Genomic DNA, 56,186 nt, shown 5'->3' on the forward strand with positions numbered 1-56,186 from the left:
ATCATATAGACTAAAATACATATATATAAAGTGGGTGAGACTTGTTGCAAAGTATAAAAAATGGAGCAAAAAAAACAGGTATAAAAAAGAAGGAAAAAATATATATAAAATATTAAATCCAAGTGACCAACGTGATTAAAATGTCCCATACACAATCAGATCAAATCGTGCAATTCGGTAAACACACTGAATAAAACGTGCAACGTGCTGGGCAGTCAATCCATCCGTGATGGTCCGTGCAGAAAGTGCAAATGCTATGTAATTACCTCACTGCTGTGGGTAAACAGCAAAATAAGTAATGGACATCAGGATGATTGCAGAGACGGCTGTGTAACACAATCTTTAGGAGACTTCTCTAACTTCCTCATGAATGGCAGGTAAACTCAAGGAAATGGATTAAAGAGGACCGCCATAGTGTAGTATTTCAAACATGTATCAATTTTATTAAAAAGGTTTTAAAACTACTCACAAGCGAAGTATGGATAAGCACATAAGACAGACAGCATAAAGTTAAACCGGATATGGGCGTCACTTCCGGGTTCCTACGCGTTACGTCGTGGAGACTTCAACCGGGATGTTTACACAGGGTACAGGAAGTGACTTAAAGGTGTACTGGGCGGGACTCCGCCGCCCATTTAATTAGTATGCCGATGCTCCGCTGTGTAAGCATAGAAATGCTAATGGGGGGGGGCCAGTTAAAATTAGATACACTGGATGACCTCCCATCTAGACCTGTGTAGCATTATTAAACAGCAGCGCAACGAGGGAGATGAATACAGGGACGAAGGAGGTGTTAAAACGAGCATTGTTCTAAATTTGGCAAACTCGAAAAATAGTTATGACTTAGTCATAGATATAAACAGCGCCGTGCCATAATATAAACTTGTCATCTGTCACTCTAGCAATGTGAAGCGATAGAGCACGTCCGGCGGCCATTTTGTCGGAGTTTATTTTAAAATATGTAGGCGGCCATGTTTTTGGTGGTTTGGCAACGTATGGGGCAGTGGTTTTATATCGATAGTGACTAAAGCCAAAATTTGATAAAACAAGAGTATAGAACCGCACCAAACAAAGGACCAATGGATATTAATACATCCTATTAAATCAACAAGGATTGTGGATGACCGGTCAAAAAAAAAAAATATACCTTATATCAATAGATACAGGTACAGAAAACTATGCATAGACAGCTGTATTTGAGAGACAGAGTAATTAAAAATAATTTTTTAAAAGAATTTTAATTTTAAAATAGGATAATGTCCAAAAAAGAGATTGCTAAGCAGATTATAAATGCACATAATGTATAATTTTATGGGGACATGGAGATGACGTCCATATTAGGGATGACATACAAGCATAGCAGATTACTTAAAATCTAGAAAAATAAAATGCATAAAATCGCATAAAAATATTTGGCCTAAACCCATGGGAGCATTTCTTAGAAATCCCATGGGATTAGGATATCAATATATATCAGGGTATCGAAATATCACTTTAAGAGGTGTGTAAAAAATTAAAATATTACCACAACATAAAAGCATCATAACACGAAATCGCACATAGAAGAATATCCAGTTAGGGGGCTAAAAATCGCTAATGAAACAGTTCAAATCGAACTCTATATTTAATCCCCTGGGGGCAAAGGTATCAAGGGTATATATCCATTTGGACTCTATCTGACTCAAGGTCCTCACCTTGTGCCCTCCCCTCCAATGTTTGACGTAGGGGACAATGCCCCAGAATTTCAAATGCTTGGGGTCTCTATTATGGTGGATAGCGAAATGTTTAGAAACATTATGTTTATCGTACCCCTTCTGTATATTCTGTATGTGCTCTTTCAGTCGAGTTTTTAAAGGCCTTTTTGTGCGGCCTACATACTGCAGGCCGCAACTACACTCTAAAACGTAAACAGCGCCTACTGTGTTGCAGCAAATAAAATCTTTAACCTTGTGAGTATTACCGGTACTTGTGGCTAAAAATTCAAAGACTTTATTCGGTTTACTTGCTCTAGTGCACGCTAAGCACCTTTTACAGGGGAAGAAACCTTTCCCCGTGAAAAACGTAAAGTTATTCACGGGAGGGTCGGGTATGTTTTTGACTAGCATGTCTCTGAGGTTAGGGGCGCGTCTATAAATAAACTTCGGTTTAGGGGGTAGAACTACGTGCAAATCCTTATCATTCAAGAGAATGTGCCAGTGTTTTTTGATTATTCTTTCTATATTTTTATATTGGTTATTATAATCCAAAATTATTGCACCTTCTACGCCTTTTTTATCTTTATATTGTGTTTTCATATCTTTAAGGAGATGTTCCCGGTCCAACTTTTCCACTTCTGATATTTTTTCTTGGATTATACTCTTGTCATAACCTTTCTCCTGGAATCTCTGTCCCATGGACTCAGCTTGTTCAAGGAATACTTCTTTTTTGCTACAGTTTCTCCGTAGGCGCATAAATTGCCCTTTAGGGATATTAAAAAGCCAGTTTTGGTGATGGCAGCTTGTCAGCGGGAGATAGCTATTTTTATCTACACTTTTGAAATGTGTCTTAGTTTCTATTCTCCCGTCTCTTTGTAAAATTAGTAAATCCAAGAAGACTATTTCCTTCTCATCTGAATTCCAGGTCAGTTTTATGTTCAAGTTATTCTCATTTAATTTTTGTTGAAACAAATTAAGACTGACACTACTCCCTTTCCAAAGTATTAAGATATCGTCAATATAACGCCTATATAGCACTAGTTCTTTGGGTGGGTTTGGAAATACTGCGTTCTCTTCCCATCTAGCCATAAATAAACCGGCCACGCTAGGGGCAAATTTAGCCCCCATGGCAACGCCTGTGGTTTGGTGATAAAACGTCCTCTTAAACCAAAAATAATTATTTTTTAAACAAAAGTCGAGACATTTAACTAAACATTTACGTTGAGAGCAAATGAGGTCAGAGTGGTTTCTCAAACCCCACTTAACAGCCTCGCATGCTTCATGATGGGGAATTATGGTATAGAGCGAAGTTACGTCAGCCGTGACCAAAATAAAAGGTCCATCATGTGTAAGCTCTTCTAAAATCTGTAAAACGTGCTTAGTATCACGGAGATAAGCCTTCGTCTTCTGTACTGTTGGCTGTAAAAAGTTATCTATGTAGGATCCCATCCTTGAAGTAAGGGAATCTATCCCATTTACTATGGGTCTAGGTGGAGGGTTGGTCTTGTCTTTATGAATTTTAGGTAAATAATAAATAATAGGTGTTCTTGCTGCTTCTGGTATGAGATATTGAGCTTTTTTTTTTGCTCAAAATTGCTTTTTTCAAACCCAGATGTACTACAAGTTCAAGCTCCTTTCTTCCTCTAAAGATAGGGTTTTTTGGTAAAGTGGTATAAGTCTTAGTATCACTCAGCAATTTTGCCATATTGTCGTTATATTACGTTTTGGACAAGACTACAATGCCTCCACCTTTGTCGGCTGGACGGATCACCACATCTTTTCGCTCACTGAGGCGTTTCATTCCACATCTCATATAGTTTGGTTCTGTATGTTTCTTAGTGTCAAGGTTTTTTAAATCTTCTGCAACAATTTTCTTAAAAACGTCTACAAATTTGTTATTGCTAATTTGGGGGTTAAAAACAGATTTATTCTTAAAAGTGCTATGTTTGATGTCATCAGGTAGAGGAGCAGAAGTGGTTCTGGGGTTGTTCAAAAAATATTTTTTCATATTTAAGCCCCTTATGTACTTCTGGATGTTTACATAGGTTTCAAATTTATTCAGGTTCTTTTTAGGGGCAAACTTGAGGCCTTTATCTAGTACTGCTAATTCTTCTGTTGTTAGCGAGATGCCACTCAAGTTGAATACTCCTTCTCCTTTTACTCTCTTTTTCGCTTGAGTTCTCGCTCCTGCTCTTCTTCCTCTCTTCTTTTGGACTTCGTTCTCTGTCTCCCTGCACATCCCTCACCCTCGGAGTATGATGATCCGGGCCTCTTCCTAAAAAAGCCCTATTTACATTTGGATCGGGATAGTAAGTTTGATAATACTGGTCTTCCCTTTCATTCTCACGATAGTCCCTTAATGGTGCATAATGATTATAAGTGGGGACTGAATACTGATCGTAGGGTCGGTAATAGGGTTGTGCTGGTCCCCAATCCTCTCTCTCTCTTCGATTGTAATCGTAATATGGGGCAGGGTTCCTATTTTGAGGAGGATAGTGGGGAGCTCTAGGCTGTTCATAGGAGGGGTGATGCCACTGGTCATCCTGATTCCCCCTCTTGTTATGAGCTTTTTTCCAGTGAGGTTTTTTCCACCCCTTTTTTGGCGTATGAGAATTGTACGGGGGCCTTCTCTCTGGATATTGGGGTGTTGCTTGTTTGGGGTGATTCTGTCCCACATTGGGTTTATTCCTCATTGGAGACTCATTAGTTACATTCTTTGTTTGTCCACTTGTAGGTGGTACCTTATAAGGTACTCTAGTGGAGTTAATTGGAGGTAATAAGGTCTCTATGCACAGGGGCATTTATATGCACAGGGGCATTTTTTGACTTATTTATGCACAGTTGCACTTTATATAATTTTATAATCGCATATTTGTGGCTTACTGCGATTATTGTATGGTTTGAAATCAGCGCATCACATTCTTTATTCTAATTTTCAGCAGTGAGAGACAACTCATTTAGTGACTGCTGCTTTTTTCACTAGCTATTTTCACTTTTTCCATAGAGCGCAGAAGTCTCTAGATACACATACTACACGTTTTATATAAACTTTTTTTCCTTCCGCTGCAAATATGGAGGTCTTCTCTTTTTTAGAAAAAAGAGAGATCAATTTAGAAGAAGTATTTAATGCCACCAATATAGAGACCAAATCTAAGAATAATAGCATGGAGCAACTAACTAAAAAATTGAGATACAATATGGAAAAAAGAGTGAGCTTATGGTGGGACACTACTACCTTCGAACAGTATCTGAAGGATGGGCTAGTCCCTAGACGGTTAAGGTGGGATGTACCACCTAATGATGGACTGATGGACCAGGAGTCAATAGACGAATGGTTCAAATTCTTCAACGAAAAAGGACTGGAGCTATTACAATTCCTGATTAAAAGAAAACAGAGAAAGATTAGGATGGTTGAACACAATATTGAACAAATCAAAAATGATCTGGAGATACACAAAGATTCTGCGGAATTCCTCACATTGACAACACAGCTTAATAAAGACCTGACTAAAAAAGATAAGGAGGTCCAAACAAGGAAGAGCAAAAAATATGCTAGAGACATGGGGGATTTTAAAAATGACCAGGTTTTCAGGTGGCAGGGCCAGCTGGGACGGTTAGATCCCATCTCCGCTTACTCAACACCTGAAAGACCTGTAAGAATAGAGACCTTATTACCTCCAATTAACTCCACTAGAGTACCTTATAAGGTACCACCTACAAGTGGACAAACAAAGAATGTAACTAATGAGTCTCCAATGAGGAATAAACCCAATGTGGGACAGAATCACCCCAAACAAGCAACACCCCAATATCCAGAGAGAAGGCCCCCGTACAATTCTCATACGCCAAAAAAGGGGTGGAAAAAACCTCACTGGAAAAAAGCTCATAACAAGAGGGGGAATCAGGATGACCAGTGGCATCACCCCTCCTATGAACAGCCTAGAGCTCCCCACTATCCTCCTCAAAATAGGAACCCTGCCCCATATTACGATTACAATCGAAGAGAGAGAGAGGATTGGGGACCAGCACAACCCTATTACCGACCCTACGATCAGTATTCAGTCCCCACTTATAATCATTATGCACCATTAAGGGACTATCGTGAGAATGAAAGGGAAGACCAGTATTATCAAACTTACTATCCCGATCCAAATGTAAATAGGGCTTTTTTAGGAAGAGGCCCGGATCATCATACTCCGAGGGTGAGGGATGTGCAGGGAGACAGAGAACGAAGTCCAAAAAGAAGAGAGGAAGAAGAGCAGGAGCGAGAACTCAAGCGAAAAAGAGAGTAAAAGGAGAAGGAGTATTCAACTTGAGTGGCATCTCGCTAACAACAGAAGAATTAGCAGTACTAGATAAAGGCCTCAAGTTTGCCCCTAAAAAGAACCTGAATAAATTTGAAACCTATGTAAACATCCAGAAGTACATAAGGGGCTTAAATATGAAAAAATATTTTTTGAACAACCCCAGAACCACTTCTGCTCCTCTACCTGATGACATCAAACATAGCACTTTTAAGAATAAATCTGTTTTTAACCCCCAAATTAGCAATAACAAATTTGTAGACGTTTTTAAGAAAATTGTTGCAGAAGATTTAAAAAACCTTGACACTAAGAAACATACAGAACCAAACTATATGAGATGTGGAATGAAACGCCTCAGTGAGCGAAAAGATGTGGTGATCCGTCCAGCCGACAAAGGTGGAGGCATTGTAGTCTTGTCCAAAACGCAATATAACGACAATATGGCAAAATTGCTGAGTGATACTAAGACTTATACCACTTTACCAAAAAACCCTATCTTTAGAGGAAGAAAGGAGCTTGAACTTGTAGTACATCTGGGTTTGAAAAAAGCAATTTTGAGCAAAAAAGAAGCTCAATATCTCATACCAGAAGCAGCAAGAACACCTATTATTTATTATTTACCTAAAATTCATAAAGACAAGACCAACCCTCCACCTAGACCCATAGTAAATGGGATAGATTCCCTTACTTCAAGGATGGGATCCTACATAGATAACTTTTTACAGCCAACAGTACAGATGACGAAGGCTTATCTCCGTGATACTAAGCACGTTTTACAGATTTTAGAAGAGCTTACACATGATGGACCTTTTATTTTGGTCACGGCTGACGTAACTTCGCTCTATACCATAATTCCCCATCATGAAGCATGCGAGGCTGTTAAGTGGGGTTTGAGAAACCACTCTGACCTCATTTGCTCTCAACGTAAATATTTAGTTAAATGTCTCGACTTTTGTTTAAAAAATAATTATTTTTGGTTTAAGAGGACGTTTTATCACCAAACCACAGGCGTTGCCATGGGGGCTAAATTTGCCCCTAGCGTGGCCGGTTTATTTATGGCTAGATGGGAAGAGAACGCAGTATTTCCAAACCCACCCAAAGAACTAGTGCTATATAGGCGTTATATTGACGATATCTTAATACTTTGGAAAGGGAGTAGTGGCAGTCTTAATTTGTTTCAACAAAAATTTAATGAGAATAACTTGAACATAAAACTGACCTGGAATTCAGATGAGAAGGAAATAGTCTTCTTGGATTTACTAATTTTACAAAGAGACGGGAGAATAGAAACTAAGACACATTTCAAAAGTGTAGATAAAAATAGCTATCTCCCGCTGACAAGCTGCCATCACCAAAACTGGCTTTTTAATATCCCTAAAGGGCAATTTATGCGCCTACGGAGAAACTGTAGCAAAAAAGAAGTATTCCTTGAACAAGCTGAGTCCATGGGACAGAGATTCCAGGAGAAAGGTTATGACAAGAGTATAATCCAAGAAAAAATATCAGAAGTGGAAAAGTTGGACCGGGAACATCTCCTTAAAGATATGAAAACACAATATAAAGATAAAAAAGGCGTAGAAGGTGCAATAATTTTGGATTATAATAACCAATATAAAAATATAGAAAGAATAATCAAAAAACACTGGCACATTCTCTTGAATGATAAGGATTTGCACGTAGTTCTACCCCCTAAACCGAAGTTTATTTATAGACGCGCCCCTAACCTCAGAGACATGCTAGTCAAAAACATACCCGACCCTCCCGTGAATAACTTTACGTTTTTCACGGGGAAAGGTTTCTTCCCCTGTAAAAGGTGCTTAGCGTGCACTAGAGCGAGTAAACCGAATAAAGTCTTTGAATTTTTAGCCACAAGTACCGGTAATACTCACAAGGTTAAAGATTTTATTTGCTGCAACACAGTAGGCGCTGTTTACGTTTTAGAGTGTAGTTGCGGCCTGCAGTATGTAGGCCGCACAAAAAGGCCTTTAAAAACTCGACTGAAAGAGCACATACAGAATATACAGAAGGGGTACGATAAACATAATGTTTCTAAACATTTCGCTATCCACCATAATAGAGACCCCAAGCATTTGAAATTCTGGGGCATTGTCCCCTACGTCAAACATTGGAGGGGAGGGCACAAGGTGAGGACCTTGAGTCAGATAGAGTCCAAATGGATATATACCCTTGATACCTTTGCCCCCAGGGGATTAAATATAGAGTTCGATTTGAACTGTTTCATTAGCGATTTTTAGCCCCCTAACTGGATATTCTTCTATGTGCGATTTCGTGTTATGATGCTTTTATGTTCTGGTAATATTTTAATTTTTTACACACCTCTTAAAGTGATATTTCGATACCCTGATATATATTGATATCCTAATCCCATGGGATTTCTAAGATATGCTCCCATGGGTTTAGGCCAAATATTTTTATGCGATTTTATGCATTTTATTTTTCTAGATTTTAAGTAATCTGCTATGCTTGTATGTCATCCCTAATATGGACGTCATCTCCGTGTCCCCATAAAATTATACATTATGTGCATTTATAATCTGCTTAGCAATCTCTTTTTTGGACATTATCCTATTTTAAAATTAAAATTCTTTTAAAAAATTATTTTTAATTACTCTGTCTCTCAAATACAGCTGTCTATGCATAGTTTTCTGTACCTGTATCTATTGATATAAGGTATATTTTTTTTTTTTGACCGGTCATCCACAATCCTTGTTGATTTAATAGGATGTATTAATATCCATTGGTCCTTTGTTTGGTGCGGTTCTATACTCTTGTTTTATCAAATTTTGGCTTTAGTCACTATCGATATAAAACCACTGCCCCATACGTTGCCAAACCACCAAAAACATGGCCGCCTACATATTTTAAAATAAACTCCGACAAAATGGCCGCCGGACGTGCTCTATCGCTTCACATTGCTAGAGTGACAGATGACAAGTTTATATTATGGCACGGCGCTGTTTATATCTATGACTAAGTCATAACTATTTTTCGAGTTTGCCAAATTTAGAACAATGCTCGTTTTAACACCTCCTTCGTCCCTGTATTCATCTCCCTCGTTGCGCTGCTGTTTATTAATGCTACACAGGTCTAGATGGGAGGTCATCCAGTGTATCTAATTTTAACTGCCCCCCCCCCATTAGCATTTCTATGCTTACACAGCGGAGCATCGGCATACTAATTAAATGGGCGGCGGAGTCCCGCCCAGTACACCTTTAAGTCACTTCCTGTACCCTGTGTAAACATCCCAGTTGAAGTCTCCACGACGTAACGCGTAGGAACCCGGAAGTGACGCCCATATCCGGTTTAACTTTATGCTGTCTGTCTTATGTGCTTATCCATACTTCGCTTGTGAGTAGTTTTAAAACCTTTTTAATAAAATTGATACATGTTTGAAATACTACACTATGGCGGTCCTCTTTAATCCATTTCCTTGAGTTTACCTGCCATTCATGAGGAAGTTAGAGAAGTCTCCTAAAGATTGTGTTACACAGCCGTCTCTGCAATCATCCTGATGTCCATTACTTATTTTGCTGTTTACCCACAGCAGTGAGGTAATTACATAGCATTTGCACTTTCTGCACGGACCATCACGGATGGATTGACTGCCCAGCACGTTGCACGTTTTATTCAGTGTGTTTACCGAATTGCACGATTTGATCTGATTGTGTATGGGACATTTTAATCACGTTGGTCACTTGGATTTAATATTTTATATATATTTTTTCCTTCTTTTTTATACCTGTTTTTTTTTTGCTCCATTTTTTATACTTTGCAACAAGTCTCACCCACTTTATATATATGTATTTTAGTCTATATGATAAACTTGCGTCTGTTTGCACATAAAGTCACTTTATGGTTTATGCACTAGTTATCACTTTAACATATGCACAGATATCTGTCTTTGCTCCACTTTGTACATATTGTAATAAGTTTACACACTCTATATATGGATTTTAGTCTATATGACAAATTTGCGTCTTTTTGTACATAGAGTTATCTTATGGTCTATACACTAGCTATTACTCTAAATATATGCACAGGGGCATTTTTTGACTTATTTATGCACAGTTGCACTTTATATAATTTTATAACCGCATATTTGTGGCTTACTGCGATTATTGTATGGTTTGAAATCAGCGCATCACATTCTTTATTCTAGTCTTGGGTATACATCAAAGCTGACAGTGTATACAGAAGACTGGGTAGTGTAAACAGAGCGTCTAGTGGGTACAGAAGACAGGCTGGTGTATTCTAGCTAGTTTTTACAGTCTAGTGTATACAGAAGACAGGCTGTGGTATACAGAGGCTTTAGTGTATTCAGAGAGTCTAGTGTATACAGTCGGCGAGTGTATACATAAGACTGGCTAGTTTACACAGTGTTTACAGAGATGCAAGGGTGTACAGAGAAGCTAGTATATATAGAAGGCTACAGCATACAGAAGAAAGCCTAGTGAATACAGAATACAGACTCGTGTATGCAGATAGGCTTGAGTATACAGAGATGCTACAGTAAACAGTGAGGCTGGGGTACACAGAGAGGCTAGTTTAAAGAGAGGCTAGTATATACAAAGATGTTAGTGTATATAGAGAGGTTAGTGTATAGAGAGAGTCGAGTGTACACAGATAGGACAGTGCATATAGAGAGACTAGTGTATACAGAAGACAGGCTTGGGTAAACATCCAAGCTGACAGTGTATACAGAAGACTGGGTAGTGTATACAGAGAGTCTAGTGGGTACAGAAGAAAGGCTGGTGTATTCTAGCTAGTTTTTACAGTCTAGTGTATACAGAAGACAGGCTGTGGTATACAGAGGGTTTAGTGTATTCAGAGAGTCTAGTGTATACAGTTGGCGAGTGTATACATAAGACTGACTAGTTTACATAGTGTTTACAGAGATGCAAGGGTGTACAGAGAAGCTAATATATATAGAAAACTACAGCATACAGAAGAAAGGCTAGTGAATACAGAATACAGACTTGTGTATGTAGATAGGCTTGAGTATACAGAGATGCTAGAGTAAACAGTGAGGCTGGGGTACATAGAGAGTCTAGTTTAAAGAGAGGCTAGTATATACAAAGAGGTTAGTGTATAGAGAGGGTAGAGTGTATACAGAAAGGACAGTGCATATAGAGAAACTAGTGTATACAGAAGACAGGCTTGGGTATACATTAAAGCTGACAGTGTATACAGAAGACTGGGTAGTGCATACAGAGAGTCTAGTGGGTAAAGAAGACAGGCTGGTGTATTCTAGCTAGTTTTTACAGTCCAGTGTATACAGAAGACAGGCTGTGGTATACAGAGGGTTTAGTGTATTCAGAGAGTCTAGTGTATACAGTTGGCGAGTGTATACATAAGACTGGCTAGTTTACACAGTGTTGCAAGGGTGTACAGAGAAGCTAATATATATAGAAGACTACAGCATACAGAAGAAAGGCTAATGAATACAGAATAAAGGCTGGCTTTTGCGGAGAGGCTAGTTTTTTCAGAACACTATCTAGGGTATACAGAGAGGCTAGATTATACAGAGAGGCTAGTGCATAGAGTGAAGCTATTGTATATAGAAGCCTGGTTAGTGTATACAGAGAAGCTAGTGTGTACAGAAGAAAGGCTAGACAGGCTATAAAGAGAGATAAGTGTTTACAGAAGACAGTTTGGGGAATACAGAGATGCTAGTTTTTACAGAGAGACTAATGTATACAGAAGACAGGCTAGGGCATACAGAAGACAGAAGACGGGCTAGTGTATTCAGACCTAGGCAAGTGTCTATCGAAGACAGGCTATTGTATGCAGAAGACCGGCTAGTGTAATTGTACGGTAATGCAAAATGTTCACAAAACAATCCATTTGCTACCAGACATGCTGCACATACTAAGAGTAATGTAACTATCGCTCGCTAACGATGTAAACAGTTTTATTGCTTTTCTGACTTTAACCGAGTATCTCTGACATTTACTTGATCTTAATAATAATAATAATAATAATAGGTTAGTGTAATGCAAAGATCAACTAGTGTAATATAAGCTTTCTCATTGGTACCGGCATATCCTTTAAATTTAGACTAACGCAACTATTTCTCGGCCCTTTTCAAGCTAAGCTTTCAATCTCTTACCTTTGAACAGCGATACTTCCTCCCTGCAATATTAAGCCATTTAAATGTCTTATTGGTCGCCTATATTATACAACTCTCTGAAAAGCATATATGTAGAGAATAAAACTAGTCTTACATCTTAATAAAACAGTTTTATTGCTCAACCAATATCAGCTGTCATGACATAAGCAAATAAACGTTTCCACGGTTTGACTCTATTTTCTGTATTACTTCTTTTTCTCCACCTTAACTGTCACAGTTAAAACACAGTAACAAAACATTTCTTTTTACCGCAGCAAAATGTGAGAAAAGCAGTGTAAGCCGTCTTTCTGCCATATGCTTCAGAAAATGAATGTACCGCTTTTAAATCCATATCAATTCCACAGAACCCTGAACCGTCTTACAATTTTATCATTTACTGATAGCAATTACTGATATTTCATTACTATACCAGTGGGAAATTAATCATAATCTCAGAGTTAACTTAGCTTATAAATTTACGATTTACTCACGATTTACTCAACGATTTAAACTTAGATTTTTTAAAGCTAAGTCTATTTAATCTTAAGTAATTTATACTATATTCTACTGTACTCTTAAATTATGTACTGTTGTTCTGTATTTTAGCCATGCTCTTATTTCATTTTATGTTGCAACCATCGAATCTCATTGCTATTCCGACATTCTGCCTTAATGAGGATATTACTTTGCAACTATCCCTTGATCCCTTTTGTGTATTCACTTTATCTCGACCTATATATACTGCTTTAATATTTTCCTAATTTGTTTTGCTATAGTTATTATTATTATATTATAGAGATAACTATCTCTAAATCATTGTAAACCTAACCATAGTTATAATGTCTACAGCTAATTTTACGTTAAAGCAAAATTCACACAAAACCATCTTTTTAAAACCTTTACACATTAAGAGTAATGCCACCATCTCTCGCTACCTCTATGCAATAGGATTCTCTTTCCAGTGGAAACGGAAAACAGTCAGTGAAAGCCATCTTCGTGCGTAATAAAATTAATGGAACGATTTACACGTTGGAATTTTCAAGCTACGTCAATTTACTCTTAAATAATGTAAACCCTTTAGTTGCTTAGCTCACACTTTGCTGTATGTAGCCGCGTTAACTGTGTTAATGGTTACATGTAAATAACCAATGGGGATTGACATTTCATGTCTATCTCACATCTCTAATGCAATTTGTCTCTTTGCCATATCATACTTTGCCAGTTATTATACATTCTCATCCTTAAAGACACGTAAGGATAATGAAGAACGATAGAAACCTAGTCACGTCGTTGCTGATATTTCATGTTTACAGCAATCATCTCATCTAATTGCTATTCCGACATTCTGCCTTGGTATTACTTTGCAACGCTCTATTGAACAATATAAAGGTAAGCTAGATATTTTGTGTATTTCCACTTAAACTCGACTTGTATATACTGTCTCAATATTATCCGTTCTAATTTTGCTAAATTAGAAACAAAACCATCCTATTGCTTCTTTACACGATGCACATATTAAGAGTAATGCAATGCTACCGTGTACAGTTTAATTGTTCTTCTCACATTTAGCTGGTATCTCTTTGCTATCCTATAGCAAAGAGATACCAGCTAAATGTGAGAAGAACAATTAAAACTGTTGTATTATCCTAAACTGAATTTGTACTACAACGATCACTCATCTAATATCAGTCCACTCAGTGCTACCGGGATAACTTTTACATTTAGAGTAATGAAATGATTTCTCAGTCATTTTGAAGCTACTGCAACTAACGCTTCCGATCTCTTTTCAACTGCAATACTTAATCTCTGCTATTGCAGAATATTTAGCTGCTTAGCTCACACTTTGCTGTACGTAGCCGTGTTAACAGTATTAATACCTGCAAGTAACCAATGGGGATTGACATTTCATCTCTAATTCATTTTCACATTTCTAATGCAGTTTGTCTTTTTGCCATGTCATCCTCTGCCAGTTATTATCTTTTCTCATCCTTATGCGATATTTGGAGTATATTCACTACATGATACATGACACGTAATGAACCTGATTGACACACGTCGTTGCTGTTATTTCGTGTATTTCCACTTAAACCCGACCTGTATATACTGTCTCAATATTAATCTGAGTTATTTTGCTATATTTATTATTAGAATAAACAGATTACTATCTCTAAATCCTGGTAAACCAACTCACACAAAACCATCTTATTTCTACCTTACACGCAGCACATATTAAGATATTAACATTTAGCCGGTATCTCTCTGCAATAGTAAACGAAATGTGTAGATCACTTATCTAATATCGTCTTCTCAGTGCTACCGGAACAACTTTAAAATTTAGAGTAATGCAACGATTTCTTAGTTTTATGAAGCTACTATTACTAACGCTTTGGTTTTCTTTCCTGTTAAATTACGCTCTGCAATATTAAGCCATGTAAAATGTCCTATTGGTCTGCTAACAATGCTATGTATAATAATACAAAACTTTCAAAAGCAATATCGTCTCACAGCAATACTTACACTCTGCATAATAAAAATGAATAATGCGAATAATGCTAATAATAAAGTCGTCTAAAACTCGGCTATAAGTAGAGAATATATTTATCAAAATAAACCATGTACTGCCAAACCAATAACGGCCAATTATTTAACGTCTATTAGTCAATGACAACAAAATAAACTTAGCACTCTTTTGCTCTATTTTGTATATTTGGAGTTCTCCACATTAACTGTCACATTGATATCACCACTGACAACACACCACTTTTTAACAGCACCAAAATATGAAAAAAGCACTGTAACTCTTTACATGTTTCAGAAGTAAATACTTTATTAGCAAAAAATAAAGTCCTGTCTTCTTTACGCTAGCCTTTCTGTATACATTAATCTCTCTGTGTACACCAGCCACTCTATATAGACTAGCCTCTCTGTCTTCTGTATACACGTGCCCGTAATCTATATACACTAGCCTGTCTTCTTTTTACAATAGTCTCGGTGTCCCAGCCTCTTGGCATACACTAGCATCACTGAAGTCCCAAGACTGTCTTCTGTATACACAAGCCTATCTGTAAAAAATAGCCTGCCTTTTGTACTCATTAGCCTCTCTGTATAAACTAGCCGGTCTTCTGCATACTCTAGCCTCTCTGTGTAACACAGTATCTCTGGATTCCCTAGCCTCCATCTCTGCATAACTAGGACATTACTCTGCATAATGCAGCCTCTCTGTAGCCGGTCTTCTGTATGCACGAGCCTCACTGTCTACTCTTGGTTGTCTTTTGTATACACTAGCATCTCTTTATACATTATCTCTCTATATACCCAAGCCTCTCTGTATACACTAGTCCGCCTTTATACACTAGCAAGTCTGCATACACTAGCCTCTCTGTGTAACCCAGCCTCTCTCTCTGTATACCCTACCCTCCATCTCTGCATACCCAGGACGTTCTTCTCTATAATCTAGCCTATTTGTATACACTAGCCTGTCTTTTGTACACATTAGCCTCTCTGTATAAACTAGCGGGTCCTCTGTATACACTAGTCCGTCTGTATACACTAGCAAGTATGCGTACTCTAGCCTCTCTCTCTGTATACCTTAGCCTCCATCTCTGCATACCCAGGACGTTCTTCTGTATAATCTAGCCTATCTGTATACACTAGCCTATCTGTATACACTAGCCTGTCTTTTGTACACATTAGCCTCTGTGTATAAACTAGCCGGTCCTCTGTGTACACTAGTCCATCTGCATACACTAGCAAGTATGCGTACTCTAGTCTCTCTCTCTGTATACCTTAGCCTCCATCTCTGCATACCCAGGACGTTCTTCTGTATAATCTAGCCTATCTGTATACACTAGCCTATCTGTATACACTAGCCTGTCTTTTGTACACATTAGCCTCTCTGTATAAACTAACCGGTCTTCTGTATACACTAGTCCGCCTGTATACTCTAGCAAGTATGCATACTCTATCCTCCCTCTGTATACCCTAGCCTCCATCTCTGCATACCCAGGACGTTCTTCTGTATAATCTAGCCTATCTGTATACACTAGCCTGTCTTTTGTACACATTAGCCTCTCTGTACAAACTGGCCGGTCCTCTGTATACACTAGTCCGTCTGTATACACTAGCAAGTCTGTGTAACCAAGCCTCTCTCTCTGCATACCCTAGCCTCCATCTCTTGCATAACCAGGACCTTCTTCTGTATAATCTAGCCTATTTGTATACTCTAGCCTGTCTTTTGTACACATTAGCCTCTCTGTATAAACTAGCCGGTCTACTGTATACACTAGTCCATCTGTATACACTAGCAAGTCTGCATACTCCTGCCTCTCTGTGTAACCCAGCCTCTCTCTCTCTGTATACCCTAGCCTCCATCTCTGCATACCCAGGACATTCTTCTGTATAATCTAGCCTATCTGTATAAACTAGCCTGTCTTTTGTACACATTAGCCTCCCTGTATAAACCAGCTGATCTTCTGTATACACTAGTCCGTCTGTATACCCTAGCAAGTCTGCATACTCTAGCCTCTCTGTGTAACACAGTCTCTCTCTCTGTATACCCCAGCCTCCATCTCTGCATACCCAGGACGTTCTTCTGTATAATCTAGCCTATCTATATACACTAGCCTGTGTTTTGTACACTTTAGCCTCTCTGTATAAACTAGCCGGTCTTCTGCATACACGAGTCTCTCTGTATACCCTTGGATGTCTTTTGTATACACTAGCTGCTCTTTATACATTAGCTCTCTGTATACCCAAGCCTCTCTGTATACACTAGCAAGTCTGCATACACCAGCCTCTCTGTGTAACCCAGCCTCTCTCTCTGCATACCCAAGATGTTCTTCTCTATAATCTAGATTATTTGTATACACTAGCCTGTCTTTTGCACACCTTAGCCTCTCTATATAAACTAGTTGGTCTTCTGTATACACTAGTCCGTCTGTATACACTAGCAAGTATGCATACTCTAGCCTCTCTCTCTGTATACCCTAGCCTCCATCTCTGCATACCCAGGACATTCTTCTGTATAATCTAGCCTATCTGTATACACTAGTGTATACAGACGGACTAGTGTATACAGAGGACCGGCTAGTTGATACAGACAGGCTAATGTGTACAAAAGACAGGCTAATGTATATAGATAGGCTAGATTATACAAAAGAACGTCCTGGGTATGCAGAGCGCTCAGCTTCAAGGGATGGCCATCGTGAGTAATATGAGGGACACTCCTCAACCCCGCCCCCACCTACCAGATCTGACTTTCATCCCCTTGCCCTCTCTGCCCCGGTCATCTGGTGGCAGTTTTATGCACTCCCTGGCCCCCACCCATTCATAATCCTTACCGACCTTTCCTTCCGCTGCTCACAGGAACACACTGGATGACTTGTCTAATTAACCAACTTGTACAAGACACTGCTATCCTTCTGTAAGACACCGGTCTCCCTTGGAGGCTTTACCCCTCACTGTTTGGGTGGTCCCTGCCTCCCCCTGAATGCTCCACCTTTACCCCAACGACATTGTCGGAGGGGCACCACTTGACAGGACACGGGGCTGTCATGCCGGTGGCATCTCCCATTGAAGGAAGGGATGATGGCCCCAACCCCTTGGCAGCAGGTTCTTTCATGTACAGACCAGGGCGGCTCATCTTCCCTTCTGGAGTCTTGACCTTAGAGGGGGGAGTTGCACTTTGGGGGGTCTGAGTGATACCTAGTGCGCTGTACTGGAAGGGCTTGACATTCCCGCATATGTGTCCCCTCCCCCTGGTTGCGCCCCTCGTCCCCCCCTCTGGCCCCCACCTACTCTTTGCCGACATTGCCTTCTGCAGCTTTCGGGGACACCCTGGATGAATTATTTATTGAGCCTATTGGTACCAGACACTGCTTCCCTCCAGTGTGACTCTGGACCCCCATGGAGGATTTACCCCTTACTGTTTGGGCAGTCCAAGCCTCCCTCTGGATGCTCTACACAGCCCCCGATGGCGATGCAGGAGAGACACTAATTGGCGGGCCCCAGGACTGCTGCTTGGAAGAAGTCTCCCGTTGGATGGAGGGATGGTGGCCCCAGCCCCTTGCCTGCCGGATTCTCCATGCACCGACCAGGGCTGCTCCTCTTTCATCTTGATCTGGTGACCATGGAGAGGCGGAGTTGAAATTTATGGCGTCCTGGTTGCTGCTGGTGTGAGTGCGCTAAAGGACTTGACATTTCCGCATGTTTGTCTTCTCTCCCTTGCTGTGTCTTCTCTCCCTTGCCCTCCCTCCTTCCCCCTTCCCTCCCTCCTTCCCCCTTCCCTTCCCTCCCCCCCTTACCCCCTTCACTCCCCCCTTTCCCCCTTCCCTACCCCTTTCCCCCCTTCCCTCCCCCTTTTCCCCCCGGGGCGTGGATGGGGGAGAGGGGGTAAGGAGAGGACAATCTGCCAAAGGGCTGCATGTACTTTTGGGGTATGGGACGGGGGGTGGTGTATTCCATTTCGTGATGCCTTTTCTGTTGTGATGGGCTCCCTCGTGCATGCCTACGTTTAGGGTGAGCTGAGGAGACCCCTCAGTGCTGACAGTTATATGCTCTACCTCTGTTTTGATTATACTATTGTTTTTTGGTTCTATGATGTTACTGATTGTCTTTTATTTGCATACCGGTATCAGACGTGACATTTACCACTGCCAGGACTGGGGGGACTAGGATTCGGGGGCTCCCTCTCTGACCTGTCTACCCACCAACCCAAGTAGGACAGCGCTTTAAACCTAGTGTACATCTGGTAAGTGCTATAGCATAATTGTGCTGTTTTAGTATACCCTTCCTGTACTGTTGAGTGCGGACAACCCTTAATTTCCCTCTCCCCCTGGGGTTGAGGTGCACAGCCTCATTTTCCCCTTACCTTTCCTTCCATTTGCCCTTCCTTTCTCCCCCTTAGTTCCCGCCATCCATTACCTACCCAAAACCTACCTTGGTTCAACTTTCTTTGCTTTTCTCTGACGTCCCCCTCCCCCTCCCCGAGGAGCGATGGCAGACTCAGTCAAGGTCACCTCTCTAAACGTTAAGGGACTGAACTCCCCTGAAAAACGGTGGATCCTCCTGTGAGAACTGAAGACTTCTTGTACTAATGTGGCCTTTATACAAGAAACACAATTTAAAAATACTAGTCTCCCCTTTCTATGGTCAAGATCTTTCCCTAAGGTCTACCATTCTACTAACCCCTCCTCTAAGACCAAGGGAGTCTCCATTCTGATCTCTAGCAGGCTCCCCTGGGTTCTCCAGGATTCTCTGGTGGACCCTGGGGGCCGATATATTTTTCTTAGGGGCCACATTGGAGAGCGCCTTTTTACATTTGCCACTGTGTACGCTCCCAATGATCACCAAGACACGTTCCTCAGAACTACCCTGCACAGATTATGTGACTTTCGGGAGGGCCAGTTGATATTAGGTGGGGACTTTAATGTCCCCTTTCGCCATTGGTTGAAACTTCTGCCTCTTGCTCCTCGCTCCTCATCTCGTCTAGAAAGCGGATTACTAAGTGTTTACTGAATGACCAATTAGTTGATGTCTGGCGTCTGCAACACTCTGGGGAAAGGGACTACTCTTTTTGCTCTTCCCCTCACAAATCATACTTGAGGATAGACTTCTTCTTGATTCCACATGACCAACTGCACTTGGTGAGCTCTTCCTCCATCGGCCATATTACTTGGTCTGACCACGCTCCTGTAGCCCTTACCTACACCCTCTCTAGGAACCCCTCACCTAGGTCTCTATTCTGGCACCTTAATGAGAGCCTCCTCCAGATACCCGAAGTTTTAGCAGATGTGACCAGGGAATTGGACCTTTATTTCCAAGAAAACTAAACGCAGGACTGCGACCCGGGGATAATTTGGGAGGCTCACAAGTCAGTACTCCGCAGGGTACTTATCAGGCACGGGGTGCGCATCAAACGAACACGGAAGGAACAGCTTGCTAATCTGTTTCGTGAACTTGCCTCTGTGGAAGCCAAACATAAACATGCCCCCTCACGGACCTTAGAGATTGAATTGGGGACACTCTGCACCCAGATTGCTGACCTACTCCATTATAAAGCGAAAGTGGCACTCCAGTTTTGTCGTAAACTGACATAGGATTCAGGGGACAAATGCAGAAAAATCTTAGCCAGGTCGGTAAAGGAGTTGAAATCTGCCTCTTACATACCCCAGTTGATAGATGAGAATGGCCAGAGGGCCTCTACCCCAACCCAAATAGCCAAAGTCTTTGAAAAATGTTACTCTGATCTCTACAACCTGCCCGATTCAGGGTCCGGACAGGACAATATAGACAGATATGTAACCGGTTCTGGTCTACCAACCCTCTCATCGGACTCACGGGAGTACTTGGAGGACCCGATCCCACTGGAAGAAGTCCAGACGGCCGTGGGACCTCTGAAGGTGGGTAAGGCTCCGGGCCCTGACGGATATACTGCACAATACTATAAGACCTTCCTCCCTATTCTCGGCCCGCGCTTGGTGAATTTATTTAATACTCTGAGCTCCAATGGGGATTTTCCTAAGGATACCCTTAGAGTCCACATCTCATTGATACCTAAGGAGGGCAAAGACCCGGGCCTTTTGGGAGCTACAGACCCATTTCCCTCCTAAATTCGGTCCTAAAACTATTCTCTAAAATCCTCGCCACGTGATTGGCACATCACTTGCAGTCCCTTATACATATTGACCAGTTAGGTTTTATTCCCACCAGGGAAGATAGGGACAACACCATTAAGGTGCTTACCCTGGTCCATAAAGCAAAGTCATCTGGGACCCCTTGTCCTCTCGTGAGTACTGATACCGAGGAGGCTTTTGATCGGGTCAAATGGACATTCATGTTCTTGTTCCTTCACCATATAGGTCTGAGTGAACGGATGCTGGCATGGATAAGTAAGATATACTCACGCCCTTCAGCTCAAGTCAAAGCGAATGGGGTGCTCTCATCTCCCCTTGACATCGGGAATGGGACCAGACCGGGTTGCCCCCTGTTGCCCCTGTCATTGGAACCCTTTCTCTCCACAATTCAACAAAACTCAGAGATAACGGGACTCCAAATGGGTACTATTGAGTGCAAGATATCTGCCTACGTGGATGACATGCTGTTCTCGCTGACGAATCCCAGAGTTTCCTTGTGAAATCTCCTTTGGGAATTCCAGATATACAGGATACTTCTTGAAATCAGAGGCCATGGGGGTTGCAGTCCCCCCGCAAACGTTACTAGACTTGCAGTCCAATTTTTGATTTAAATGGATCCATACAGCCCTTAAAACTTCCCCCCACCCCTTGTCACTAAGATCAGCAGTTTGCTTCACGGGTGGCATTCTGGCCTCCATTCCTGGTTCAGAACATGCAATCTCATTAAAATGAACATACTCCCTAAATTTACCTATCTTTTCCAAGCTCTCCTGATCCAGATTCCAGTCCCGTTTTTTAAGCAAGCTCAATCCTTGCTCACTCAATATAACTGGGCCCACGATAATCCCAGACTTAAGCGGTCACAGCTGACATTGTCTAAACAACAGGGAGGGTTGGTTCTCCCTGACTTGTGTCGCTACTACCTGGCCTCCCATCTGGGGTGTGTATTGGACTGGAATCGAAACAAACTTTCTAAGCTCACTCCCGAATTCCGCTAAGAAGCGCCATGTGGTGCTATAAGGGTTTACCCACAGAATTGATGTCACATCCCACTATAGGGGCTTAGTTGAAAGTCAGTCACCTGATCGCTACCCAAAACACACTCACGTCTTTGACTTCCCCCCTATTCCCTATACGTGGCCATCCGAACTTTGAACCGGGTACCCACTTAGAAATTCCAACCTAGACAATGCGTCTAAATTCGTCATTAATGGAAAATGGCCTTCTTTCTCAACCCTAACAGATCCGACAGGGCTTTTCCAACTGCCTTTTTGGAGAGCGGCGCAACAACATCATTTTCTCCATTCCATCCCCAATCCTCAAACGTTCGCCCGCCCTTAGACGGAGTTTGAGACTCTATGCAGGAGCGAAGGCCCTTTGGCACGCATTCTCTCTCAAACAGATTACCCACACTTAACCTGTCTGTCCAACTGGGAAAAGGACCTTAATTGCTCGTTTTCCCCAGCACAGAGACAACGCATTATCACTTTGGCTCTCAAAACCTCGCTGTGCACGAAGATACAGGAGACTAATTTTCCAAATAACGTTTTATTAACTATCAGTGGTAGCATAGGTATACAGACAGTACAAAAGTACAATGAAAAACAAACATCTGTAGAGCTGTGCAAGAGTAAATATAGATATGCGATAAGCAGCAACAGATCACAGGCATGTGCAATAGAATCCAGTAGTTTGGGCGACAGAGTGCTAGGGGGCGGAGGACACCAAAAGTCGGCCGCCCACCCCACAATCCCCACGGCCCAGTGTGAGCTGCCATGCGGCCCATGCAAAACACAAAATGCATAGCAGATGAGATCCGCTATAAAAACAGGAGAGGTGAGAAGGGAAAAGAGAGAGAAGAGAAAGAAAAGAAAGTGCCAGAGATCCAGGTCGCCATACCTTAACCATTTCGCCCCTAGTCTTCCCGCAGCCGCCATCTCTCCCATACTCGGTCAAATTCCTCCAGCCTGTCCCTCACTCTGGCCGTCATTTTCTCCATTAGTTCCACGTCCTTAATCCTGGAGTAGAGGGCCTCCATAGATGGGGCCAGTCAACTCTTCCAGTTAAGGGCTATTAGACAACGGGCTGTGGTAAGAATATGCCGCAGGAGCTGCCGGGACGGCTTAGCCATCCGCGGTTGGGACAGGCCAAATAGAAAGAACTTGGGCACAAACGGGACAGGCACCTCAAATACCCGGACAAGGAGCTGTTGGATTGATGTCCAGAACGGGGCTATCAAAGGGCAAGTCCAGTATATAGGAGACTAATTTTAAACTTCTCACCAGGTGGTATTTGACACCATCAAAGCTGCATAAATGTTTCCCCTCTTCCTCGAACATATGCTGGAGGTGTGGAGAAGAAGAGGGCACGTTGCTCCACATTTTTTGGTCCTGCCCCAGCTTGGTGGACTTCTGGACAGAGATCCGATGCATAACACAAAAATTCACAGACTTCTCCATCCAGGAAGAGGCTGCATTCTTTCTCTTGCATCATTCACAGATTCCCATTAAGAAGTACAAAAAAATCTATTTTACGGCATGTGATAAATGCGGCGAAATCCTGCATCCCTCTCTATTGGAAAAAATGTCCCCCCCCTTTCATTACTCACTGGCTTAGGAAAATAGAGGACATTAAAAAAAATGGAGGACTTGATCCTCACATCACAAGGTAAACAAGAATTTTTTTAACAAACCTGGGACATCTGGAATACCTTTATATTCTCGCTGGAAGGATGTCGCCTGCTATCGCCTTAGTGCTCTGAGCTTTCCTTGACTGGCCCCTTGGACAGTGGCTGCCATCGTGTCTCGTCCCCTCGTCTCCATTCCTGATCTTTCACCCCTTCTCTTTTCTGCCTTCCTCCCCTATCTCTCACCCCTCCACCCCCTCTCTCTTTTGGAAAAAGTGGAAAATTGGGAATGACGGCCCCACACCCCCCTCTGGATGGATTATGCAGGAGGGACCTGGGGTTTGTGTGACCCTGGATCTTGGCACAGTACTTTATTCGTGCCTCGAATCATTGTGATTGATGGAAGGCAGACTCACAGTTGCGAATATACCTGTATCAAGTATTGTTCAGCTGCTTTTTGCTCTGTATTTCTCTGTTGCTTTATGTACTCGGGGGACCGTCTTCCCCTGTTTGGAGAAAAAATTATATTTGGAAAAAAAAAGAAGCCTACGACACCTGGTATTCCCAGGCGGTCTCCCATCCTGGCATAAACCAGGCCCGACCCTGCTTAGCCTCCAAGATCAGACGAGATGGAACAGATGCAGGGTGATGTGGCCACAGCCAATATCTTCAGGCACTCTCAACTCTCTTGACAAACGCCAAGATGGTCACCTTGGGAACAAGCAGAAAAAAATAGGTCAACGGCAAGAACATAAAAAGAAGCCTACGGCATCTGGAAATCCCAGGCGGTCTCCCATCCAGGTACTAAACTGGTCCCAACCCTGCTAAGCCTCTGAGATCAGATGAGATTGGGCTCTTTCAGGGTGATGTGGCCATAGCAGATTTCTTCAGGCACTCTCAACCCTCTTGACTAACGCCAAGATGGTCACCTTGGGAAACAAACAAAGAAAACAAGTCAACATCAACAACATAAGAAGAAGTCTACAGCACCTAGTATTCCCAGGTGGTCTCCAATCCAGGTATTAACAAGGCCCGACCCTGTTTAGTCTCTGAGATCCGACGAGATCTGGTGCTTTCAGGGTTATGTGGCCATATGCGAGCTCTTCAGGCACTCTCAACCCTCTTGACAAACACCAAGATGGTCACCTTTGGTAAACAAAAAAAAATAAACAAGTCAACACCAACAACATAAAAAGAAGCCTACAGCACCTAGTATTCCCAGGTGGTCTCCAATCCAGGTACTAGCAAGGCCCAACCCTGTTTAGCCTCTGAGATCAGAGGAGATCGGGCACTTTCAGGGTGATGTGCTCATAGGCAATCTCTTTGGGCACTCTCATCCCTCTTGAAAAATGCCAAGATAGTCACCCTGGGAAACAAGCGAAAAAAAACAGGTCAACGCCAACAACATAAAAAGAAGAATACGGCACCTGGTATTCCAAGGCCGTCTCCCATACAAGTACTAACTAGGCCCAACCTTTCTTAGCCTCAGAGATCAGAAGAGATAGGGTGCTTTCAGGGTGATGCGGCTGTAAGCGATCTCTTTAGGCACTCTCAACCCTCTTGACAAATGCCTAGATGATCACTTTGGGAAACAAGCGAAAAAAACATGTCAACACCAACAACATAAAAAGAAGCCTGCGGCATCTGGAAAACCCAGGTGGTCTCCCATCCAGGTACAAACCAGGCCCAACCCTGCTTAGCCTCTGAGACCAGACGAGATTGGGAACTTTCAGGGTGTTGTGCCCGTAGGCAATTTTTTTGTGCACTCTCAACCCTCTTGACACATGCCAAGATGGTCACCTTGGGAAACAAGGAAAAAAAAACAGGTCAACGCTAACAACATAATGAGAAGCCTACGGCACCTGGTATTCCCAGGCTGTCTCCCATCCAGGTACTAACTAGGCCCATCGCTGCTTAGCCTCCAAGATCAGATGAGATTGGGCTCTTTGAGGGTGATTTGGCCGTAGGCACTCTCTTTGGGCACTCTGAAGCCTCTTGACAAAGGCCAAGATGGTCACCTTGGGAAACAAGGGAAAAAAAACAGGTCAACGCCGACAACATAATGAGAAGCCTACGGCACCTGGTATGCCCAGGCTGTCTCCCATCCAGGTACTGACCAGGCCCATCACTGCTTAGCCTCCGAGATCAGATGAGATTGGGCTCTTTCAGGGGGATTTGGCCGTAGGCACTCTCTTTGGGCACTCTGAAGCCTCTTGACAAAGGCAAAGATGGTCACCTTGGGAAACAAGCTAAAAAAAACAGGTCAAAGCCAACAACATAAAAAGAAGCCTACGGCATCCGGTATTCCCAGGCGATCTCCCAATCATGACTCTAACCAGGCCAGATCCTTCTATGGCACCTGGTCTTCCCAGACAGTCTCCCATCCAGGTACAACCAGGCCTGACGCTGCTTAGCCTCTGAAATCAGACGAGATCGGGTGCTTTCATGGTGATGTGGCCGTAAGCGTTCTCTTCAAGACACGCCCAACCCTCTGGACAAACGCCAAGATGGTCGCCTTGAGAAACAAGCGAAAAAAACAGGTCAAAGCCAACAACATAAAAAGAAGCCTATGGCACCTGGTATTCCCAGGCGGTCTCCCATCCAGGTACTAACCAGGCCCGACACTGTTTAGCCTCTGAGATCAGACGAGATTGGGCGCTTTCAGGGTGATGGGGCCGTAGGTGATCTCTTTCAGCACTCTCAACCCTCTTGACAAACGCCAAGATGGTCACCTTGGGAAAAAAGTGAAAAAAAAACAGGTCAAGGCCAACAACATAAAAAGAAGCCTACAGCACCTAGTATTCCCAGGTGGTCTCCAATCCAGGTACTAGCAAGGCCCAACCCTGTTTAGCCTCTGAGATCAGAGGAGATCGGGCGCTTTCTGGGTTATGTGCCCATAGGCAATCTCTTTAGGCACTCTCAACCCTCTTGACAAATGCCAAGATAGTCACCTTGAGATACAAGCGAAAAAAAAAACACAGGTCAATGTCAACAACATAAAAAGAAGAATACGGCACCTGGTATTCCAACGCCATCTCCCATCCAGGTACTAACTAGGCCCAACCCTTCTTAGCCTCAGAGAAGAGAAGAGATAGGGCTCTTTCAGGGTGATGCGATCTCTTTGGGCACTCTCAAACCTCTTGACAAATGCCAAGATGGTCACCTTGGGAAACAAGCGAAAAAAAAAATGAATCAATGCCAACAACATAAAAAGAAGCCTACAATAACTGGTATTCCCAGGTGGTCTCCCATCCAGGTGCTAACCAGGCCCGACTCTTCTTAGCCTCCAAGATCAGACGAGATTGTGTGCTTTCAGAGTGATGTGGCCATAGGCAATCTCTTGAGGCACTCTCAACCCCCTTGACAAACACCAAGATGGTCACTTTGGGAAACAAGCGAGAAAAAAAACAGGTCAACGTCAACAATATAAAAAGAAGTCTACGACACCTGGTATTCCCAGGTGGACTCTTCTTAGCCTCCAACATCAAACGAGATCGGGTGCTTTCAGGGTGATGTGCCCGTAGGCAATCTCTTCAGGCACTTTCAACCCCCTTGACAAATGCCAAGATGGTCACCTTGGGAAACAAGCAAAAAAAAAAAGTCGGAAGCTAGAGACAATACGGCTCGAGTCCTCAATTTAATCCATGCAGCGCATGTACAGGGAAGGCTCTTGCTTATGTTGTCAACGGACGCGGAGAAGGCCTTTGACAGGGTGGCCTGGCACTTTATGCAGGCCACCCTGGAACATGTAGGTCTTGGCCCCAACATGATGAGCTTGGTAATGTCGCTTTACTCCACGCCGTCGGCAGCGGTACGGGTGAACGAGTGGTGCTCGGACTCTTTCCCCATCACTAATGGGACGAGGCAGGGGTGCCCTCTGTCTCCCCTAATTTTTATTCTGACACTGGAACCACTTATGTGTCACGTTCGGAATGACCTGAATATTACTGGCATATCCAAACCCTCGGCACATCACAAAATTGCGGCGTACGCTGACGATCTAATTTTTTTCGTCTCCAATCCACACATTTCCCTTCCCAATATACTCGCGGCTCTCCGGCGATACGGCAGCCTATCAAACTATAAAATCAATTGCGCCAAGTCGGCTGTATTGAATATATCGGTGCCGGATGGTGAGGCCAAGAGGCTACGCTCCGCTTTTCCATTCTACTGAGCTGAAAAATCTATACGTTACCTGGGCGTTGACATCGCAGCGGATTTGGCGCAATTGTACCCGCTTAATTTTGTCCCTCTCCTGAATAGACTGAAATCTGATTTGGGAAACTGGCATGCTTTAACACTGACCTGGTTTGGGCGCTGTAATGCATTCAAAATGACAGCCCTCCCGCGGATCTTATACTTGTTCCAGACATTACCGATCCGGTTACCCCCAATTTTTTTTCAGACAACTGCAGGTGCTGCTCCGGGACTTTATTTGGGCGCGCAAACCACCCAGAGCCCGTTTGCAATTGCTTGCCAGACCAAAGGACAAGGGGGGTCTGGGTCTCCCAGATCTGAGACAATACTACAGAGCGACTCTGCTAGCGAGAGTCGTTGATTGGCATTGTAATGGCCCACACAAGCAGTGGGTGGAGATGGAGATTGAGGATGGATCCATTCCCCTATTGACCTCCCCGTGGCTCCTGTCCTCCCTACCAAAAGACCTCAGAGATCACCCCGTAGTGGGAGCTACGTTGGCTGTTGTGCGGAGGTTGTTCCGCTGCACACACATTGCTCCCCTGCTGTCACCAATGACTCCGGTTATAGGTAACCCAGACTTCCCACCGGGATTTACCAATAAGAAACTGCGACAGTTGACAGTGGTGGGTAAACAGCGTCTGGGAGAGGTGTGGCCCTCGGGAGGGCTCCCGACCACGCAAACTGTCGCCGAGCTTTCTGACCCTTTCTGGCAAGAAGAAAGTGACGAAGTTGATAAGCACTAAACAAGTCAACGCCAACAACATAAAAAGAAGAATACGGCACCTGGTATTCCAAGGCCGTCTCCCATTCAAGTACTAACTAGGCCCAACCCTTCTTAGCCTCTGAGATCAGAAGAGATAGGGTGCTTTCAGGGTGATGCGGCTGTAAGCGATCTCTTTAGGCACGCTCAACTCTCTTGACAAATGCCAAGATGATCACTTTGGGAAACAAGCGAAAAAAACAGGTCAACACTAACAACATAAAAAGAAGCCTGCGGCATCTGGAAAACCCAGGCGGTCTCCCATCCAGGTACAAACCAGGCCCAACCCTGCTTAGCCTCTGAGACCAAACGAGATTGGGCGCTTTCAGGGTGTTGTGCCCGTAGGCAATTTCTTTGTGCACTCCCAACCCTCTTGACACATGCCAAGATGGTCACCTTGGGAAACAAGGAAAAAAAAACAGGTCAACGCTAACAACATAATGAGAAGCCTACGGCACCTGGTATTCCCAGGCTGTCTCCCATCCAGGTACTAACTAGGCCCATCGCTGCTTAGCCTCCAAGATCAGATGAGATTGGGCTCTTTGAGGGTGATTTGGCCGTAGGCACTCTCTTTGGGCACTCTGAAGCCTCTTGACAAAGGCCAAGATGGTCACCTTGGGAAATAAGCTAAAAAAAACAGGTCAAAGCCAACAACATAAAAAGAAGCCTACGGCATCAATCTTGAGGCCTTACGGACCTGAGTAATGGTAAACTGGTACCTGCCCCTGGCATATGCCTTAAACGCATCCCAGACCGAAGCCGGCGATGCAGAGTCAGCATTATGTACCCAATAATCCGCCAGTTCTGGCAGCACCAGCGGGGCCACCTGTTCATCCGTAATCCAGTACCGGGAAAGTCTCCAAAGCCCCATCCCCACCACCGAGTCAGTCTGGAGAGTCAGCATCACCGGGGCATGATCTGAGATACCACGAGACAGTATGGAGACCTCGGAGACCCTCTGCAACAGAGGAGTGCTCGCATATATCAGGTCAATCCGGGACAGAGTGACATGAGTAGCTGAGTGACACGTAAATTGTTTGGCTACAGGGTGTTTCCACCTCCACAGATCATGTAGTCCGAATGTTGCAGCCCAACTGGCTAAACCCGGATCCGCCACCCGCCCTGTCGCAAGCCTGTCGACACTCGGATCTGGAGGCATGTTAAAGTCCCCAGCAAGAATGACATTAGTCACCGGGTAGCTGGCCACTACAGCAAGAATTTTCCAAAGCGTCGAGAGGCCCGCCGGCGGCGGGACATAAGTCCCACCACCACCATTTCCACCCCATCACACATTGCATGCATAATAACATATTGCCCATCAGGATCTAAGTGTAAATTAAGCAGTTGAAAGGGAAGTGCCTTATGTACCAAAACACTGACCCCCCTAGAATGAGAGGAGAAAGTGGAGTGGTAGTAAGAGCCCACCCAGGGCTTTTTAAGTGCTAGAATACGAGAACCCGTAAGGTGAGTCTCCTGCAAGATACAGATGTGCGGGAGGAACTTCTTCAGATAAGAAAAAACCAGGGAACGCTTAATTTTGGAGTTCAATCCCCGCACGTTCCAGGACACCAACCTTAGGGGAGCCATGATAGTAAGAGAAAAAATACAGCAGTCCGGATCCCATCACCCCCTCCCACCCTCCATAACCCATATTTAAAAAAAAGGAGCAGAACCCTGAACCCAGAACAGGAGATCTCCTGCACGTTACAATGTACTGAGAAAAGTGCATACAAACTACCCAAAACACGGGCCCAGATAACAAACCCAAAACAACCCACCCAACCCCCCGCCCCCCACCCCACGCTACCCCCCCCAACTTGGGCGCGTTTGTATCCCAAAAAAAAAGTACATGTCTCTCAGACCCTTGGAAGCAGTGCCCCAAGAGGGTGCCTAGAAGGCACAGTAGAAGTCAACCATGATGATCCTGCCACCACATAGTCAGGCGGATAAAGAGTCCTGCAGTATCGATCTCCCTGCGGAAAGGGAGTCACCCGGACAGAGAGGTCCGGGGGCACAGTTCTTAAAATTGATGAATCGTGGGGTAAATAGAAACAGAACAGCATCTCCGGGCATAACGGCTGGAATAATCCCACAAAAAATAGAACAGTACAAACCCCTCACTCCATCACCGAGGATAGAAGGTAGGCACATAACCAGTCACAGTCAGCACTCCCAGTCCCACAAAGCGGAAGCTGAGCGTAAAGCACTACTCCTGGAAGACCGCTATGCCAGCTCCCCGAGCCCGGGTTCCCATGCGGATATGCTCACCGCATATAGGGAGCTGGCGCTTATCCGCACCGCTTCCTGCCGCCGCTTCCTTCTTTCCCAGACGCAGAGAATTTTTGAACAGGGTGAACGCCCGGGAAGGTTGCTGGCCTGGCTGGCGGCGGAGCGGACGGGGAGCTCCTGCATTGCGAACATTAGGGGGGCTGATGATACTCTTCTCTCTGATCCCATTCAAATCAACACTAGGTTTGAGCAATATTATACTCACCTGTACGAATCTAAGGCCACGTATTCCCAAGGGGAATTGACCTCCTTTCTGGACAGGGTGGCTTTCCCTGTCCTGACTCGGGAGGCTGCAGTTGCCCTGGAGAGCCCTATCACTGTGCTTGAGGTCCAGAGGGCGCTTAAGTCCCTTCAGGCGGGGAAGACTCCGGGTCCGGACGGACTCCCCTCTGAGTTCTATAGAACCAATGCAGAAGTGGTAGTCCCTTATTATCATGCTAGTCTAACCAAGGCCTTGGAATTGAATGCCCTTCCTGACTCCTTTTCTGAGGCCATCATTGTTCTGATCCCAAAGCGGGGAAGGACTCGGAACTCTGCTCCTCCTACAGGCCGATATCTTTGTTAAATGTTGACGCCAAGTTATTGGCGAAGATATTGGCAGGTAGGCTGAACACGGTCATACATGCGTTAGTTAATGGGGATCAAACAGGTTTCATGCCTGGAAAAGGCACGGATATTAATTTGCGGCGCCTCTTTACGAACATAGCGTGGCTGGGGAGGGGGGAGGATGTGGGTGCGGTGGCCTCCCTTGATGCGGAGAAGGCCTTCGACTCCGTCGAGTGGGGCTTTCTCTGGCAAGTCCTTGCCCGATTTGGCTTTGGTCCTAAATTCGTGACTTGGATACAACAATTGTACGCCTCCCCTGTGGCTCGTATACGCACGGGTGGAGTCCTTTCCTCCCCTATCCGCCTCTGCAGGGGCATGAGGCAGGGTTGCCCCCTGTCTCCGGGGCTCTTCGCTCTGGCCATTGAGCCCATGGCGATTCTTCTACGTTCCGCGGAGGGCGTGGCGGGGTTGAGGGTGGGTCCCTTGGTAGAACGGGTGTCGCTATATGCGGACGACGCGTTATTATACCTTGGGGATGCCTCGGAGTCCCTTGCGTCGGCCCTATCCATCATTGATGAGTATGGTCGATTCTCGGGGGTCCGGATCAATTGGAGTAAGTCGAGTTTGTTTTTGCTCTCTGATTCTACACCCCCCCCGCCCGCCTCGTCCCCACTGCAGAGGGTATCCCGTTTTAGATATTTAGGGGTTGAGATCTCTAGGGACTTCTCTCAATTTCTAGCTAACAACTTATATCCTGTCCTGAATGCTTTAATAGCGAAATGTCAGATCTGGAAAACGCTGCCCCTGACGCCGGTAGGACGGGTTAACTTACTTAAGATGACGTTTCTTCCGAAATTTTTATATGTGTTCCGTAACACACCCGTTCCGATCCCTGCCATTTTCTTCCGCAAGTTAGATGGGGTAGTTTCCTCCTTTGTGTGGGGTGGTAGGGTTCCGCGAATTTCTAGGGCCAAACTACAGATGCCATTGTCCGCGGGCGGACTGTCGCTGCCCTGTTTCCGGCGGTACTATTGGGCCGCAGTGTTGGTCACAGTCCGTTGGTGGTTCACCCAGCCTAAATCTAATCCGGCGGTTACGCTGGAGGCGGCGATCCTGGGTTCCTACACAGCCTTGGCGGGGATAGTCTATCGGGGAATCAAATCCAGCCCGCACGTAACGATCCCAATGCGGACTACTATCCAAGTTTGGGACAGAGTCGTGGCCACTGTTAAGGCTGCGGACTCCGTCTCCCCTCATAGCCCGCTATGGGGCAACCCCAGGCTTCGGCATTTTGGTTCTATCCCAGACCCGGGACTCTGGACTAGGTTTGGTATCACTACCCTTGCTCATATTATGCCCAGGGGGTCTCTCACCCCCTTTCCGGACCTCAAGGAGGCCCATGGCCTTCCCTCCTGGATGCTGTTTCGGTTCCTCCAGCTGAAACATGCCTCGCAGGCCCAATTCCCCGGGAGGGTACTAGTCGAGCCTCATGGGATAGAGAGGTTTCTCATGTCTCGTGGGGTAGATAGGATTCTCTCTTCCATATATCTACGCCTCACCTGTGAAAAACCGGAGGGGGACTCGCCCCTGTTCCTCGTGTGGAGGGGAGACATCCCTTCCCTCTCAGAGGAGGAGTGGGAATCGGCCCTTCAGAGTTACCTCCCTGGGGTGATCTCTGCGAGGGATAGGTTTATTCAATAACAATTTTTGCATAGGGCCTACTACACCCCTCAACGCCTGGCCAGGATCTATCCCGCCCAGTCTGAACTTTGCCCTAAGTGCCAACGGGCAGTGGGTACATTCTATCATGTTACTTGGGAATGCTCAATCATCCAGGATTATTGGCAAGAAATACTGGTGGACATTAACGCAGTCACTGGCCTCGCAGTGTCCATGGATCCGAAGGTGCTTCTCCTTGGAGTCACGGATACTGTGGTGCAGGCTACATATAAGAGGCTCCTACTCTTTTATTTATGTTTCTATGCTAGGAAAGTGCTTTTGCAGATGTGGCAGAATTCTTCTCCCCCTACGGTGTCCCAGTGGCACTCGATGGTGGACTCGGTGCTGCCACTTTATAAGCTCACATATATGGGGCGGAAATGTCCCAAGAAGTTTGGCGGCATCTGGGATCCATGGTTGAGTGCTCGCTCTCTTACGGTTTAATTTGTATTACTTTTCCTGCCCCCTGCTTGTGATCACTGGGATTGGAGGTCTGAATTCTGTAACCGACTGTGCTTGTATTGAGATCTGTGCATAAGTTGTATTGATAACTTGTTTTGATCAATAAAAACGTTTCTGTTAAAAAAAAAAAAAAAGAAGCCTACGGCATCCAGTATTCTCAGGTGATCTCCCAATCAAGACACTAACCAGACCAGATCCTTCTAGGGCACCTGGTCTTCCCAGGCAGTCTCCCATCCAGGTACTAACCAGGCCTGACGCTGCTTAGCCTCTGAAATCAGATGAGATCGGGTGCTTTCAGGTTGATGTGGCCGTAAGCGTTCTCTTCAAGACACGCCCAACCCTCTTGACAAACGCCAAGATGGTCGCCTTGAGAAACAAGCGAAAAAAACAGGTCAAAGCCAACAACATAAAAAGAAGCCTATGGGCTTACAGCGGACCTTAAAAGATGGGACCCACTAGCTCTGTCATGGTTCGGACGCTGTAATGTGTTGAAGATGAACGCGATGCCATGACTTCTGTATCTACTACAAGCCTTACCTATCAAAATACCCCAGACTTTCTTTCATGCGGTTCGCTCAATCTTTATCAAGTTCCTCTGGCACGGCAAACATACGTGTATTGGTAGGGCAATGCTATTGTGACTGAAATTGCGGGGAGGTATTGGCTTCCCGGACCCTGCTCTATATTACACAGCAACGCACATGACACGGGTGGTTGACTGGTGCCGGCATGGGGAACTGAAGCTATGGGTCAAGCTAGAGCAGGAGATGGCGCGGGTTCCACTGGCTGGTCTGCCTTGGGCGGGGAGGCCATTGGAGCCCTGTGTGACTACTCACCCGTTAATTGGCCCCTCGCTCGCCGAGATGGATAGTTTTTTTCACCTTTCCCACCTGACTAACTTCCCTTCTCCTATGACCCCAATTATTGGACATCCTAGATTCCCTCCGGGCCTGTCTGACCAGGCCTTTACCAGGCAAACCCCGAAAGGGCTTCTGAGAGCAGCCCTATTTCTTGGACCCACGGGCTGGATTCCCACAGGGACCATACTGCTAGAGCAAGTACCTGTTGCATTGGATAGCTGGAGAGCTAGACAGCTCATCCATTTCCTCGGATCACTACCTAACCATTCGTTCTTCTCTAGACAATTCCACCCCTTCGAGGAACTTTGCCTGGATGATGGCCTAATTCGTGGTTCCCTCTCTAGGTCCTACCAAATCCTGACAGACGCACATTCCTCCACGGATCCGCCCTTCCTAGCTAAATGGAAAAGGGACTTACAAACTACATTCTCCAAACCACAGAAGGACAGAATACTCTATTTCGCCCATAAGTCGTCACTCTGCAGTAAATATCAGGAGATCTCATATAAGCTGATCACACGCTGGTATCGTACACCGGTGGCGTTGGCCACAATATTCCTTGGTCAATCTGACCGCTGCTGTTGCTGTGAGCAACAGGCTGGCACCATTCTCCACATTTTCTGGGAATGCCCTCAATTACAAACATTCTGGCAGCCTGTCCTGAGACTCATCCACAAGTTCACAGACATTTCCTTAGCCAATGATCCCGCAGCAGTTCTTCTCAATCTAACTCCTATGTTGAGAAAGCGTTATCATAAGTCCTTACTTAAACATCTCCTCAATGCAGCTAGGGCCTGCATCCCAAGTCAGTGGAAACAGCAATCTGCTCCAACGGTGACCCAGTGGTTCGCAAGGGTAAATGATATTGAATGAATGGAAGACCTGACTGCCACAATGAGGGATAAAACGGAGGAGCATGGGAACAGATTGTTCTACTGGACCCAGTTTAGCTTTTCGGAAGAATACCTCCGCGAGACATAGTAAGCTCATGGTGATCGTTGGAGATCGCTGTTCCAAACGTTGGACAGCTGATGAGCTGGTGAGCCGAGGGCGTCTCTTGCTCCCTGGGAGGGGATCCACTCTACCCACGACACCCCCTTACCCCTTCTTTTCCTTTTCTGCCATTTCCTTCCCCAATCTTCTCTTTCCCCTTCTCCCTCCTTTCAGTTCTACTATTTCCCTTCTTAACTCAAAAAAGGGAAAAGAAGAATTGCGCATGCGCGGGATCTCGGACGCAGACGTGCTCTGAGAGAGCTCCGCACGATCCGGCCCAAATTTAGCTAAAATCAGCGCAGCCAGCGGGACAGCGGTGACGAAAACGGCTGAGGGAAGTTCCGGAGAGGGTGATGAACAGGCGGGCTCGGGGCCAGCCGAAAAAAGGACAGCGTAAAGCCCTAATATTCACCGGGGGGTCCGAGTCCTCTCCGGAGCGCAGGCCGCAATCCAAGATGGCGCCGGGACGCCGAGACACGCGAGGCCCGGCCGGAGCAGCGGCCTTCCTGAGGGATGGAGCCAGCAGAACGCCCCTGAAGCTCCCCAGGGATCCGTTCTCCTCGCAATCTTCCGGGGACATGGAGGAAGAACAGCAGGGTGAGTCCCGCTCGCATCCCCCTTCCCCAGCCATAGATGAAGATGCACAGGAACTGGTGGGCTCCCCTGAATCCTCTATGGATAAGAATATGGCTGAGCTGGCAGAGGCCATGTCTAGCCAACTTAGTTCTGCTTCTATAGCACCCCAGCCAGCTTACTATTCCGGGGACACAGTGTTACTAGCTCGGTTCTCCACGATGCTACAACAGGAGCTTTCTAAGGCCTGCACTCTGATTACCACTGATCTAAAGAAGGACATTCACAGTATTGGTGAGAGATTTGACATTGTTGAAGCTAAAGTTGAAGGAACTGTTAAAAGGGTTAATCAGAATACCCATATGCTCACAGACCTCCAGGATAGGCTGGAGGATGCCCTCGCTAAAATCGAGGACTTGGAAAATCGCTCTCGTAGATACAATGTGCGTATCCGCGGCCTGCCCGAAACGCATACCGATTTGGAAGAGGCAATGCAGGAGTTAATGAAGGACTTAGTCCCAGACATAGCACCGCATCACATGGAAATTGACCGCATTCATAGGGCCCTCACTGCCCCTAGACCTGATGGCCTGCCTCGTGATGTTATTGTTAAACCACACTACTACCAGATTAAGGAGAAGTTGATGTTTGCTGCCCGCAGCCGACAGGACTTGACTCTATGTGGGTCGTCCATCCAGCTGTTTACTGACCTTGCTCCTTCTACGGTACAAAAGCGCAGAAATCTGAAACCCCTGCTGCAACATCTCATCAACCAACAGATTAGATATCGGTGGGCCTTCCCCTTTAGACTGTCTTTCACCTATAATGGGAAATCCTATTCATTTTCCACGTTGCCGGAGGGAGAAGAATTGCTACTTAGTTTGGGCATCATCTCAAGGGACTCATCGGCCTCCTCTCCTCCGATTCAAGCACGCCGCTCACTCTCCCCACTTTGGACGGAGCGTAAGCGGAACCCACCTAGAGGAGCCCCCCGGAAGACCAGGAATCCCGAGAATACACTTTTATGCCCTCCTTGAAATTCTGGACTGGCCGCTTGCGGCTGAAGGGATACTACTATTTTTTGCTTGAGGGACGCTCCTGAGCCCGTCTATACCTACGTGACTGCGTAGTCACACTGTTAGCACAACCATAGTGCAGTTTCCTATTTTTTGGATTTACTCCACCCGAAACGGTTCTTCCATGACTGACTTAAAGTTAATGTGCTTTTTCTTTATTGGTTTTATTTTTATAATTACTCTCTCTTTTTGGACATGTTCTACAGCGTCCTCATAGTTTGAGGTGTGCACTTTGTTTCTATATAACATGGGGAAATGGGGTCTGTCCTATGGTGAGGCCCGTGGGGCCTCCCCCGGGGGAGGGGTGCTGGGGCGGGAGGGGACCATTAGGGGCCTGCTTGCCCTGGGGCCGTTGCCCTCGGGGTGGGAGGACTCGCGAAGCTAGTGTAACTCATTGTCCAACAGCATGCGAAACCTGAATCCACACTGCTGGCATGCTATGGAGCAAGGGCCCTTTGGGCCGGATCGGGAATCCATGCTGCTCCTTTGCAAGACTACCTTCTCTCTTTGGAGAAGAGGTACCCTTGCCACTACCGGAAAGGACACTCTATCCGTCAGGGATTATTTCCCACATTGTTCTACGGTTTACACGAGTTTACTGGTATAAGTTTCTGGGCCTACGGCCCTTGTCCTATATGTTCACTAATTCTCTGTTTTTTCTCATTTTTCTCTTTTTCCTCTCTCTTTCTACCTTCTATCTTCCCCGAGCTGTAGTCCTGACTCTAACCTACGTACGCTGGTATTGGAAGCCTGCGGAAGGTGAATCACATGTATTGAAGGCTATGCCCGATCTTCTGGTGCAACAAGGTAAGAGTGCTCTGCCCTACCACGATGGCTAAGTCATATTCGTCCGACTTTTCGGTGATCACGCATAATGTCCATGGCTTTAATTCCCCCACTAAAAGGACTAAAGCCTTCCAATTTTATCACAAGCAGAAAATAGATATTTTACTACTGCAAGAAACGCATTTTTCTAAGACGTCAGCTCCACGTTACCTTAGTGTTAAATACCCGCAGTTTTACCTGGCAAATGGACCCGATAAAAAGGAGGGGGTGGCTGTAGCTTTTTCTAGACGTACCCCTTTTACGCCCATAACCATAATTAAGGATAAAGGTGGCAGATACATCATGGCCGTGGGACGTATACATGACCAACTGGTATCCTTTATATCTTATTATGCTCCAAACTCAGGACAGGTGGACTTTTTTAGCAAAATGTTGAGGACATTGATGCCCAAAGTCCAGGGGCAGGTGATTTTGGGGGGAGATAGTAATGTCCCGCTGGACAGAATTATGGATAAATCCAACCCTGACAGACCCACTCTCAAGAGACCACCGACTGGGAGCAATAGGGTGGCTAGGCTCTTACATTTCTACAATTTAATTGACGCTTGGAGGGAGTCCAATCCCACGACTAGAGATTATACGCATTATTCGCAGGTACATCACACATATTCCAGGATAGACCATATCCTGGTCCGCACACCCCTACTCCCGTATCTAACGTCGGTATCGATACTGTCCACCCTCTGGTCGGATCATTCTCCGATCAAGATGTCATTGACTGGGTTATGGTCCAAAGCTTCCCCGGCCCCAGGGGCGTCTGAATGCTAGTCTGTTAAAAGACCCCGTTTTGTGCGCTGAGATAGACAAAGCATTGCAGCAGTTTTTTGCGGGTAATAAATCCTCAGACACATCACCCGCGATTAATTGGGCAGCTCACAAGGCCACGATTAGGGGCATTATGATACAAATAGGCTCTAGACAAAAACGAGCACGTGACCATGCGATTCGGCAATTAGAAACCAAATTGGACCAGCTACTCCGGGAACAACATGCTCACCCGCACTGCGACATTAGACATACGATTGACGATGTTAGACTGGAACTGAACTTAGCTCTGACGACTCAGGCTGAAAAACATATCGGCTGGACTAAGCATAGGTACTATACAATGGGTGACAAACCGAATACTATGCTGGCCAGGAAACTGGTTCCCCGACCACATACACCTACGTTACCAAAACTGAGGCTTTCTACGGGTCGCTCTACGCAAAACCCTGAACTTATTATACAGGAATTTTATAAGTTCTATTCCAAGCTTTATGGCTCACAGACTGCGTACGATTCTCGTAAAGCTGATCTCTTTTTCCGTGATGTTCCGCTGCCTCAATTGACACGAGCTCACGCGGATCTAATGGAGGTGGAGTTCACGGAATTAGAGGTTAAAATGGCGATTAAGTCACTCCACCCCTCGAAGGCACCGGGACCAGATGGATTTCCAGGCCAATATTATAGGAAATTTCAGGATGTTCTGATTCCTCACCTGTGCTCTTACTTTAATGAGCTTAGGAGGGGAAGCAAGATACCCTTACATGAAAATGTGGCTTATCTTAGTGTCATTCCTAAACCAGGCAAAGATCACGGGGACTGTGCGAACTATCGACCAATCTCCCTGATCAATACTGATCTAAAGATTTTAACGAAAGTCTTAGCATTTAGACTTAACACTTTTCTGCCAAACTATATTCACCCTGACCAGGCCGGTTTTGTCCCGCTTAGGCAGGCATCGGATCAGACCCGCAGGCTAATTAATCTTATATCAGCAGTGCAGTCGGACTGGGATGGTGGAGGCACTAGACGGGGAATGCTGCTATCGTTGGATATTCAGAAAGCGTTCGATTCCCTTTCTTGGGAATATTTATTTGCAGTCCTAAGCAGGTATGGTTTTGGTGAGCGCTTTCTGACTCTCCTCGGTGCGCTTTATGACACACCGTCGGCATCGTTGATGCTGCGGGGATATTCCTCTGAGCCTCTACCGCTCCTGTTTGTTCTTGCAATAGAGCCACTGGCCATTAGGATCAGGGAATGTCAGGATGTTCAGGGGATTAGGTGTGGAAACAGAGATCATAAATGCCTACTGTTTGCTGACGATCTCATGCTCACGCTGACGTCACCAATTACTTCTCTCCCAAACCTATATGCGATTCTTCAACCCTTCTCCGAAATCTCAGGGTTAAGAGTTAATCAGTCCAAATCTAAAGCGCTCAATCTTTCCCTGTCGGAGGCCACACAGAAAGCTATAGAGAGCACATACCAATTTAAGTGGGAGTCGGAGGCCCTGCCTTATCTTGGTGTTAATCTGACCTCGACTATCCAGCAATTATACAGGCAGAATTACCCCCCACTCTACAAGACACTGGCAATGGACCTAGCTAAATGGCAGCTACACCCTCCATCGTGGTTCGGCAGATTACACTCTATTAAAATGAATGTGTTACCTAGAATACTGTATCTGTTCCGTACCCTACCAGTGGCTATTCTGTGTAGGGATCTACAACTGTTGCAAAATGATATTCTTCGGTTTATTTGGGGACACAAGAGGCCCAGGGTGAACAGGAGTACAATGTACACCCTAAGGAAGCAGGGGGGACTGGGCCTGCCGGATTTGCAGAAATACTATCATGCGGCTCAGCTGGCCCATCTTACTAGATACCACTCAAGCCACGCACATGCTATCTGGATGGACATGGAATCTTATTCCTGTCGTCCCTCACAGGTTTCACAGCTATTATGGCTTCCAATGAAGGATAGACCGCTGATATTGTGTCCTACCCTGTCACTGGCTCTGGCTATATGGGACAGGCTGTCCAAATTATACAAATTCCGATCGCCCCACAACCCGCTGGCGCCATTACTTAATAACAACGAGTTCACCCCGGGCCTCTCTCTTCAACTGTTCAGTTGGTGGACAAATAAAGGGCTATTGCGCATTGCTGACCTATGTGACTGTAGGGGTATACTTTCTGAACAAGCTCTAACTGAAAAATTTGATATGCCGTCTTCGGAGAAGTTTCGATGTGCCCAATTAAGGCATTTCGTGCAGAGTATGGTCCGTAGGGGAGACCTGGGTTCCCTAACTCCCATGGAACAGTTGAGTATGCAATATGACAAAATAAGAGGCCATTTATCTGCCATCTATGCATTACTTAGGGGGCCAGGGAAGAAGTTGAGTTATATGCTTCAGTGGGAGCGGGACATTCAGGAATCCTTTGATTTAGATGACTGGTGTACACTCTCCGAGACGGCATATCGCTCTCTCGCCAACACATCGGTGATAGAGGCTAATTACAAGGTATTGTTGCGGTGGTACATGGTCCCAGCCAGGTTGGCCGCTTTTGTTCCGGGAGCACCGTCCCATTGTTTTAGGGGATGCGGCCAGGTGGGGACCACCTACCATATCTGGTGGTCATGCCCGAAGGTCAGAAGGTTTTGGATTAGAGTGTTTAATTTTGTCTACACTATCACAGGATTGAACCTGAGGAAATCACCTAAGCTGGCCCTCCTGGGGGGCAAGGCGGCAGAGGCTTCCAGGCCTCAGCAGCGGCTCCTTACCTTTATATTTATTTCAGCGAAGATCACTATAGCTCGTAACCGGAGATCAGCCGCACTACCGATAGCCCAGCTTAAACATAAAGTGTCATGGCTAATGCTAAACGAACGGTTATCCGCATTGTCACAAGACAGGATGAAAATGTTTTATAAAATTTGGGATCCATGGATTGTCTATCTAACTAATGGTTCCGGGACACGTGCTGTTTAACGTTGTCACGGTAGCATGAGTTTGTGGATCCAGGACTACGGCTCCCCCCCCCTCCCACTCAGTTCTCCCCCTTTCCTTCTTTTTTCTATCTTTTTCTACTCGATACTCTTTTCTCTTTCCATGCTATAGGGTCCTTCTTCTTTTCTTTACTGTCCTCTGTTGAATTCTTTATATCTCTCATTCAGCGGTGCTAGCAAAATAATTGGGTATTTCCATCACTCAAGAGGTAACAGCTCCGGCAGCTGGGATCCTATGTGATCCGGGGTTACTGGATATGGCACCCATTTCGAAGCCGCCAACATGTTTACGGAGCTGACTGGTGTGTTAGTCCATTTTACATTGTGCTTAATGTAATAAATTGCCGCATTAATGAGACTATTGATTGTACTGTACTGAAAACCTTTAATAAAAATTATTGAAACATAAAAAAGGGAAAAGAAAATGGTATGTTCCAACCCCATTTGACTACTACACAATACTCTTCCCCTATCTATGGATATCTAAGCTCTTCGAAGGTAGCAGGGCTAGTATCAATAATATTTTAAGTGGTAGAGGATCCCAACGAGATGGAGCTTTAATCTCATCTTGATATGACCGCAAAACTGTACACGTGCTATTCTCCTCGGACTTCTTACCATTGGCTCTGATATCCATGCAATATGATCGTTTGTTTGTAACTATTTGTATCACACATTCTGTGAAGTTGCCTTTGCATTGTATGTCGCATACTAGTAAATAAAAAAAAAAAAAAAAAAAAAGAAGCCTGTGGCACATGGTATTCCCAGGCGGTCTCCCATCCAGGTACTAAACAGGCCCGACACTGTTTAGCCTCCGAGATCAGATGAGATTGGGCGCTTTCAGGGTGATGGGGCCGTAGGTGATCTCTTCGGGCACTCTCAACCCTGTTGACAAACGCCAAGATGATCACCTTGGGAAACAAGTGAAAAAAAAAACAGGCCAAGGCCAACAACATAAAAAGAAGCCTACAGCGGGGGCGTGGCTTGGCTGAGCTCGATGGCGGACGTGTAATAGGTGAGCTCCGGCACCTCAGGACGAACACTACTGCCGAATTGAGGTACACCAGCTGCTACATAGGCAATTATCATGGGAACGGCTTCTCGAACATCTTCAGCTTCACGTTCCCGCTCCCCGAGGGGAAACGCGACCGGACGAGAGCATAATATCCCGGAGATGTTCCGATCACAGAGGGGAAACAAGGCGCCGACGCGCCATGATTCCTCACAGGCCTCAAACACGCGCTCTCGCTCCAGAACTGATATCGTGCTCTCGGAGACCTCCCCAGACGTGACACCGGCTAGTACCAGTTCTCCAGACGGCCCACGCTCGGAAACCTCTTCTGCAGCTATTAATATGAACGACCTTCGCACGATTGCCTCGGACATTAAGGATACATTATCGGCGGCCATTGCTGAACTACGCCTCGATCTTAAAATGCTATCCGACCGCATGCATACTGTGGAAAAGGTGACATAATCACATGAATTGAGCATTCGTCGCTCCACTAGGAAAATCGATAGCCATACCCTACAACTCAGGGATATGCAAAGGCACATGGAGGATTTGGACAACAGGGGGAGGCGCCATAACCTCCGAGTCAGAGGCCTCCCTGAAGCCATTGAAGGTGAGCATATAGCTCCCGCGATCTCAGCCATCTTCAACTCCGTGCTGGATAGGCCTTCCCACACTGCCATTAGCATGGATCGGATCCACCGAGCGCTCAGACCCAAAGGCAGGGACAATGATCCCCCACGAGATGTAGTATGCTGCTTAACCGACTACCGACTTAAGGAAGACATACTGAAGGCTGCTAGACTTAAACAGCAAATCTCATATGAATCTGCCCATATACAAATATTCCAAGATCTCTCTGGTATCACCTTACAACACCGCAGAGACTTATAGCCACTCCTGGATGTGTTGAAATCTAGAGGTATTTTATACAAATGGAAATTTCCGTTCTGTCTTACCGCCTCTCACCTCGGACGCACGGCTCATCTTAAGGTACCGGAAGACCTGCCCAACTTTTGTGCTATACTGGACTTGCCTCCGACCGCAGTCCCGAACTGGTATGCTAACTTTCGTCCGCTGATACCCAAACCTCAGCTTCCTCCTGATGACCTGATGGACACTCAAGCTACCCCGTATCGGAGGAGAAGATCTTCGTCTCGATCCAGGGGGATCCGCCACTCTGGTACCATTACCAGAGATTACAGCCCAGTATCCTCTCCACGCTCACGTAGAGCACGAAGGGACTACTGACATAACAGTTGTATATCTCCTTAACTACACGCGGTACTTGGAATTTGACGGCTGTCGTTCCTACTGCTATCTTCGTTCTTTTGGACATATAATCTACTGCTTTCTTTTTATTCCTCCTTGTTCGCTCCTCTTGGATGGCTGAAAATCCTGCCTATATTGACTCTTCTAACAGGAAACCTGGCACTATGATGGATACCGGCGGATTGACTAGACGGAAGAATTTAGATACCCGCCCTACTTGTCCTCTGTGACACTTTCTCATCTGACAAGGTTCCTCCAAGTTACGACAACTGGAATATATGGTGGATTTAAAAGGTTATGCTTTCCACTAGATTTGCAATGCTTCCACAGCTTATCTGCGCGGATCCCCGTTCGGACTGTTGCTTCGGTCATACGAAAATAGGTTTGTCGTTCGTACCGTCGATCTGAAGGAACTTTTGGTACGATTATATTCTCTTCGGCTGCAGTTCACTGACTTGCTCATTAAATCTACTCTCCTGCTAGGTTTTTTATCCTGGCGGGCTAAGTTTATACGGGCTGCATTACTATTTGTGACGCTTACCTGGTAGGTTATATCCACTGTAGAAACATATGGCTCACTATTTAAACTTTTATGCAGATCAATATCTCTAGAGGTTAGTTTGCTATGGCCATGTTTATACGCAGGTACAGATGTGTGGCCGCCAAGAAAACTTTCTACATCTCAGGAGGAAAGCGTGCCAATACCCTGCCTACTCTGTTTCTGCATAATATCTACAGCCTGCAGGTTTCCACCAGCTCAGTATGTTAACATTGATTAATATATTTATTGCTTTTTGATTGTATACCACTCTTTAGGTATTCCCGTGAGCCTAATTCTAATTTAATATCCTCTATATTTGTTGTGCCTAAATTTTTGTTTCCCTATGACTCAAAAGGTCTTTTAGGCCTTCATTGATATGGTAACACTTAATTCTCTTTCTTGACTGTACGCCCCTACCGACACGCTTTTGAATTGCATGTTGCACAGACCTTAGCTGTACACCTCCATAACTAGATGTTATGCTTATCCTCCACTATTGAGCTAGATCAGATCAACTTCCACTCTTCCCGCAGTCCCCCTGTTCATTACCCAATATGCAGATTGTAACATAAATGTCTACCGTTCCGATTACTTGTATTACCTATTATATCTTTGCTATCTCCATGGATACGCCAATGTGCTAGCCACTGTTTACATATCAATTCTCCATGTTACCCATTATACCTCATGAACATTTTGCCCGTCTCCTTAGTGCTGAGGGCCGTACCACCGTTTTTCTGTATATTACATATTATATACTATATACTACATACCTGTTCATTTGCAATTTTTCTGCTAGTCCCCCGTTGGGCTTTGTCCCGGTTAACCCCGATGTGGGGTGGGTAGGGGGTCACACATCTCTCTGGTGTGGGGTCCCCTGATCCTCCTTACACCGTCATCTACATTTTACCACCTGAAACAGTGGTCTTTTGATTCCCCCCCCCTTTTTTTTTATTTTTATCTCCCCTCCCCCCCTTTTCTATCCTTTCCACAACACCCAATCTCACCCGATACCCTTGCAATATGGAGGTCCCAGATCCCCCCACAACTGCCCCTAGGGATCTATCACAGATTGCCTCCCCTACTATCTGTTATTCCTTGAACATTAAAGGTTTAAATACCCCCGAAAAAAGATCCCAATTGTTATATACACTGCACAAAGCCAAAGCACATATTGCCCTTATCCAAGAGACACATTTTCGTACTGACGCAATCCCCAAACTCCAAAACACCTATTACCCCCTAGTATACCACGCAACCAATGATGGAGCTAAATCAAAAGGGGTGTCTATACTCATTTCAAAATCCTGTCCTTTAATCGTGTCTGACGTGCTACGTGATAAAGAAGGACGCTATCTCTTCCTCAAAGGCAGCATCTACAACAGACAGGTGACTATAGCCAACATATATGCCCCAAACTCTCACCAAGTATCCTTTTTCAGAGAAACTCTCTCCCTGCTTACGACATTTCAGACAGGACTCCTTATTGTAGGTGGAGATTTTAATGTTCCCCTAAACCCCTCCCTTGACACCTCCAATGGCTCCTCTTGTATTACTTTCCGGGCATTAAGAGATATCAAATCACAACTCCAATTACTATCCCTGCATGATACCTGGCGCACACTTCACCCGACGGTTAAAGACTTCACTTTCTACTCGCCCCCTCATAACAAATATTCCCGGATAGATCATTTTTTTCTCTCACAAGCAGACATTGCAAGTTTGGAAAAGGCCACGATTGAACCGTTACTCCTCTCTGACCACAACCCAATAACAATCTCCCTTTTACTGTCACAAGGTCCTCCACGATCTACCATATGGAGACTTGACGATTCTCTACTGCTGGACACAGCCAATATTGCCTCACTCAAAGAATGCCTCTCTAACTATTTTGCAGAAAATATGATAGACGATATGCCCCGTGCAGCAATTTGGGCGGCACATAAATGTGTTGTCCGCGGCTTACTTATATCCATGACTGCACAGAGACGTAAACTAAAGAAAGCACATATAGATAAACTGTACAAACGCATTCACTTACTGGAAAGGGCTCACAAGCGCACACTGGCTGAATCACATCTGGCTGAGCTTACGGCGGTTAGAGCTGAGCTATTAGAAGAACTGCAAAAAACCTTGAAGCGCAAATTTGTTCTGACCCACAAATTGTTTTACGAGTCGGGAAATAAAGCTGGTAAATTGTTAGCCAGAGCCCTTCAGAAGCGGAAAGCGTCCTATACTATACATAAGATTGTTACCCCAACTGGAGACTCAATTGTTGATTCTGACATTATGGCACAAAATTTTGTGACTTACTTTCATTCCCTATATAATCTACCGCACCAACCACATACAGATATGACACGCTCTAGAACAGACCTTATCTCTGATTTTCTCTCTAAATACGCGCCTCCCTCTCTAGACCCCATTAGTACAACAACATTAGATGCCCCCCTTTCCTTGCCCAAAGCCACCCTTGCCCTCAAACAACTGAAAGCGGGCAAAAGCCCGGGCCCAGATGGCCTGTCTGCAGCTTATTATAAGTCCTTGTCTGAGGTATTGATTCCCCACTTTCTTGCATCGTTTAATGGCCTCTCAACATCCACTAGACCACACACAGATTTACTCGAAGCGCACATCACACTGATCCCCAAACCTGGTAAAGACGCAACACTGATCCCCAACTATCGCCCGATCTCATTGCTTAATGTGGACATTAAATTGTATGCTAAGATTTTAGCTAATAGGATTTCACCCCTAATTTCTGATATCATTTCAACTGACCAAGTGGGCTTTATCCCTGGTAGAGAAGCCAGGGATAACACAACAAAAGCTCTGAACATACACCATTGGATGACCACCACAAAAAAAAAGGCTTTTTTCTTTCGTTGGATGCGGAGAAGGCATTCGACAGAGTGGCTTGGGACTACATGCATCTTGTGCTACAGCATCTTGGCCTCCCTCCACGACTTCTATCCATGATTGAGATCCTTTACTCTACTCCCACGGCTAAAATAAGGGTTAATGGTCGTCTGTCGAATGCCTTCTCCGTCGCCAATGGTACCCGTCAGGGGTGCCCGCTATCCCCACTCATTTATGTACTGACCCTTGAACCCCTTCTTCATATGTTGAGAGACAATCCTGATGTACGAGGGATAGACATCAAGGGTAAATCGTATAAAATTGCTGCGTACGCAGATGATATACTGCTTTTTCTTGCAGACCCGATAATCTCGATTCCAAATTTGTTGAGGAACCTGCAATCCTTCCAAGCCCTCTCTAACTTAAAAATAAACTTCGAAAAATCGAAAGCGTTGAATATCACTTTATCGGATTCTGAATTGGCCCACTGCAAGCGTAACTTCCCCTTCAGTTGGGAGCGTCATGCTTTAACATATCTAGGTATAAACATCCCCTCTGATTTATCCAAATTATATGATATGAATTTTGGCCCGACGCTGCTTAAAATTCAAGAAGACCTTCTTACCTGTCACAAAGGCCCATTCTCATGGTTTGGAAGGATTGCAATCCTCAAAATGAATATCCTTCCTCGGCTACTATACCTCCTACAAACAATCCCTATACTTCTTCCCAAACTATTTTTCCGTACATATAAACATATGTGCAGACAATTTATCTGGGGATACCGTGCCCTGAGACTAAGCTGGGCCAAATTAATTCTTCCCAAACATGATGGTGGCCTGGGCCTACCAGATATACACAACTATTATCACGCTTGTCTGCTTACTAGAATAGTGGATTGGCATGTTCATCACCGCAATAAAGCTTGGATACAACTAGAACAAGACATGATCCCAATTCCTCTGACAAATCTCCCATGGATAGCTAAATCAACAATCCCCATGACGATCCGGACCCACCCCTTTATAAGCCCAACTCTACAGGCTCTACACCGTACAAGTGCCACTCTCTGCGTTGACGGGCTACTAGGGCCTATGACTCCTTTATCCTCTAACCCGGATTTTCCCCCCGGTATCTCAGAACATAGACCTCATCACCGGACAGTGACCTACAGAGCGTACCAGTTCATTGAACGCGGGGAGATCTTATCATTTCCCCAAATGGTTTCTAAATTCCCAGAACTCCATTTACCATTTTTTAAATATCTCCAAATCAGGCACTTCCTTACTTCCCAACCAATAACACTCTGGAATAGGGAGCTTACCCCCTTTGAAACTTTATGTAACAGCTCCGAACCCCAACAGCACTTGATCTCTACCATCACTGCTTTACTTCACTCTGACACCAAGGCACAGGATAGTGTTAAACTGCAATGGGGTAATGAACTGTTAACTCCCATGACCACTGAAGATTGGCTGCGAACGTATGGACATACACATAAGGGTACTTTAAACGTATCGGCACAAGAGAACCGATATAAGATATAATCTAGATGGTATCGCACTCCTGAAAAAATACATAGAATATTTCCAGACATCTCCCCGACTTGTTGGAGATGTGACACTGATGTTGGTTCCTTTTTACATGTTTGGTGGGACTGCCCAGTACTTCAACCGTTCTGGAGAGCAGTCCATGACAATATAGTGAAGATCACGACATACACTCCGAACTACTCTCCAGCCCAATATCTCCTTCACCACACGCAAATCCCACAGAGCAGCTATAAGAAGTCTCTTGCCCTACATATGATAAATGCCGCCACGATGTGCATCCCCAGACATTGGAAAACCGCCAAGATTCCAACCTTGACTGACTGGTTTAGACAAATCAACCATACTGAAGAAATGGAAAGACTTATACACCAAGCTCATGACACACACTCCCGTTTCACTCACACCTGGGCATGTTGGATACATTTCAAGCTCTCCCCTACTTATACCGATACTCACCTACCACCCTCTTCATCGTCCTAAATAGACATTGGGATACTTACATAATCTTGGTATTTTTTGCTCTGGTTAAAAATCCTCCACTTTTCTTCCCCATTCATTCCTCCTAGCCCCCCCCTCTACGTTCTATATTAGGTTAGGCTCTAACTTTGGTTGTCCTTTAAATCCTTCTTTCAAAACAAAAATGGTTTGTTCAGTTACACTGTTTTCCATCAAGTCTCCACACAAACTCCTCGGTTGTTCCACCGAGTGTGCTACTCTCATCCACAGTTAGCTCCCATATGGGGTGGATGCCATTACCAGAGACTTGGTGCATGTTTATAGGTTTGCATTTTTTCCTCTCAGGCCTGTAATGGGTCTTAGTAGCTACTGATGAATGGGGTACTAATATCCATCAATCTTACGCCCACTACTCTTATGCCCCCGTCTTCCAAGCAATGTGATGGACAGTAGTGGACCCCATGTAATACATTACCCCGCATATATTACTCAGTTATTTTTTCTTTCCCTTTTCTGAATAATAAATGTTCAAGGTATGCTCAATGACCGAATCTTTACGCTTCGGTATTGCATTGACTATGCATCTGAATTGTATGTCTCTGAGATGTTACATTGCTGTTTTATCTTTCTAACATATGTATGCTCTGTTTGTTATATTTCAAAACTACAATAAAATATTTAGAGAAAAAAAAAAGAAGCCTACAGCACCTAGTATTCCCTGGTGGTCTCTAATCCAGGTACTAGCAAGGTCCAACCGTGTTTAGCTTCTGAGATCAGAGGAGATTGGGAGCTATCAGGGTTATGTGCCCATAGGCAATCTCTTTGGGCATTCTCAACCCTCTTGACAAATGCCAAGATAGTTACCTTGAGATACAAGTGAAAAAAACAGGTCAATGTCAACAACATAAAAAGAAGAATACGGCACTTGGTATTCCAACGCCATCTCCCATCCAGGTACTAACTAGGCCCAACCCTTCTTAGCCTCAGAGAAGAGAAGAGATAGGGCTCTTTCAGGGTGATGCTGCTGTAAGCGATCTCTTTGGGCACTCTCAACCCTCTTGACAAATATCTCTCTTGCCAAGATGGTCACCTTGGGAAACAAGCGAAAAAAAAAAAACAAATCAACGCCAAACAACATAAAAAGAAGCTTACAATAACTGGTATTCCTAGGTGGTCTCCCATCCAGGTACTAACCAGGCCCGACTCTTCTTAGCCTCCAAGATCAGATGGGATTGGGTCCTTTCAGAGTGATGTGGCCATAGGCAATCTCTTCAGGCACTCTCAACCCTCTTGACAAACACCAAGGTGGTCACTTTGGGAAACAAGTGGAAAAAAAACAGGTCAACGCCAACAACATAAAAAGAAGTCTATGACACCTGGTATTCCCAGGCGGTCTCCCATCCAGATACTGGGAAACAAGTAAAAAAAAAAAAAAAAAGTCGGAAGCTAGAGACAATACGGCCCGAGTCCTCAATTTAATCCATGCGGCGCATGTACAGGGAAGGCCCTTGCTTATGTTGTCAACGGACGCGGAGAAGGCCTTTGACAGGGTGGCCTGGCACTTTATGCAGGCCACCCTGGAACATATAGGTCTTGGCCCCAACATGATGAGCTGGGTAATGTCGCTTTACTCCACGCCGTCTGCAGCGGTACGGGTGAACGAGTGGTGCTCGGACTCTTTCCCCATCACTAATGGGACGAGGCAGGGGTGTCCTCTGTCTCCCCTAATTTTTATTCTGACACTGGAACCACTTATGTGTCACGTTCGGAATGACCCGAATATTACTGGCATATCCAAACCCTCGGCACACCACAAAATTGCGGCGTACGCTGACGATCTAATTTTTTCTGTCTCCAATCCACACATTTTGCTTCCCAATATACTCGCGTCTCTCCGGCGATACGGCAGCCTATCAAACTATAAAATTAATTGCGCCAAGTCGGCTGTATTGAATATATCGGTCCCGGATGGTGAGGCCAAGAGGCTCCGCTCCGCTTTTCCATTCTACTGGGCTGAAAAATCTATACGTTACCTGGGCGTTGACATCGCAGCGGATTTAGCGCAATTGTACCCGCTTAATTTTGTCCCTCGCCTGAATAGACCGAAATCTGATTTGGGAAACTGGCATGCTTTAACACTGACCTGGTTCGGGCGCTGTAATGCATTCAAAATGATGGCCCTCCCGCGGATCTTATACTTGTTCCAGACATTACCGATCCGGTTACCTCCAATTTTTTTCAGACAACTGCAGGTGCTGCTTCGGGACTTTATTTGGGCACGCAAACCGTCCAGAGCCCATTTGCAATTGCTTGCCAGACCAAAGGACAAGGGGGGTCTGGGTCTCCCAGATCTGAGACAATACTACAGAGCGACTCTGCTAGCGAGAGTCGTTGATTGGCATTGTAATGGCCCACACAGGCAGTGGGTGGAGATGGAGATTGAGGATGGATCCATTCCCCTATTGACCTCCCCGTGGCTCCTGTCCTCCCTACCAAAAGACCTCAGAGATCACCCCGTAGTGGGAGCTACGTTGGCTGTTGTGCGGAGGTTGTTCCGCTGCACACACATTGCTCCCCTGCCGTCACCAATGACTCCGGTTATAGGTAATCCAGACTTCCCACCAACAAGAAACTGCGACAGTTGACAGTGGTGGGGAAACAGCGTCTGGGAGAGGTGTGGCCCTCGGGAGGTCTCCCAACCACGCAAACTGTCGCTTTCTGACCCTCCGCTTGACTTGTTTAGTGCTTATCAACTTTGTCACTTTCTTCTGGCCATACAAAGGGCCCCCTACACTCCTAGAGATCTGACGCCCTATGAATCCATCTGTCACAAAAGGGAACCTGTGCGACACACCCTCTCCCTCCTGTACAACCTATTGAGTAGTCAGGAGGAGGAGTCGACCCCACCATTTATCCACAAATGGGAGAGGGACTTTCAGGGACAACAGATAGGGAAGATCCTGACCTTAGTACATAAAGCTTCCATCGCAAACCAATATCAAGAATCAGGATACAAGATAGTCTCACGCTGGTATAGAGTCCCATACCTTCTGAATAAAATGAATAGATCGATCACGGATGTTTGTTGGAGGTGCAATTCAGATACGGGGACCATGGGACACATTTTCTAGGCATGCCCAGCCTTGAGGAACTTTTGGGTAGAGGTGACCGGGACGATAAAAACTCTCACAAATGTAGATATCGCAGAAAACCCAGCAGCGTGCCTTCTACACTTGACCGAACAGCCTATTCGAAAATACAAAAAAACCCTCACGATGCAACTCCTGAACGCCGCCCGGGCCTGCATTCCCACACTGTGGAGGCAGCCTCAGCCCCCATCCAAGGTGCTGTGGTATTCCAAAGTCAATCATATTCTCCAGATGGAAGAATTGACCGCCACCCTTCACAACACTGAAGAGGCATTTAGTGTTACATGGAGGCCCTGGAGGTATTTTACTGGTACTCGAGACTACATTCGGGAGGTGAGCAGCGTCCCTGTCCCAGAAAACGACTGAACATCTAACGTTTACCTACATAGGCCATGTCTGCCCTGGGTGGCATTCCCCCCCCCCCCCTCCCTTTTTGTCTTTATTTGTCTTTTTTTCCCCGCCGCCACCCCCCCTCCTCTCTCTCCGTCTTTGCACTCTCTTCTCCCCCCATCCTCCCTTTTGACTATGCCTTGTCTCCTTACTAGCCTTCGGGACCCAGAAGAACCCCAGGGTTCTGGACACAACCGGCTCATATTTTACTCTGGTTCACATAGGTCATGATAAGCTGGCTCGCTGTGGTCCCAGTTGTTCTCCATGATTACATTTGTCCGAACGGAGCTGCACTAGTTATACTGTACTACATGTCGGAGGTGGGGTTTCTCTCTTTTCTGCATGAAACTGTAGGACTCCCCTCTGAGAACCCAGAGTTATTTGGCTGCCTATTTTTTGTTACCATGTAATTGTGACCCTGGGTCATGCTGTATGGTTGACTGTTATATTTATGTTGTTCTACTTATATTTAATAAAAGAATTTAAAAAAATAAATAAAAATAAGTCAATGCCAACAACTTAAAAAAAAAGCCTATGGCATCGAGAAATCCCAGGCGGTCTCTCATCCAGGTACTAACCAGGTCCCAACCCTGCTTAGCCTCTGAGATCAAATGAGATTTGGCTCTTTCAGGGTGATGCAGCCATAGTAGATTTTTTCAGGCACGCTCAACCCTCTTGACAAACGCCAAGATGGTCACCTTGGGAAACAAACAAAAAAAACAAGTCAATGCCAACAACATAAAAAGAAGCCTACAGCACCTAGTATTCCCAGGCGGTCTCCCATCCAGGTATTAAGAAGGCGCGACACTTTCTAGCCTCTGAGATCAGCGGAGATTGGGCGCTTTCAGGGTGATGTGCCCATAGGCAATCTCTTTGGGCACTCTCATCCCTCTTGAAAAATGCCAAGATAGTCACCCTGGGAAACAAGCGAAAAAAAACAGGTCAACGCCAACAACATAAAAAGAAGAATACGGCACCTGGTATTCCAAGGCCGTCTCCCATTCAAGTACTAACTAGGCCCAACCCTTCTTAGCCTCTGAGATCAGAGGAGATAGGGTGCTTTCAGGGTGATGCGGTTGTAAGCGATCTCTTTATTCACTCTCAACCTTCTTGACAAATGCCAAGATGATCACTTTGGGAAACAAGCGAAAATAACAGGTCAACACCAACAACATAAAAAGAAGCCTGCAGCATCTGGAAAACCCAGGCGGTCTCCCATCCAGGTACAAACCAGGCCCAACCCTGCTTAGCCTCTGAGACCAAACGAGATTGGGCGCTTTCAGGGTGTTGTGCCCGTAGGCAATTTCTTTGTGCACTCTCAACCCTCTTGACACATGCCAAGATGGTCACCTTGGGAAACAAGGGAAAAAAACAGGTCAATGCCGACAACATAATGAGAAGCCTACGGCACCTGGTATTCCCAGGCTGTCTCCCATCCTGGTACTAACCAGGCCCATCGCTGCTTAGCCTCCGAGATCAGATGAGATTGGGCTCTTTCAGGGTGATTTGGCCGTAGGCACTCTCTTTGGGCACTCTGAAGCCTCTTGACAAAGGCCAAGATGGTCACCTTGGGAAACAAGCTAAAAAAAACAGGTCAAAGCCAACAACATAAAAAGAAGCCTACGGCATCCAGTATTCCCAGGCGGTCTCCCATCCAGGTATTAACAAGGCAAGACCCGTTCTAGCCTCTGAGATCAGCAGAGATTGGGCGCTTTCAGGGTGATATGCCTATAGGCAATCTCCCAATCAAGACACTAACCAGACCAGATCCTTCTATGGCACCTGGTCTTCCCAGGCAGTCTCCCATCCAGGTACTAACCAGGACTGACGCAGCTTAGCCTCTGAAATCAGACGAGATCGGGTGCTTTCAGGTTGATGTGGCCGTAAGCGTTCTCTTCAAGACACGCCCAACCCTCTTGACAAACGCCAAGATGGTCGCCTTGAGAAACAAGCGAAAAAAACAGGTCAAAGCCAACAACATAAAAAGAAGCCTATGGGCTTACAGCGGACCTTAAAAGATGGGACCCACTAGCTCTGTCATGGTTCGGACGCTGTAATGTGTTGAAGATGAATGCGATGCCGCGACTTCTGTATCTACTACAAGCCTTACCTATCAAAATATCCCAGACTTTCTTTTATGCGGTTCGCTCAATCTTTATCAAGTTCCTCTGGCACGGCAAACATACGCGTATTGGTAGGGCAATGCTATTGCGACCGAAATTGCGGGGAGGTATTGGCTTCCCGGAACCCTGCTCTATATTACACAGCGACGCACATTACACGGGTGGTTGACTGGTGCCGGCATGGGGAACTGAAGCTATTAGTCAAACTAGAGCAGGAGATGGCGCGGGTTCCACTGGCTGGTCTGCCTTGGGCGGGGAGGCCATTGGAGCCCTGTGTGACTACTCACCCGTTAATTGGCCCCTCGCTCGCCGAGATGGATAGTTTTTTTCACCTTTCCCACCTGACTAACTTCCCTTCTCCTATGACCCCTATTATTGGACATCCTAGATTCCCTCCGGGCCTGTCTGACCAGGCCTTTACCAGGCAAGCCCCGAAAGGGCTTCTGAGAGCAGCCCTATTTCTTGGATCCACGGGCTGGATTCCCACGGGGACCATACTGCTAGAGCAAGTACCTGTTGCATTGGATAGCTGGAGAGCTAGACAGCTCATCCATTTCCTCCGATCACTACCTAACCATTCGTTCTTCTCTAGACAATTCTACCCCTTCAAGGAACTTTGCCTGGATGATTGCCCAATTCGTGGTTCCCTCTCTAGGTCCTACCAAATCCTGACAGACACACAATCCTCCACGGATCCGCCCTTCCTAGCTAAATGGAAAGGGGACTTACAAACTACATTCTCCAAACCACAGAAGGACAGAATACTCTATTTCGGCCATAAGTCATCACTCTGCAGTAAATATCATGAGATCTCATATAAGCTGATCACACGCTGGTATCGTACACCGGTGGTGTTGGCCAAAATATTCCCCGGTCAATCTGACTGCTGCTGGCGCTGTGAGCAACAGGCTGGCACCATTCTCCACATTTTCTGGGAATGCCCTAAATTACAAACATTCTGGCAGCTTGTCCTGAGACTCATCCACAAGTTCACAGACATTTCCTTAGCCAATGATCCCGCAGCAGTTCTTCTCAATCTAACTCCTATGTCGAGAAAGCGTTATCATAAGTCCTTACTTAAACATCTCCTCAATGCAGCTAGGGCCTGCATCCCAAGTCAGTGGAAACAGCAATCTGCTCCAACGGTGACCCAGTGGTTCGCAAGGGTAAATGATATTGAATGAATGGAAGACCTGACTGCCACAATGAGGGATAAAACTGAGGAGCATGGGAACAGATTGTTCTACTGGACCCAGTTTCGCTTTTTGGAAGAATACCTCCGCGAGACATAGTAAGCTCATGGTGATCGTTGGAGATCACTGTTCCAAACGTTGGAAAGCTGATGA

General features: G+C 45.4%; 10 pseudogenes; all 10 read right to left on the minus strand.

Moving 5' to 3' along the window:
• Window positions 1-24,584: 24,584 nt before the first annotated feature.
• On the minus strand, window positions 24,585-24,703 carry LOC143949375 (5S ribosomal RNA; annotated as a pseudogene).
• Window positions 24,704-25,237: 534 nt separating this feature from the next.
• LOC143948293 (5S ribosomal RNA) lies at window positions 25,238-25,356 on the minus strand (annotated as a pseudogene).
• A 99-nt stretch (window positions 25,357-25,455) lies between these two features.
• Window positions 25,456-25,574, minus strand: LOC143948843 (5S ribosomal RNA; annotated as a pseudogene).
• A 377-nt stretch (window positions 25,575-25,951) lies between these two features.
• Window positions 25,952-26,070, minus strand: LOC143948359 (5S ribosomal RNA; annotated as a pseudogene).
• A 100-nt stretch (window positions 26,071-26,170) lies between these two features.
• On the minus strand, window positions 26,171-26,289 carry LOC143950036 (5S ribosomal RNA; annotated as a pseudogene).
• Window positions 26,290-26,602: 313 nt separating this feature from the next.
• LOC143948937 (5S ribosomal RNA) lies at window positions 26,603-26,721 on the minus strand (annotated as a pseudogene).
• Window positions 26,722-28,793: 2,072 nt separating this feature from the next.
• On the minus strand, window positions 28,794-28,912 carry LOC143948294 (5S ribosomal RNA; annotated as a pseudogene).
• Window positions 28,913-42,228: 13,316 nt separating this feature from the next.
• LOC143949395 (5S ribosomal RNA) lies at window positions 42,229-42,347 on the minus strand (annotated as a pseudogene).
• Window positions 42,348-50,323: 7,976 nt separating this feature from the next.
• On the minus strand, window positions 50,324-50,442 carry LOC143948527 (5S ribosomal RNA; annotated as a pseudogene).
• Window positions 50,443-54,116: 3,674 nt separating this feature from the next.
• LOC143946668 (5S ribosomal RNA) lies at window positions 54,117-54,235 on the minus strand (annotated as a pseudogene).
• Between the last annotated feature and the right edge of the window lie 1,951 nt (window positions 54,236-56,186).

This window comes from Lithobates pipiens, unplaced genomic scaffold (assembly GCF_037356315.1).
Source record: "Lithobates pipiens isolate NorthernLeopardFrog02 unplaced genomic scaffold, aLitPip1_a1.2 Scaffold_30, whole genome shotgun sequence".
NCBI lineage: Eukaryota > Metazoa > Chordata > Amphibia > Anura > Ranidae > Lithobates > Lithobates pipiens.